Source organism: Rhinatrema bivittatum, chromosome 8 (assembly GCF_901001135.1).
Source record: "Rhinatrema bivittatum chromosome 8, aRhiBiv1.1, whole genome shotgun sequence".
Lineage (NCBI taxonomy): Eukaryota > Metazoa > Chordata > Amphibia > Gymnophiona > Rhinatrematidae > Rhinatrema > Rhinatrema bivittatum.
The window spans coordinates 95216793-95288881 of record NC_042622.1 but is presented as its reverse complement, the minus strand read 5'-3'; positions in this window follow the sequence as shown (position 1 = coordinate 95288881).

Below are 72089 nucleotides of genomic sequence, written 5' to 3'. Positions count from 1 at the left end.
ATCCAGGGGAGTAAGAGTGTGTGTGTGTGGGGGGGGAGGCGTGTTGGGGAGAGAGTGTCTTACACCCTGAGAGTGTGTCAGTGTCTGTGAGAGCGAGAGGTTATGGTGGGTATAAGAGCATGAATGTGTATGTATGTGACAGTGTATGTGTGAGAGAGAGAGGAAAACCTCCTAATCCTAGACAATATCAGGGTGACTGGAAATCAAGAGCTCCCATGCATGGACAGCAGGGGCTTTTTAAAATCTTTATTAGTTTTAATTATTGGGTGTTATTTGATATATGTGCTGTTTTGAAATATTTTATTGGTATTTGGGAAATTGTAAAAAATGTATATGATTTTAATTAATAGAAATTCTATTTATCAGTAGTTTTAAAATATTCTTTTATTAGTATGGTTTTACTATTATAATTGATGCTTTATGTTTCTTGATTTTATTGTTTTATGAGGAATGGTGGTTCTGTTTTTCCATTATTAATACATAGAGTCTGGCTTCTTGGGGTTTCCATTTCAGTTTTTTCTAATTTGTGCTCCTTTATTTTGTATTCTGTATTTGGTGAGAGTCTGTCTCTGCTCTGTGAGTGTGACCGTGATGAGAGACTCTGCTAGCATGTAGTGTCTGTATAGGAATCTATAGCAATCGGGTTTGTTTTGTTTCCTCAGTAGGTGATATATTGATATTCTAGGACCCAGTATAATATTTACCCTTGCTTTTTCACAGGTAGGGTTATTGTTGTTTGAGTCCTTGGTGTTATTACTGTTATGTTTCGATGGGATTGCAGTATAGATTTTGAGTGTCTTTTTTTGCAGGGTTTTGTGTTAGGTCACAATGTGCCTGGCAGTGGAAGGTGTTTGTGCTGCTGTTACTGTGAGGTGACACTAGAATTTGAAAATATCTTTTAGTATGATGGAGCTGTAAAGGATTACTACCAACTGGATCTGCCTAACAGTCAGACCCAACATAGGAGGTCTGAGAGCGGACCGCCGACAAATGACTGTACAAAAGATGCCGTTCTGCTTGCCGGTTTGGGAATAACATTGAGGCTCCACTTTTGAGGATTTAAAAGAATTGACCCCTGAAGCAGGACCTGAATGGTCCGAAACGTGATCACGTCGAGACTTCATTTCTGATCCTACTTTGAGCTAAGTACTGCAATGATTTGCGCGTGATTTTATTGCTAAACAAAAGCTGGTTGTGGCTTTGTTTAAAATTCTGATTTCCCATGGCAATATTTTTTGAAAAAAGACTTGAAATAATTATTAAATAAAGCAACGTGACTCCTCCTATGTTGGGTCTGACTGTTAGGCAGATCCAGTTGGTAGTAGTCCTACATATCTTAATTTTAATATAATACAGCATTTATGTGGTGTATATAAATCAAATAATTGACCTGGAAACCTTGTTTTTGTTTGTATTGATACTCCCGGTTTCTAGATAATTGGGCTTGTTTGTTGTGATTGTATCGGGAGCTGTAAGGGAAACATCCAAGCTCCATTGTTTAGGGGAATTTCAGTGGATGCACAGAGTTAGAGAACTGGAGGTGCAGGATTTATATTGACATTCTGTCCCTTCCTATATATTCCAGACTTCACTTTCATGGCCATATAGAATTAGTTGAATGAGGCTATCAAAATAATTTTATAGTAGTTTTACTAGAAGTGTGAAACTGGCCAGCTTTTTAAAATTATGCAGAAGACCCTTTGGACTTTTTTATTAACACTTTTTTTTTATAACCAATTTTAAAGCAGGATCCATGCTATAGAGGTGGGTGTGATGAAGAAATGTCATTTTGGCTCCCCCCCCCCCCCGCCAAAAAAAAATTCTTCTGTCTAGCGACACCACACATTTTCTGTGACCTTAAGCATTAGTACAAGAAGGATTACGGGGGCGATGCTGGAGAGGCACACAAATGCATTGGCCCCCGGGCGCTGGAGACCCTTGGTGCACCACTGGGTGCGAGCCACATGGGGCCGCAAGCGATGGCATAGAGGAGTGGAGATTTGGCGGGCCACGAGCAGTGCCCAACCTGCTCGTGACCCAGAAAACCACACAGTCAGCGGGTGTGATAGAGAATGAGGTAGGAATTGGGGCCGAGACTGGGGTGGCGGCGCAACGGGGGAGAGGGGGGGGGGGGGGGCGCAAGTGAGAAGGCTCGCCTAGGGCGCCTAATCCCCTTGCACCGGCCCTGTCTGGGGAAAGTGTCACAGGGCAGAACAATAAACCACAAAGCATACAAAACCCTTGTTTCGCCACAACAGCTGAGAACAATGTTGGACGAATGCCCATTTAAGTCTCAGGATGTAACAGCTAGCAAGGACAGCCATGTTTTAGTACTTTTTCTAAAAAGAAGCAAATTATTTGGGATGTGCAGTGGAAAACGTTTTGTTTTATTTTTCATTTTGGGAAGGCATTTTGGGATTTGGTTCATTTCATTTTTATTTTGGTTGCGCTCATTTTCCAAACTGAAATAAACATTAAATAAAAAAACAAAACAAAAAGAAATGTCCCCCCCCCTCCTTGCTGCTTCTGTCATCCCTTTGCTCTCTTACCCCTTCCTTGGCTGTCCCAAGGTGAAAGGGACAGGAGCGATCCCCAATCGCTCCTGCCCCTCTGCTCCAGTTAAACACAGGCACCAGTTTCAGGGCTGGCTAATGTCAAGCTGTTTTATGGCCTTAAAGTAATCCTGCTGTAAAGCTTCTTTTATAGCGGCAGTGCACAACTCTTGCTCTATGGCAGTAAGAAAGCTTGCTGCTGGCCGGCCCTGATAAGTTGCAATTTTTAAAGCAGCACAGGCAGCTTTGGAGAATTAAAGGAGCAAGAAGATGTGTGTGCTTTTTTTTTTTTTTAAACATTTCTTTGCAAATAGTGCACTGTATTTGCCAAAATAAAAATGCCCTCAAACAAACCACAAATAGGCTTTCTTAGTTCAGATTGCACATTTTTTTATTCCACTTTTCAGTACTTCAAAGTGGATTACATTCGGGTACGAGAGGTATTTCCTTATCCCCATCAGGTTTACAATCTAATTTTGTTCCTGAGGCAGTGGAGGGTAATGTGATGTGGTCAAGGTCACAAGGAGTGACAGTGGGATTTAAACGGTGGTTTTGCCAGGTTGTGGCCCACTGCTCTAACCACTAGGCTACTCCTCCACACCTAATGGAGAACTGAAGTTATGCTGTCGGGTCAGGATGGATGGAGAACCTAAGTCAGGGATAAGAACATAAGAAGATGCCATATTGGGTCAGACTCAGGGTCCATCAAGCCCAGCATCCTGTTTCCAACAGTGGCCAATCCAAGCTACAAGTACCTGGCAAGTACCCAAACACTAAGTACCGGTATATCCCACACTACTGATGCCAGTAATAGCAGTGGCTATTTTCTAAGTCAACTTGATTAATTGCAGGTAATGGACTTCTCCTCCAAGAATTTTATCCAATCCTTTTTTAAACACAGCTACACTAACTGCACTAACCACATCCTTTGGCAACAAATTCCAGAGCTTAATTGTGCGTTGTGGCCAATTCCAGTTCTGGAGAGCCACAAACAGGCCTGGTTTTCAAGACACCCATAAAGAATATGCATGAGATAGACTTAGACTTAGACTAAGACATCCATAAAGAATGTGCATGAGATAGACTTAGACTTAGACTAAGACACCCATAAAGAATATGCATGAGATAGACTTGCATGCACTGCCTATATTATATGCAAATATCTCATGCATAGTCATTGTGGAGTTCCTGAAAACCAGGCCTGTTTGTGGCTCTCCAGGACTGGAGTTGGCTACCCCTGACCTAAGTTATTTAACCCTTTGCAAGTAAATGCTAACATTTTAAACTGAACACAACATTTTCTGGGAGCCCTTGAAGAAAAGCATGTAATATTGTCTGCCTCCTGTTTTTCTGGCCCTGGGATTGTGATCATGGCTTTCTTTCAACCCTGAAGCATCAGCATAAATTCTTACATCATTCATTTGGGTGATATTAGTCTAGAGGCTTAGATATTGTAATATTGATGGATGTGATCATTAGTCACTTTATTTAACCCACATTGGAGTAACCACACAGCTGTTTGATTCCCTGAGGATTAGTAAGAGACCAGGAACTTTTTTAAATGGCTCTAAGTGACTAACAATTTAACTGCTTAATGGTCTTTGTAAACAATTTGACCTAATCTGACTAGATATCAGTTCCTGCAGGAGGCATGATTGTAGCACAGTTATTTCCCAATTTTTCTGAAGTCTCAGGCCCACCTACGTTTCCTTAAATGTTGTGTTGCATCCCAACCTCCACAGGGCAGGCAGTGTGGACATGGAGAGGATTCATATGGCCAGAAGAACACCTAGGGAAAGCCCTGCCTGTCTCTCTTCCAAATACTAAAACAAAGAGGGGGCAGAAACACATGAACTCGTTAAAATGGGCCAGTTCCTTCTCTATATCCACGTGCAGGAGAAGGGAAAAAATTGGTGGGCAGCTGGCTCAGTTCCTCTGGCGGTCAGATGTGGCTGCCGGAGTTCCTGCACTGCTGCTGTACCCAAGGGCTCAGCATGCGCCACGGCCAATGCTCAGTGCAGTGAGTGCACCCTCTCTGTTACGATCCCCCCTGTTGCTGCGCTACAGGTGGTCTCTCACCTTCCACCGGAGGCCGCTCCGAAGCCAGGGCCTCGCCTGTGTTCCATCCGGGACTTGCTCCAGGGCCTGAGAGGCCTAGCTGTTCCTGTGGCTTGCTTGGCTCTATTGTAGGAGGGAGGGAGGCGGGGCGGCCGAAGGCGGCTTGCTTGGCTCTATTGTGGGAGGGAGGGAGGCGGGGCGGCCGAAGGCGGCTTGCTTGGCTGTTTGGACTTCCTGGTTTCCAGCCACGCCCGTTTCCCTAGGGGCTGGCCCGCAGCTCTCCATCTTACTTATAGGACCAGCGAGGGGCGGTCCAGACTAACTCCTCCCAGGGAGTTGCCTCAACCTCCAGTATATAAGGACTTTCTTGTCACTTGCAACTGGCCTGCGGATCGGGCTCTACAGTTGCCTGTAACCTTGCCGATCCAGGTCTACCGTGGTCTGCCTTGCGTTGATGGCTCTCTGTTCCTGACCTTGCCTTGATGTCTGTTCCTGACCTTGCCTTGATGTCTGTTCCTGACCTTGCTTTGATGTCTGTTCCTGAAGCTGCCTGATTCCGTTCCTGTTCCAGTTCCGGTTGTTCTGCCCTGTGTCTTCGTCTGGTTCCTGAGCCTTCTGTCCTGTTGGGCCCTGGAGTGGCCAACAGGAGGGATTCGTCCCCCGGGCTCTTGAGCTTCCCTGCCTGCCAGCCGAAGGGGCTTCGGAAGTCAGTATCCCAGCATCGGAGTTCCTGCTCGCCTGGATCTTCCCAGCACTCTCCTGTTCCCAGCGTGGTCCGCGACCAGCCTTCCTGGGCTGAGTAGGGCGCGTATGGGACGGGGTGGTCCGCGACTCAGTCCCGTGGGTGGGCTGAGTAGGGCGCCCTCAGGGACAGTGCCCATGTCTCCTTCCTGCCCTCTTCTACAATGTCTCGCTTCAGCCTTGCCCTGATGTTTCCAACGTCTTGCTTCAGCCTGTCTTGGATGTCTGCTTCAGCCCCCGTCTGACGTCTTCAGTGTAAAGGACTCTGTCTGCCCTCGCCTCTGTCCGGCCTGCTGCCCATTGCCGTACCCAGCGGCAGGTCCGAAAGGGCCGGGAACAGTCGGAGGACCGTTCATCAGTCAACCTCCCAGTGTTGGCTACCATGGGCGTGCAGGTCCGGCTGAGGGTCAGACTCCGTGCCTGCTCCCCTGCTTTTGTACCCGCCTGGCTCACCATGCCTGCCCAGCTCACCTACCACGGTGTGGCTTGGGGCTCCTCCTTGAGTCCTGCCGTGGCCCAAGGGCTCACCACCAGCTCGAGACGACCGCGCCTGCGCGCGCTCGTAACACTCTCCCCACCTCACTCAGTAGTAGAGGATGCTCAGAAGAGGGGAAGATGAGGAGATGCTGTGTGCTGCATAAAAGAGGGGCCCAGCTATCTGTGCCCTGCATGCTGCCTGTTAATTGCCGCTCTCCAGGATTCATGCTGTAGCTAGGAGGAAGAGACGTGCATAATTATACGTGCTCTCAGAAAGGAGTTCCTATCGGTTTAAGAGCCACCACTGGTGTCTCTTTGTCGCTGCAAGTTGTTGAGAGCAGATCCCAGGTGCTGTCCTTGATCTGAGCATCAGGCGGTGGTGACTTTCCCGTGGCTCTCCTGATCAGGTCCGAAGGCGCGCTGGTTGGGAAACAGTGCTGTAGTGTGTGTGTGTGATATTATCTGCTTTACACATAATTCTGATGACACATTTGGCTCTTTTCACTTCCTTCTCAAAGTTCTGACTCGGCTCAGACATGATACAGTGTGGCCCCCTAAGGTCATTCTGTAAACTAATATCCAAATAAGTCTCCGAATTGTTGCCATTGCAATGCCTCTGGTCTACTACCAGCAGTAGTGAAATGTTTGAAAACCTGATAGTGGAAACATCATTAGCAGAGTTGCTGTTGTAGACTTATATATTGTTATGACTGATCAGCAGCATGAGGGAAGCTTTTGCAAAAGCAATTTCAATGGCTGAATGTCGAAAGCTCCACTTTATAAAGAGCAAGACAAAATTCCTATAGCTTCAGTTTCTGATGGTATAATAATGACAATTATTAATTAATTAATAATAAAATAATAATGACTGTTCCCAGGGCCAAATTTACCTGTTAGTTTCCCCTAGGAGCAGGAATGGAGAGGAGGTGATCCCCATTAAGGATGTGGGAGCCCAGTGGAGTTGGGGCACCTTTTCCTCCATCCTGGTGGCATCCCATTGCATCCGCTCCTTAAAGGTGCAGTGGTAATTCTATTTTATAGTCCTCCTACTGTAGGCCCATGAGCGCACGTATCTTTAAAGGGGGCGGGTCCCATGGGGCAGTGCCACTCAAATGGGTTACAGGAGGTGGCTCCCCTTGTAACCTTATGCCCCAGGCCACTGCCTACTCTGCCTAGTTCCGTCTCCTCTGACAATTCCTTTCCCCTTGTCCTCTGTGAAAGCTGTCATACAGAACAGGCTTCAAGATGAATAGTCAAACTTTGTATCCCCTGGGGTGGCTGCGTGTGGCTGTCTGAACCATGACTGTTCCAAAGTGCCGTCAGCAGGATGGGCGTTTCATGTAAAAGTTTCACCTACGGTAGAAAAATTGTCCGAAACTCTTTAGAAAACAAAGCCCTGGCTGTTGGTAAGCCATGGTATATGCATGCAGGCATGCCAAACTGAATACAAGAGTTACTTTCTTCTGACCTTGTCATTGCAGGAAGTCTTACGACTGCAAGGCAATGCTACTGAGCCTGGCTGGCTGCTCCTGGATCAGCACCGTTAACCAGATCATTAGCTATAGGCTTAGGAATAAAAAAAAACACATTCAGGCTAATAGTGAATAATGGGGCTAAAGTGCAGTGCAAATGCACTAAAAATAAGAGAGAGCAAGCTTAGGAAAGAAGTTAAATCATGGATCTGTGTTTGTCTTTGGTGATATAGAAATGGGGGGGGCTACTCTGAGCCTGCAGTGGAGAAGGGAGAGGAAGGGAGGGGGAGAAGGTCTGGAAAAAGTATCCAACCTGTGTAATCAAGATTTCTTCTCTGTATGACTTACATGACTTTCCAGCCATTAATCATCCCAGCCTAAGACACAAGCCATTGGGAAGACAAACCGTCTTTTTTTTTTTTATTTTGCCATTTTCTCACCTTGCTTGAAGGTTTTCTGGAGACTGTACGAAACTGGACGAGTTTCAGCAGGCTCTGGTCTGTGGCAGCAGAAGTTCATTCAATCCAGCAGGCTTTAACGTCTTCACTAATCCTTCTTTGTGAGCACAAGTAAGTCAAGTGCTCTCTCTCTCTCTCTCTCTCTCTCCAGTGTGTACAGTTCAAGAAATACCGGTTTCCCTTTCCAGAGAAATGTGAGCAAGCCGTCTGCAGGTGGTACCTTCTGCCCAGTCTACCTACAGCTGATGAAGCAGGGCAGTGTGGAGGCTGTAAACAGCTGCACCAGATTTCCCTGTTTTACAGAATAGAACCTCAATGGCATCACTTTACAAATGGCTGAGTGTGACCTGCCTTGTGCCTTGAAGCTATGAAAAGATTGTCTTATATGTATACATCATCATTATTTTTATTTTACCTGGAATAAAGTAGTATGGTTGCTGTGTTAGGCCACTTGGAAAAGTGGAAATAGAAGTCAACAAATAAATCATAGGCAAGACTTTTTGTTATTTTACCATGAAATAGTTCTGTAGGATTGTACAGCTCCATGCACGAACTTTTACAGTGAGGGGAAATGAGCAGAGCAAGAAAACATGGAAGATGAAGGAATACGCTGAAGAATAAACTGAGCTTGGTACAGCGCTAGTGTGAGAGTCTCCAGCCGCCCTAGGCGATGATATCACGGAGTCACATGGCTGTCTCTCTTTCTCTCCAAACCCACCCAAATTGCGTACCTCTCGTGCCCAATCTCTAACTTCTCCTTGTCTCCTGTGCGACAGACTGCTCGCAAGCCACAATCTCTCTCATGCCTCCGTTGAGCATTTAAAAAATGGCGCCCTGACGACATGCTACAGAGCTCCGCCCACTTCTAGCACCCTAGGCCAGGGGTGCTGAAACCGGTCCTACGGGCCACCCGCATCAGCCAGTCGGGTTTTCAGGATATCCCTAATGAATATGCATGGGAAATATTTGCATGCACAGGAAGTATATCTTGAAAACCCGATTGGTTGGGGGGGGGGGGGGCATAGGACCGGTTTGAGCACCCCTGGCCTAGGAGACCACCTAGTCCTGCTTAATCCTTGCGCCGGCCCTGCAAAAGGTTGAGACATATGGAGCAAACATGACAAATCCCAGGCAACCTAAGGAAGTCTAATTTACAAATTAAGACTGTTTTATTTTGTGTGTTATTTTAGGTTTTTATTAATGTCTAATTACTGTACATCACCTAGATCCTGACACCAGGGAACTAATAAATAAAATAGATGGTCAAGCCACAAGATGGTACAGTGGTCAGGGAGGACACCCAAAGTGGTTTTTAAAAAAAACTATTTGTTTAACATATTTTTCAGCATAAAAGGGCAATAAAACATACAGTCAAAATCCAAAAAGCAAAGTGACTTGAAAATAGAAAATAGAAACACAAAGATATATGAATATATATATAAAAATTTTATTTATTTATTTAAAATCTTTTCTGTACCGTCGCTAAGTTATATACCATCGCAACGGTTTACATGTAATCACATATTTAATGTAGGTAAAAGTGTACTATAGTACATTCTAATCAGGTGCTGTCAAAGGTTTGGTTACATTGTATCATTAGACATAATCATTTTACAGTAGTAGGTCATGACCGAGTGTACCAAGGTACTTTCACGGGTAAATTTATCATATATAGTGTTATAATTATGCTTATTGTGATTTGGAGTTCATAGATTACTGTACTGTACAGTCTTAAGTACTGTGTGTCGGTGCTCTTCTGCCTAGTCCTGAATAATTCCTATTCTCCCGTCTCTTTGTAAAATGCTTGTTTAAAAAGCCATGTTTTTAAACTTTTCTTAAATGCTTTGAGATCACTTTGTAATCTGATCTCTGGAGGCATTGTGTTCCAAATTATGGGTCCTGTTAATGATAAGGCCCTTTCTCTCACTTGGGTTAGTCTTGCTGTTTTTACTGATGGAATGGTTAAGAGTGCTTTATTTGCTGATCGAAGGTTTCTGTGTGGGACTTGTACCCGTAATGCTGTGTTTAGCCACTCTGATTTCTCATCATGAATTAGTTTGTGAATGGTACATAGAGTTTTGTATTTAATTCTGTGTTCAATCGGTAACCAATGTAGTTCCGCAAGGGTTTCAGTTATATGGTCCCTTCTCCTTTTTCCAGTTAATATTCTAGCTGCTGTGTTTTGAAGTATTTGAAGTGGTCTTAATGTTGTATTTGGTAGTCCCAGCAAAAGGGCATTACAATAATCCGTGCTGGAGAAAATTAGTGCTTGTAGAATTGTTCGGAAGTCATTTTGAGTTAGTAGTGGTTTTAGTTTTCTGAGTACCATGAGTTTTGCGTAACCTTCCTTTACTTTTAGTGATATGTGCTGTTTTAGATTGATTTCAGAGTCCATTATTATTCCAAGGTTACGTACTTTTCCAGTTAGTTCAATTTTCTGGTTGTCTTTGAGGATTATTGAAGTTTGGCTGATTTCAGTCAGGTCAATACAGTAAAGTGCGGCCGCGGTTACCCCGCTCCTAACCCGCTTTCTACTCACTTTCCGGCCGCGTTAGCCCTTCCTGGGATACACAATCCCCTTTAAACCGATTCTTACCGCCTCTTTAAATCACCGGGTAACCCCTTCCGCCCGTGGCATGTATATTAGATGTAAACGATCGAATTAGCTATTCCCTCCCATACAGTAACGTGCGCCCCGACTATCGCTTTTTTACCCTGCCGTTTTGCCGTGCGTTTACCTGCTAACTTACCGCCTACCCTTACTCCTGCGTTAGAGGCAGGGGTAAGGGTAGGCGGCAAACTTACCCCCAGCCCCCGCTCACCTGCCCTGGCCGCGTCAATGGGTGCTGGTCTCCGGGGCAGCCCCAGTCCTCTCCCCCCTCCTCCCGAAGCAACGAAAGCGGAAAAAATCTAAAAAATCGAAAAAGCCAAAAAAACCCCAAACATAGCAACAAAGTGGATGGTTCTCCTATGCTCGGGATTGCCAGTCCTCTCTCCCCTCCTCCCGAAGCAAGGCGCGTAAAGCAGCCTTGCTTTGGGAGGAGGGGAGAGAGGACTGGCAGTGTAAAGCAACGACTTACTTTTTTCGCAGCCCTCCTCCAGAGATGGACATCGGCGGAAATGGATCGCGGCTCCCCTGCCTCCCAGAGGCGAAGATGGATGCCTGCACGGGCGAAAGCGACCCCTGTGCGTGCAATTGGGCCGCTCAAGGCGTGACGTCATGACGTTTGGCGTCACGACATGTGACGCCAAACGTCTATAGGTAGAATTAGCTGAATATCGTCAGCATAAATGTAATGTATGATTCCTAGTCCTGCAAGTAAGTGGCATAATGGCAGCATGTATATGTTAAAAAGTGTCGCAGACAGGGCTGATCCCTGTGGAACTCCTGTTTTGAGATTGATTTTTTCTGATAATGTGTTGTTGATCTGGACTTGGAAAAACCTGTTTTCTAGAAATGAACTGAACCAGTTTAATGTTTTGCCGTGTAATCCGATTTCTTCCAGTCTATTTAGTAGTATTTTATGGTTTACTGTGTCAAAGGCTGCCGATAGGTCGAGCATTATTAGAATATAGTGTTTACCGCTATCAAAACCTCTTAGAATGTTATCTGTTAAAGAGAGGAGCAGTGTCTCAGTGCTGTAGTGTTTTCGAAATCTGTGTTGAGATGGATACAGTATGTTATTGTTATCCAGGTGTTCAGCTAGCTGTTTCTGTATTGTTTTTTCAATTAGTTTAGCTATTAAAGGAAGATTTGATACTGGTCTGTAGTTATTCAGGATAAGGGGATCACTGTTTTTTTTCTTAATGATTGGTTTTATCATTGCTCTTTTCAGTATATCTGGCATTGTTCCTTCTTGTAGGGATAGGTTTATGATTTCAGTTAGTGTATGAGCGACTGTGCTAGCTGATTTCTTAAGTTCAATTTTTGGTATTGCGTTAATTTTGTGTGGGGCGGGGTTGACATTTTTTAGCATTTGTTCCACTTCCATTTCAGATATCTCAGTGAATGATGTCCATTGGTTGACATCTCTTTTTTGCATTTTAATTTCTTGGTTGGCAGTGTTTGGAAGTTTGTCTCTTAATTTAGTAATTTTATCACTGAAAAATGTGGTGATTTCATTACATTTTGCTTCTGGTAGGTTTTGTGGTGATTCTTGCTTGTCACTGGTTAGGTTTGAGACTATTGAGAATAGTGTTCTTGGATTGTTTGCAAATTTTTCTATTTTATTGCTGAAATATTCTCTCTTAACTTTGAATATTAGATGTTTGTAAAAAGCTAGATGTTTTCTGTATTTGGTTAGGTTATTGGTTGTTTTGTGTTTTCTCCATCTTTTTTCTATTGACCTGAGAGTCCTTTTTGCATCTTTTACTTTTACATTATGCCAGGGGTTATTTTGACTTGCTTCTTTTTTCTGTTTTGATTTGATGGGATTTATTTCGTCAGCTATTTTTTTGGTTGTTCCTAACCATGTTTCTGTGGCAGAACTGCAGTTGTTGTAGTCAATATCAGTTAGTTTTTCCTCTAGTCTGTCGTTTAGTTTTTCAATATTAAAAGGTGGTCTGTATTTAAATTCTATGGGTTTATGATTTTGTTTGATTTGAGGTTTAAGGAATTTTATGTCGGAATGAATAAGGAAATGGTCTGACCATGGAATTTGTGTGTATTCAGTTTTACAGTGTTCTAAATAATTGTGGTTGATGAAGGTGAGATCCAGTGAATGTCCAGCTTTATGTGTTGGTTTGCTTGATATAGTGAGAAGCCTAATGCTGTCATAGCATCTAATAGTGTTTGGCATGCGGTTGATAAAGGGTGGCGTCCATGTGAAGATTAAAATCTCCTAGCACTATGGTTGGTTTAGAGATGTTTAAGTGTGTGGTAAGGAACTCAATTAGTGGTGAGATATTTAATTCTAGGAGGCTTGGTGGGCAGTAGATAAGGCATATTTGTATATTGTTGGTATCAAAAATGGCAATTTCATGATTTTGGGGGGTGATATTTGGATAGGTTTACATTTAAAGGTTTTTTCAATAATTAGTAAGAGACCTCCTCCACGCTTATTTATTCTGGGGACTGAAAATACTTCGTAATTTTTGTGTGCTATTTGATTTTTTAGAACTACGTCTGCTTTTTTTAACCATGATTCCGTTATTGCAACAAAGTTTGGTTTATTGTCATACAGTAAGTCTGTGATGATTGGGAATTTTTTTGCGACTGAATGTGCATTTACTAAGATGAATGTTAGCATGATTAGTTTGTTTATTGCAGAAGTTTTGGAAATAGAGATAGGGTTCTTTTTTATCTGTATCAAATTATTACGTGATGATTTTATTGTCTTTTTTGTTCTCTCTCTTGTGTTGTTCTTTAAGTAATTATTCTCATATTTACCTTTGTTTGTGCAGATGAGGATTGGATATTCAAATGGTAGTTCATTTTCCTTGTCCATGTTGAAATTTGGTAGACGTGTAGTGTTGTATTCAGTTCCTCAGGTGTGTACGAAGGGGCGTACAAAAGAGCATGCCCCTTTGTTGCGCCCCTTCAGTGTGTGCCGCCGGCGCGCGGCGCCTCCGCTTCCCTCCTCGGTTTTAAATCAATCTAAAACAGCACATATCAGTAAAAGTAAAGGAAGGTTATGCAAAACTCATGGTACTCAGAAAACTAAAACCACTACTAACTCAAAAAATGATGGCTCCCAGATATAAAATCAAGGTAAGCAAATTAAACAAAAATCAAGTTAAGCAAATTAAACAAAGCCATAAAACTGATGATACAGCCTTCAGATTTGATCATATTTAACCTGCTTTCCCTTTAAATCATATCGCAATTTTTCAGTGTCTGCTATGTCACACATCTAACTGGTTTATCCACTCTATAAACTCATGTAACCTTTCTACCGTACCAGTAAAAATGCCAAAAAATAGGGGTATCTCCAAAAGCGACGTGTGGGCTGGGCCGGAGAAAGCTGGAAATCTAACCACACTGGGGCATGATCTGAGAGAAGTACGTCTCCTATGCTCGCATCATTTAATTTCCCAAACAGTGGGTTACTAACAAAAAGATAGTCTAATCTGGACCATGTGTCGTGGGCCCGAGATAGATGGGTAAATTCTCGGCCAGTCGGATTCAAAACTCGCCATGCGTCTACGAGCTGTAAGGAGTGTTCAAGCTGTGCCAATCCCCTACTGCAGTGGTTCTCAACCTTTCTAATGCCGTGACCCCGTAATACAGTTCCTCATGTTGCGGTGACCCCTCGCCCCGCCCTCGCAGGGCGGGGCGAGGGCGAGGGCGGGACGAGGGTGGGGCTTTGGTCATGGGGGCGGGGTTATGGATGGGGTTGGATTTTAGTGCATATTTATTTATTATGACATTTATAAACAGAACCACCATTCCTCATAAAACAATACAATTAAGAAACATAAAGCATCAGTTATAATAGTAAAACCATACTAATAAAAGAATACTTTAAAATTACTGATAAATAGAATTTCTATTAATTAAAATCATATACATTTTTATAATTTCCCAAACACCAATAAAATATTTCAAAACAGCACATATATCAAATAACACACAATAATTAAAACTAATAAGGATTTTAAAAAGCCCCTGCTGTCCATACATGGGAGCTCTTGATTTCCAGTCACCCTGATATTGTCGAGGATTAGGAGGTTATCCTCTCTCTCACACACATACTCACATGTCCATTCTCTCTCACACATATACTGTCACATACATACACATTCATGCTCTTATATGCACCATAACCTCTCACAGACACTGACACACTCTCAGGGTGTAAGACACTCTCTCCCCCCCCCCCCCACTCACACACACTCTTACTCCCCTGGATTTTCTCATACACACTCATGCTCTCACTCTTACTGGCTCCCTCACAACCTCAGAGCCTCTCAGATAAAACTCTATGCGGCAGAAATAATGCTGAATGTTGAGAATTGTGTTATGCAGACTAATCTGGAAAATGCACTAATTTCTACATGAGTCATAATGAATCAGTCCTCAGCTGCAGGCTTCAATTGATTATCCTGGCTCCCTTTAATAAGTTCATGTGTAACAGCAATCCTAATTCTCCACCAGATCAAGCTGATTTCACATCCCACTTCATACTTTGTCACCTCCAGCTGAGTCAAACAATTAATCTAATTACTGCCACTGCTGCCACGTGGCTATTGGGGAGGCGCTGATTGCTGCTATTGGCACCAGTGTTGCCAACCTCGCTTATTTACCACGAGATTGGGCTTCTTTTTGTAGTCATTCGCGGTTTTTTTTTCCGATTCGCGGGTTGCTTTTAATTGGGCTATTTTTTCTGCCAGTCGTGTTTTTTTGGGCTTGTTGGGCGGGACTTGTGCTCTGAATCATGTTACAGTGATTGGCTGCTGCGATGAAGCCTGTCCATAGCAGGCGCACCCTATCCCTATATTGCAGCAGTAAGCCAATCAGAGCAGGAGCTGCAAGCCTTGTTGATGCACACGTCAGGAGCACATTTTGTGGGCAGACCTAGCCAGCACTGCACAGCATCTCACATGGGCGGAACGGGAAGAGCAGCACGGCATTGGAGCGCAACAGCAAAGGAATCCAGAGTGTGTAGCTACATCCAGGTAGCAGGAGGGGAGGAATTAGGATGTAGGGAGGGGGAATGAGTGTGTGGGAGGCCACAGATGTGCTTGGAGGGGTTAGAGAGGTGGGAATGAGTGTGGGGGCCAGAGATGTGCTGGGAGGGGGCTGGGGAATGAGTGTGTGGGGGGCCAGAGATGTGCTTGGAGGGGGGGAATGAGTGTGTGGGGGGCCAGAGATGTGCTCGGAGGGGTTAGGGAAGGGGGAATGAGTGTGTGGGGGGCCAGAGATGTGCTCGGAGGGGTTAGGGAAGTGGGAATGAGTGTGGGGGGCCAGAGATGTGCTCGGAGGGGTTACGGAGGGGGGGAATGAGAGTGTGGTGACCAGAGATGTGCTGGGAGGAGGGAATCAGCGTGTGGGGGGCCAGAGATGTGCTCGGAGGGGTTAGAGAGGTGGGAATGTGTGTGAGGGGCCAGAGATGTGCTTGGAGGGGGCTGAGGAGAGAGGAATGAGTATGTGGGGGCCAGAGATGTGCTAGGAGGGGTTAGGGAGGGGGGAATCAGTGTGTGTGGAGCCATAGATGTGCTCGGAGGGGTTACAGAGGGGGGGGAATGAGAGTGTGGGGACCAGAGATGTGTAAGGAGGGGTTAGGGAGGGGGGAAAGAGTGTGGGGGCCAGAGATTTGCTTGTAGGGGGGTGGGGAGGGGGGTATGAGTATGTGAGGGCATTAACTGCTATAAAAAAATAAAATGGTTTTTTTTTACATCTGCTTCCCTTTCTAATTTTTTGCCATTTCCTTTAATATTGCCTTTTTTTCTATTTCTTTTCTCTCCACCTGTCTTCTTCCCTCAAACACACAGTCAGGTTCTCATTCTCACATGCATTTCTCTCTCACACACACATACACAGGCTCTCACTGGCACAGGCTGTCTGAGTCTCACACACAGGCTCTCTCACACCCCCACATGCTGCCTTGCTCAAGCACAGGCTCTCACTCTTACATGCTGTCTCTTTCACACACACAGAGGCTCTCACATGCTGTCTCTGCAAACACACACAGTCTCTCAACTCATCTCATACTCGCACACACCTCTCTCTTACCTCTGGGCCTCTTCTTTACGGGTTGCCACAGGATGGGCTCTGCAGCGGCCCTAGTCTTCCCGGCCCGCTGCTCCTCTTCTGCACGCAGCTGAAGCGCCTCCTCCTTCCTGCCCGTGCGGCTCCGGCAGTGTTGCCAGGTTTTCATGAACGAACAAGCACTTTTTTTCCAAAAAAACAAGCCCAAAACACATGAGATTGAAACATTTTATTTTTTATAGCAGTTAATGCCCTCACATACTCATACCCCTCTCCCCAGCCCCCTCCAAGCAAATCTCTGGCCCCCCACACACTCATTCCCCCCCCCCCCCAGCACATCTCTGGCCCCACACACTCATTCCCCCCCCCCCCAGCACATCTCTGGCCCCACACACTCATTCCCCCCCCCAGCACATCTCTGGCCCCACACACTCATTCCCCCCCCCCTCCCTCCCAGCACATCTCTGGCCCCACACACTCTCATTCCCCCCCCCCCCTCCCTCCCAGCACATCTCTGGCCCCACACACTCTCATTCCCCCCCCCTCCCTCCCAGCACATCTCTGGCCCCACACACTCTCATTCCCCCCCCCCCTCCCTCCCAGCACATCTCTGGCCCCACACCCTCTCATTCCCCCCCCCCCCTCCCTCCCAGCACATCTCTGGCCCCACACACTCTCATTCCCCCCCCCCCTCCCTCCCAGCACATCTCTGGCCCCCACACACTCTCATTCCCCCCCCCCTCCCTCCCAGCACATCTCTGGCCCCACACACTCTCATTCCCCCCCCCCTCCCTCCCAGCACATCTCTGGCCCCACACACTCTCATTCCCCCCCCCCCTCCCTCCCAGCATATCTCTGGCCCCACACACTCTCATTCCCCCCCCCCCTCCCTCCCAGCACATCTCTGGCCCCACACACTCTCATTCCCCCTCCCCAGCACATCTCTGGCCCCACACACTCATTCCCACCTCCCTAACCCTCTCCAAGCACATTTCTGGCCCCCCACACAATCATTCCCCCCAGTACATCCCCAGCCCCCACACACTCATTCCCCCCAGTACATCCCCGGCCCCCACACACTCATTACCCTCTCCCAACATACTAACTCCTTCCCTCCTGATACCTGGCTGTAGCTGCACACTCTGGATTCCTTTGCTGTTTTTCTCCAACGCTGTGCTGCTGGTCTTCCCGTTCCGCCCACGTGCGATGCTGTGCTGGCTGGGTCTGCCCACAAAATGTGCTCCTGACGTATGCATCAACAAGGCTTGCAGCTCCTGCTCTGATTGGCTTACTGCTGCAATATAGGGATAGGGTGTGCCTGCTATGGACAGGCTTCATCGCAGTAGCAGCAGCCAATCACTGTAACAGAGCACAAGTCCCGCCCAACTTGTGCTCTGTTACAGTCCGCCCTGATTCAGAGCACAAGTCCCGCCCAACAAGCCTAAAAAAACGCGACTGGCAGAAAAAATAGCCGCGGACCGGCAAAAAACCCCAACGGCCCGGTACCGGTGGTTGGGGACCCTGCTTTAGGCGACCCCTGTGTTGTGGGCGTTCGACCCCCGCCGGGGTCGCGACCCCCAGGTTGAGAACCGCTGCCCTACTGGGTCTTTTATCTCGATGTGTGGCCTTAGATTTATCAAATTGCAAATCTCTAATGGCATTAAAGTCACTCCCCATGATAATAAAGTCATCAATATAGGGAAGCAACATACATTGCAGTCTACGAAAGAAAGCAGGATTGTAAACTGTGGGGGCATAGATGTTACATAAGACTAATTGAATACCATAAAGCTGAATAACTAATAAAAGGTAGTGCCCGTGAGGGTCCTTAATTTCTTTTAGAATTTTAAAAGTCAAGTGTTTACCTATTAATATGGCTACCCCTGCGGAGTGGGAAGACCCGGAGGCAAAGTAAACATCACCCACCCAATTTCTACAGAGTTTTCTATGTTCTATATCACTGAGGTGGGTCTCCTGTAGCAAGGCAATATCAACCTGTTTCTTTTTAAGGTGACTCAAAATTTTGGATCTCTTAATAGGAGAATTTATGCCACAAACGTTCCAAGAGAGAATGCGAGTACCATTAACAGAAGCTAGGGCCATGCATTAGCAATAACAGAAACTGCAAACACTCATTGAGAACGTGGAGGCCCTCCCAGCTGAGGCCTCCACGGAGACAAGTTATATTGGTGCGGGATAGATACAGAGGTAGCGTGGCTAACATGAAACTGATTGAATGTAAGTAGCATAGTTTCCCCAATCCCACCTTCCAAACCCCATCTCACCCATTACTTCCCCCATACATTCCCCATCCATTCATTCCGGTACCTAGACGGTCACTGCCATACACACAGACGCCCACCCTCCCCCTTCCCCCATATCCCACCCCATCCACTGCATATGAATGAACAGAAAATAGCACATTATTTCCAAATAGCCTGACATCTCAATATGAACTTTATTAAATGCATACATTTGAAGTAAGGAAAACTATAATCAGCAAACCATCGGAACTAGAAGTCTTGCAACTCAGAGAATGTCAATAAGCTTCCAGGAGGGAGAGTGCCAGCATTAATAAAGAAACGCTGCTATCCAATAATAAAGACAAGTATGTCCATGGGAAATGACCACAAGGAACCAAAGCTGGCCTTTATCACCAATCTCGGGGACATTCAAAGAGGGCCGCCATTATCTCTCTGGTTACTCTGGGTTATAGGAGATGAGGAGGAACGTAGAAATTCCTGCACCGCTTCAACCTCCGTAAACCATTTGACCCCCTCCCGGGTCATCACTCTGAGGCATGCAGGATAAACGATTGTAGCCTGGTAGCCAGAGTCAATTATTTTGGTTCAATAAGGAGCCATAAGGCAACGTTTAGCTGTTAAGGTTAAGCTGTTAACGTTAAGGTTTAGCTGTTAACGTTAAGGTTTAGCTGTTAAGGTTAAGCTGTTAACGTTAAGCTGTTAAGGGCGCACAAAGGGGCCAGCCCCTTTGTGCGCCCCGTCGTGCGGACCCGAGGAGCGGAGCAGAACCCTATATCGACAACGACAATCAAACTCACTCTAGCACATATACCCTCTTTTGACGGGCCATGCGCGACCGGCGCAGCATAATCAGGGTAAGAGCCCGCTCTCCTTCCTCGGTGCCGTGCTAAGGAAACGGGAGCTCCAAAACAAAACAAAAAAAAAAAATTAGACCAGCAGAAAGAAAGAGCACGCAGCCGTTGCTAGGCACTCCGGGGTTAGACTCTCGCCAGGATCCTTTTTTCACTTACCCACACCCCGAAGGGCCACATGGTTCGCTCCTTCCTACACTTCAGAAATATACCCACTCAACAACAGACGAAGCAGACAACCACAGACTCAAACAATGTTCTGGGAATCAGCATCCACACAACAACGCCTGACTCAGACAACTCCACACGCAGACAACCTATCAGGACTCCAGCAGCCATTCAACAACGCATGACTCAGATAACTCCACTCGCAGACAACCTATCAGGACTCCAGCAGCCACTCAACAACGCCTGACTCAGACAACTCCTCAGACAACTCCACACACAGACAACCTATCAAGACTCCAGCACACACGCTGAGGACGCCAACATTTAACACAAATCAAGCTTCCATACAAAAATGCACCTCCATCCTATTCCCACAATCAGGAGAAAACCCAGAAATAACACCCCACCAGACCCAATCCACATACCCAGACAACAAAGACTAATCTCCATCATGACATCTCCCATCACGCAACTACTAGGCCTCTCACTTTTCACTTTAACCCTATTCAATGCACAGTCTCTTTCCAAAAAAATGCACCTACTCAATGATTACCTCATTGATAACAACCCAGACGTATGTGCAATAACAGAAACCTGGTTAAAACCTTCAGACATAACACTAACAAACCAACTACCAACACAAACCTTTGATCTCTTCTCAATACCCAGACCCAAGAAAAAAGGAGGAGGAATCCTACTTGCTGCAAAAAAACAACTGGGCCTAACCTTACAACAATCATACTCCACTACTAAACTGGAATGCTCCACATTCAAATCTCAACAACTTCAAATATTCCTCATCTACGCTACACCAGGAACCCTAGACGCTAACCCCTCTCCTCTAATAGAGCTGATAGCCAAACACCTCAACTCAGACAAACCGACCATCATCCTAGGAGACTTCAACTTACACGTTGACTCCACCCCACAATCCTCAAACTGCGAAACATTTCTAACCTCCCTCAGTCACCTAGGATTCACACAAATAATCAGCGGTCCCACACACAGGGCAGGTCACACATTAGACCTCATCTTTATCAACGACAGCTTATCCACCTATTCTAATCCCTCCTGTACACCAGTCCCCTGGTCAGATCACCAGATCATCAACACAACCCTCAAAATGAAAAACACACCACCTCCAAACATCAACAATACCACTATACAGTTTAGGAAACCATGCTCACTTGAACTACTTAACGAACAATGCTCCAAAGAACTCAGCCAACTAGACCTCTCAGACGCCAACACAGCCACTACCTCATGGATCAAACTCACGAACAAAATAGCAGATCAACTCTGTCCAATCGCCTCCAAAATAATACAACCAGCACGAGACAACAGAAAACCGTGGTTCACTCCGGAACTCAAATCCCTGAAACAAAAACTACGAAATAAAGAACAAAGCTGGAGAAACAACCCCTCACATACAGCAAGACTGGACTACAAAAACACCCTCAACACCTACAGAAATGCCATACACAAAACAAAGAAGGACTTCTACGCAAAAAGAATTCACAATTTCATCTTCGACTCAAAAGCTCTATTTTCTTACGTCTCATCTCTTACCAAACCAACCCCCCCTTCCATTCCAGACCAACAAGCACTCAACAAGGCCAATGAATTGGCCACCTATTTTAAGACAAAAATCTCCAACCTTACTCTACCTCTTACAACCCACAATGCTCCACTAACACCTCTGAGTACATACCAAATCTCTCAGAATGCCAGTCTAGAGGCATTCGAACCTACATCCGCCATGGAGATCGAAAACATACTCAAAAAAATCAAACCAGCTGCACATCCCTCAGACCCTCTACCTACCAACATGCTCACCTCCATCCCAAACACCGTAGCAAAACCCATTGCTGAAATCATTAATACCTCCTTAGCCCAAGGTACGGTACCCAATCAGTTAAAACTAGCAATTCTTAAACCACTACTGAAAAAACCAAACGCATCTCCCACTGACCCAGCAAACTTCAGACCCATTGCGAACTTACCATTGATTTCCAAACTGATGGAAAAAGCAGTCAATAAACAACTTTCCGAATATCTCGAGGAGCACAACATTCTCTCTCCTGCACAATATGGTTTTCGGAAATCATTAAGCACAGAATCCCTACTGCTTTCTCTCACGGATACCTTACTTCTGAATCTGGAGAAAAAACAATCATACCTACTGGTTCTTCTAGATTTATCCTCAGCTTTCGACATGGTAAACCACTCACAACTCTTAGACCAACTATCAAACATAGGAATTAAAGGCACTGCCCACAGTTGGTTTAAATCGTTTCTATCAAACAGGTTCTACAAGGTCAGAATAAACAATAAGGAAACTGAACCCATCCTATCAGACCAAGGCGTACCACAAGGTTCATCTCTCTCACCCACCCTGTTCAACATTTACCTCCTCCCCCTCTGCCATTTGCTATCAAATCTCAAGCTTACGCACTACCTCTATGCAGACGATATCCAGATCCTCATACCCATCACAGAATCTATTCAAAAAACCTTCTCCTTCTGGGAGGATTGTTTACAACCAATTAAACAATTCCTCTCCAACCTAAACTTGATTTTAAACTCCAGCAAAACAGAGATGATACTTATCTCACAAGACCCACGTATCTACTCACCCAGCCTTTCGCAACCCTCCTCATTAAACATTTATCTCTCCTCAAAAGTCAGGGATCTAGGAGCATGGCTTGACAATCAACTTACGGTAACTTAAAAAATTTTATAAACACCACCACCAAGGACTGTTTCTATAAACTACAAGTCCTCAAAAAGTTAAAACCACTCCTTCACTTCAATGACTTTCGCCTCGTCCTTCAATCCATTATTTTTTCAAAACTCGACTACTGTAACGCAATTCTACTTGGTCTCCCTGCTAACAGTATCAAGCCTCTACAGATGGTACAAAACGCCGCTGCCAGAATCCTAACAAACACCAATAAAAGAGAACATATTTCCCCCATTCTGAGCAACCTCCACTGGCTACCCATCAAACAGAGAATCCTTTTTAAAACCCTCACCATTATTCATAAATCAATACACAACATCGCACCTATATCACTCCAAACTCAACTTCGTCCACACCTATCCTCCAGACCCATCAGAAGCGCTTACAGAGGCACATTATTCGCCCCTCCAGCACTGCAACATCATTACTAAGAAAAAGAGCACTCTCAACTGCAGGACCACACCATTGGAACGCTCTCCCCCCTGACCTATGCCTCGAACCCAGTCTACCAGCGTTCAAAAAAAAGTTAAAAACCTGGCTCTTCAGGCAAGTGTTCCAATCTCCAGAATGTAACTAAGCGCCGCATCCTGATTGAACTTGGGAATATTCTGTGTTACAGTTAATAATATGCAATTTTATGCAAAATTAAATTTCAATTTACCTTACATTTAATTTAAGTTCAACATGCCATTGGCCTAATTTTAATTAAATTACGAAGATATTTAAGGATTTATTGTTATTGTTCAATGTTCTTTGTATTATGAATGTATTATATGTTATTGTTCAATGTTCTTTGTAAAAAAACCCTGATCTGACTTCCCAGACCAGGGCTATCTTTTCGTTCCATGTAAACCGGACTGATTTGTATTGTATACAGGAATTCCGGTATATAAAAATTAAAAATAAATAAATAAATAAATAAGGTCGCAGAGAAGTCTTGAAAGACCATTATTTTCCAGTTCTCATAGGTCAAAGAAAGTCCGGCTCTTGTGACACGCAAAATTTCGATTTTATGAGCGAAATTCAAAATTTTGGCAATAACGACGCATGGCCTGAGGTCGGCTTCTTGCTTCTGGTCTAGTCGGTGGGCACGCTCCACGCGAAGAGGGCCATGCGCCTGGGAGAGGTTCAGCTCTTTTTGCAGCCAGCCTTCCAGGAAAAGCGGCAGGTCTCTGTCCGACAAAGTCTCCAGCAGGCCCAGGAAGCGCAAATTTGATCGCCGCGATCTATTCTCTAGGTCCTCCAAGCGTTCGGTGTGTTTTTCCAGCGTAGCTTTAAGGGCACTGATTTCAGCATTGGTGGCCTGGCAGCCATCATGCAGATCGGAAACTCGCTGCTCAATTTCAGAAAATCGCGTCTCATAACTCTGTGAGCTTGTCTGATATTGATTTAAGTTCCAGTCCTAGGAGTTCAGCAATCGCCTCCTTAATCTCAGCAATCGCTGCTGTAGCCGGCAGGGGCTGAGGATCCGGCGCCATATTGGATGGCGAGCCAGGGCTGCGCGGCCTGTCTTTGTCTTTCTCCTTTCGGGTCAAACGAGTTGCCATTGCAGATGATCAGTACCTGAAAAGTGTTAGGCAAGACAAGTAGCAGCCGTCGGTGTATTAATTACACTTATTAGGGATGTGAATCGTTTTTCAACGATTAAAATTATCGTCCGATAATGTTTATATCGTCTTAAATCGTTATAGAACACGATACAATAGAAATTCTAACGATTTATCGTTAAAAATCGTTAAATCGTGTTAGTGCGCACTAAATCGAGTTAGTGCGCACTAACTCCCCGTTAGTGCGCACTAACTCGATTTAGTGCGCACTAACTGAAAATGATACAAATAAACACTTTCCAGGTCACTGAAGGTCAGTTAGGAATGAATATGTGTTCCTATTGGCTGGCTGCCCTCTTATCTATTGATGTTACCAAGGTTACCACTGAGGTGATGGTTGGGGGGATGGGAAATGGAACTGGAAACTAACGAACACCAACAGAAAATGAAACAAAGTGTTCACACTTCCCAGGTCAGTAAAGGTCACTTAGGAATGAATATGTATGTATGTATTCCTATTGGCTGGCTGTGCTCTTATCTATTGATGTTACCAAGGCTAATACTGAGGTAATGGTTGGGGGGATGTGAAATGGAAACAGTTGGAAGCTTGACAAAAAAAGTAATGTAATGATCAGCACTCACGTGACTAGAACTTGTTTGTTTATTATTTTTGTTAGCAGGCACCTGAAATGCTAGTGCATGTTGAATTTGCCAATCACTGTGCATTTTAGAAAGGTGGTCCTGGCTGGAACTGTACACAGTTCAAATATATGTAATTGATTGTTGGTAAGTGTATTTTTTAAGTAGCCACACTGGCACAAGTATGTTTACTTTTCCTCCTACTTAACTCACTAGCTCAGCTTTGTAAGAAGGGCTTCTCTGCTTGTGTGTTGTTTTTGTTTGGTGTGAGGAGAGCAGAAACATCAGATCTTTATTCAATCTACTACAGTCATCTCTTACAGTGCCCTATCCCTATTAATACCAGGAGTGTTGTGATCTTCCTGCACACAGTGCCCTAACCCTGATACCAGTCTGAGACAGCTCCCTCCCTGCATTACTAGTGAGAGGCTGGCTTCACAGACAGGGGGGAGCTGCCTGACCCTCACTCCTGACTTCCCCCATGTCCCAGCTAGTGAATGGTGTGTGGGTGAGGGGGGGGGGGGGGAGGATGGTGAAGTCTGAGACAGCTCCCTCCCTGCATTACTAGTGAGAGACTGGCTTCACAGACAGGGGGGAGCTGCCTGACCCTCACTCCTGACTTCCCCCATGTCCCAGCTAGTGAATGGTGTGTGGGTGAGGGGGGGGGGAGGATGGTGAAGTCTGAGACAGCTCCCTCCCTGCATTACTAGTGAGAGGCTGGCTTCACAGACAGGGGGGAGCTGCCTGACCCTCACTCCTGACTTCCCCCATGTCCCAGCTAGTGAATGGTGTGTGGGTGAGGGGGGGGGGAGGATGGTGAAGTCTGAGACAGCTCCCTCCCTGCATTACTAGTGAGAGGCTGGCTTCACAGACAGGGGGGAGCTGCCTGACCCTCACTCCTGACTTCCCCCATGTCCCAGCTAGTGAATGGTGTGTGGGTGAGGGGGGGGGGAGGATGGTGAAGTCTGAGACAGCTCCCTCCCTGCATTACTAGTGAGAGGCTGGCTTCACAGACAGGGGGGAGCTGCCTGACCCTCACTCCTGACTTCCCCCATGTCCCAGCTAGTGAATGGTGTGTGGGTGAGGGGGGGGGAGGATGGTGAAGTCTGAGACAGCTCCCTCCCTGCATTACTAGTGAGAGGCTGGCTTCACAGACAGGGGGGAGCTGCCTGACCCTCACTCCTCCGGGGTATTGTGATCTTCCTGCACACAGTGCCCTATCCCTGATACCAGGGGTGTTGTGATCTTCCTGCATGCAGTGCCCTATCCCTATTAATACCAGGAGTGTTGTGATCTTCCTGCATGCAGTGCCCTATCCCTATTAATACCAGGAGTGTTGTGATCTTCCTGCACGCAGTGCCCTATCCCTGATACCGGGATGTGTGCAAGAAGATCACAACACCCCCGGTATCAGGAATAGGGCACTGTGTGCAGGAAGATCACAACACCCCTGGTATTAGGGATAGGGCACTGTGTGCAGGAAGATCACAATACCCCTGGTATCAGGGTTAGGGCACAAGTTCTAGTCACATTGACTGATCACATTACTTGTTTTGTCAAGCTACCAACTGTTTCCATTTCCCATCCCCCATATACTGTCAGTAGGAAACTTGGTAACATGAATAAATAAGAGGGCAGCCAATAGGAATACATATTCATTCCTAAACTGACCTTAACTGACCTGAAAAGTGTCAAATTGTATCATTTTCAGTTAGTGCGCACTAACTCCCAGTTAGTGCGCACTAATCGGAAAAAACGATTTTTAACGATTTTTTAACTAAAAAATCGTGCCTAAGACGATTTTCTTGCCCTGCCACACGATTTCTATCGTTAAGACGATATGGAAAACGATTCACATCCCTAACACTTATTGCCGCAGTAGATGGGGTCGGATTACTGAGGTTCGGCGCTGCGAAGGGAAATCATGTCTTTCCCTTACACGGCATCCCGTGACCACAAAAAAAAGTTTTTAAAAAAGTGCCGGCAGTCAGGTTGAGGAAACAGATGCTCAGTTAACAAGCGTCCATTTCCCAAACCCGTGGCTGTGCGCCGATTAGGAAAACAGACGCTGATAAATTCAGCATCTGTTTTCTTAACCGGTGGTTAAGGAGGCGCTAGGGGTGTGCAATTGACCCTAGCAGCTCCTTGACAACGCGACCCCTGATTTAAATATTAGAGATGTGAATCGTGTCCTCGATCGTCTTAACGATCGATTTCGGCTGGGAGGGGGAGGGAATCGTATTGTTGCCGTTTGGGTGTGTAAACTATCGTGAAAATCGTTAAAATCGTGAGCCGGCACACTAAAACCCCCTAAAACCCACCCCCGACCCTTTAAATTAAATCCCCCACCCTCCCGAACCCCCCCAAATGCTTTAAATTACCTGGGGATCCAGCGGTGGTCCAGAACGGCAGCGGTCCGGAACGGCCCCCTCAATTGAATCGTGTTGTCTTCAGCCGGCGCCATTTTGCAAAATGGCCGCCGCAAAATGGCGGCGGCCATAGACCAAAACGATTCGACGCAGGAGGTCGTTCCGGACCCCCGCTGGACTTTTGGCAAGTCTTGTGGGGGTCAGGAGGCCCCCCCAAGCTGGCCAAAAGTTCCTGGGAGTCCAGCGGGGTTCCGGGAGCGATTTCTTGCCGCGAATCGTTTTCCGTACGGAAAATGGCGCCGGCAGGAGATCGACTGCAGGAGGTCATTCAGCGGCGGTCCGGAACCCCCGCTGAATGACCTCCTGCAGTCGATCTCCTGCCGGCGCCATTTTCCGTACGGAAAACGATTCGCGGCAAGAAATCGCTCCCGGAACCCCGCTGGACTCCCAGGAACTTTTGGCCAGCTTGGGGGGGGCCTCCTGACCCCCACAAGACTTGCCAAAAGTCCAGCGGGGGTCCGGAACGACCTCCTGCCGGCGCCATTTTCCGTACGGAAAACGATTCGCGGCAAGAAATCGCTCCCGGAACGACCTCCTGCGTCGAATCGTTTTGGTCTATGGCCGCCGCCATTTTGCGGCGGCCATTTTGCAAAATGGCGCCGGCTGAAGACAACACGATTCAATTGAGGGGGCCGTTCCGGACCGCCGCCGTTCTGGACCACCGCTGGATCCCCAGGTAATTTAAAGCATTTGGGGGGGGGTTCGGGAGGGTGGGGGATTTAATTTAAAGGGTCGGGGGTGGGTTTTAGGGGGTTTTAGTGTGCCGGTTTTCCTGCCCTACCCCTTCCCCCGATTTACGATTTTTTAACGATAAATCGGGGGAATTGGTATTGTATCGTGGCCCTAACGATTTTTGACGATTTAAAATATATTGGACGATATTTTAAATCGTCAAAAAACGATTCACATCCCTATTAAATATTGCACGATGCCCCCAGGAGAGGTGCCTGGGGGCGCACTAGGAAAGCGGGTGCTGAATACTCAGCGCCTGCTTTCAGCGTTCCTTTTGTGCATCGGCCCCATCTGTGTTTTAATGGAACTAGTGAGCTCTGCCATGTACCCAGTACCAAGGTGGGTTTTTAAAACTTCCTTCTCCTCGCCTGGTCATTGACAAGAAAATAACTGTCCCTGAGCCCCCGACTCCTTATTAATGATTGACAATTACTCCCTTCCTCAGAAAGGCAAGATTCCGCTTTGGTATAGGGGTAGTTCTTCGATTTTCTGGTCTCTCTCGTAACAAAATCCCTCTGTCATATCCGGGTGCTTCATTTATAGACTCTGGGGACTAAAGGACAAAAGCAGTGGTTCTCAGCCTGGTACTCAGGAACTACCCAGACAGCCTGATTTTGAATAAAGGTTTGCATTTGTTTGGAAATGACACGAAAAACACAATAAAACTGTTTCATTTTGTGCCATTTCAGAACAAAATGAAAAGGAAAATCCAATGAAATTCATTAGATGTTTCCTTTCGTTTCAGAATGCTCCCCCTGCTGCTGCTGCTGCTGCCCCAGTGCTTCCACAATCAAAAATTAACCCTCAGGCCCCCTTCATCCTCCTATTGTTCCCATACTCATCTGACCCCCATCTATGGGGGTTGAATCAGCTGAAATGGGGCAAGACCAATCCCCAGCTGCTCCTATCCACCGGCACCCGTTGCCAACATGGTGCCGGCTGGCCCTGAGATTGCTGCCATGTTGTTGTAGAACAAAACTGCCAACCTCCGGGCCAGCCGGCCCCATCTTGACAACAGGACCAGGAGGGACAGGAGCAGCTGGGGATCACGTCTGCCCTCATTTTGATTTATTTGAGCCCCAGGATGAGCTAAGATAATGCATCTGTGGAGGGTGGGAGTATAGGTGAAAGGCTGGGGGTGAGGGTAGGGTTAACTTCTCTGTTTCAGCATTGCTGAAGGGGTTTTGCAGGGAGGAAAGGGGAAGGACCACACGCCTTCATTTCTTTTTCTTCTTTTTTATATATTTAGATATATATATATATTTTAAAATGATGATTTTGTTTCTGTTGCACATAAATAACGAAAATAAATATCATATCCAATACAAAATACAAACTGAAAAAAAAATGAAGCTAAACTTTTTCTGTACAATAGAGACGATGCATGAAAATATATATCATGCGTGTTCGTTGTAGATATCCTGAAAACCTAAACAGCCGGGAAGTCCTTGAGCACTGGATTGAGAAACACTGTACAAAATATTTTTTCCCATTTTATATCTACAGGAAAAATAGTTAGTATGTAGCCAGGGCTGTAGCAAGGGGCAGGCAAGAAGAGAGACTGCCCCGGGCATCAGGTCAGAGGAGACACTACTACAGTCACTCTGTTGCGACCACCGACTTTGGATCCTGAAGCAGGCGCGGCCTACGGCTGGTGATGAGGGCACAGAGGCAGGTCGCTAGCTCATGGGAGAGTGTGAGCCCCTGAACCACTGCACGACTCAAGGAGGAGCCCCAAAGCACACCGTGGGAGGTGAGAACATGCCAGCACGGGCGAAGCAGGAACAAGCAGGACTGAAACTGAGGCAAGGAACTTGGAACAGGAACCAGACAGGATCAGCCCTCTGCTGGACCTACAGGCACCAGTGAGACCCAGCAACGCAATGCTGGTCTTAGGAGTAGCCCTCCGGCCACTCGAAAGCCCTTTCAGAACCGCTGCTTGGGAACAAGTGCATGAGGTCAGATGGAGGCTGAGGGCAGGAACAAGACGAAGACTTGGAACTTGGAAGGACTCAGACGAGGACTTGGAAGGTGCTGTTGGGCACTGTCCGCTTGTGCACCCTACACAACCTAGGAAGGCTGATTGCAGACCACGTGGGAATGAGACAAGTGCCAAAAGGGGCTCCAACCAAACAAGGCTCCAATGACCGGAAACAGGAACCAGATCTATATGGATTTACCCTCGGGGTAGCCATCTGGAGAACTCGAAGAGCTGGAAGACTCGGAACTTGGAAGACTTGGAACTTGGAACACTTGGAAAACTTGGAACTTGGAAGACACAGAACTTGGAACACTCGGAACTCAGGATCATCAGGATTTCAGAATGACAGGACATCTGGAACTAGGACATCTGAAACATCAGGACAAGGCAACGAAGGACATCTGGAACATCAGGATTAGGCAACGAAGGAGCTCCGATGAATGAGACCAGGAACATCAAGACACGGAACGAAGAACCATCTCGGACACATGAAGACCACGGAAGACCTGGACCGGCAAGGAAGAACATGGACAACCATGAAGTCTGATCTGAAGGCCTCGAGAAACTGGAAGTGAGCCCGTAAAAATGACTGAAACAGGAAATGAAGTGAAGAGGACTTCCGGTGGGGCCGCGGGCTTTTCCCGCCTCTGGCCCTTTAAATATAGAAGAAGAGACGCACGCCGGTGCCTGGAGGGCCTGAGAGCAGGAGGTAGAGTAGGACCACGGACAGAGGCGGCCTCCGCGTGGAAGGAGGAGCAGGCAGGCGATGGGGGCGGCCTCCAGGCCACAAGATAGCGTCGGCAGTGGCAGCGGATTACCTTGCCGTTCAGAGAGACGGCAGTGGCGGTGGCACTCCATGCCGCAAAAACAGGCGACATGTGCGGCCTCTGGCAGCACAAAGATGGCATTGACGGCGGCCTGCCGTGGAAGGTCCCGGTGGCATTGGCAACAGCGGCACTAGGCCACGAAGATGGCATCAGCGGCATCCAGCCGCACAAACAAGGCTCCGGGGAGCAGCGAGCGGCAGCAGCCCAGCTGCAACAAGAAGATTTCGGTGGTGGCTTCCCCGCCGCAGAAGCAAGGCAACAGGAGGACGATAAGGGCCCCTCCTGCTCTGAGAGTGGCATCGGGAAGGATGGCAGCGGTGAGTGGAGACCTGCGAGCAGGAAGGGGTCCGCGAGCAGAATCATAACACATCCTTTTGAGTTAGCGTGTGAGTCTACGCACAAACGAGCCTGAAAGAGAAGGGGCAGGGGAGGGGGTACCAAAGGCAATCCTTGCCCAAGGTGCCATTTTGTCCAGCGATGGCCTGCACACAGGCCCATGAGACAAGGCATCTCAAACGGACCTGGTGATCCCACAGCCAGTTGGGTTTTCACAGTGAATATGCATTTTGTAAGCTGCTTAGAATGGCAGGATAATACGGCATATAAATGTGATAAATAAATAAAATAAATGAGATACATTTGCATATGCTCAGCTTCAAATATTTGCAAACTTATCTCTGCATATTCATTGTGGATTTACTGCAAATCTGACTGTCTGGTTAGTCACTGGGACAAGTTTGGGAAGCCCTGTTCTATGATGAATCTTTCATTTCCCCATATAAAATATTGTATAAGCAATCAACCTCCACTCCTGTCAACCCTTGTGTAACTGAGGGACCCTGTTTTTCCCCTTGTTGTATGTACAGGACCAGGCTAGAGGCCTGGTCCACTTTAAATCCCACAGAGGGAGAGAGCACTGTGGGTGGGCCCCTGTGGGCCGGGAAGAGTCTGGAGGGCGGGACCATCTGGGGAGCCTAAGAGTGTAGGCCTAGCTGGGTTCAGGAGGCCCCTGCATCTCCAAGAGAGGCAGCTTCTGTAACTCTATCCTGACCAAACTAGAAGGAGTGAGTGTACACTGTCCAGAGGGAAGGCAGTGAACAACCTGGGTATGTAACTGAATACTGCTAAGGTAGGCAGTCCAGTGTTGTGCTTTGATGCTTGCTAAATAAAGTTAAAACTGCATTAGAAAAGGCTGGAGTCCATGTGGTTTTGTGCCTGTAGCCTGGGAAACACCATTCAGTTTCCCACACCCTGTAAAACACTGAGTCTCTGACTTCCAATCTCACTCCCCCTTCTATATAAGCAAGACTGACACGCCGGTGCAGAAAGATGTATTCTGGCCAATGCAAAGCTTTACTCACATTTAAATACCCATTTTGTAAGCCTAAACTTTATTGCCGATGCAGCAAGGAGTTTTGCGTTCACAAAATGTGTGATCTATTATGGGAGTACCACTTAGCACCCCTGGATGGAAATCCTATGCAAATGAGGGCATTAAGCAATACTCTCCGATGCAGAGAGGTGCCTTGTCTAGGCCAGAATTTTCTTAATGCTGGAAACTTAACTCCAGGGTCAGAGTGGGAGTTAATTTTCCAGCACTACTGCGCTGGCATTTAAAACTAATAAAAAACAGAAAACAATATGCAGAAAAAGTCAAAAACACTTCATGGGTAGGTTCTGACTTATCCAGACATCTGGTGAGGTTTGCCACTCTGCTCAGACAATGATACATCTTTGTATGATGTATGGAGGCAAAACAGGTCATGAAGAAACTATAATGCTGAAGAAAAAAATGACAAAGTCACTGGGTAAACTGAATAAATTGAACAGTTTTAGCCCAGCATGATCCCAACATGTGAGCATAAATCACTGCACTGCATGACACCCAGCAGTTGGCTCGTGTACAAAGGTATCTGTCTGGGATACAGCTCATTAGCTTAAATCCTCCTTTGTAATGGGAATAATGAACTTACAGAGGGTAACTTTACAACTGTGCATGATGGGCAGAGTCAGTGTGCATCTTTTACCTGCAGACCTTCCACCAAAAGTTCAAAATGAACTTCTGCGTAAGTGCTGTGGTACACATGCAAACTCACCTAAGGAAAGTTACACCTGCTCTGCTGAGTACACAGTTTGTCCCGGTGAATTTGGGCGCATGCTTTTTAAAACTGAAAAATGTGTGCGGAAGTTTCAACTCTGCCCCAATTTCAACCCTCTCCCCCCTCCCCACCGAGAATGACCCTCTCTAGTTTGAAGACAAGTATGTGTGATAGCGAGTTAAGTGAGTCCTGGGTCAATTTTGGAACAGCCATTTACAGACATAAAACCGGGCCTAAATGGCTTTGAAAATCCAAAAGTCCAAAAGGCGCAGCTGGTAATGCACTGTGGAAGAGGCATGTCTTTGCTACTTGAGCCTCAGCTCATTTTACTGGAATTCCTTTATAGAATTAACCCTATTTTTCAGCTTCTGCATCCACACTGTTTCCATAATAGAAATGCAGAGTTGTTGTTTTTTTCTCTCTTTTGAGTAGAGGTAAAGCAGACCTGTATCAGGTGTTCTCTAAGGACAGCAGGAGGTCAGTCCTCAGGTGTCGGGCTCCATCGGATGATGTCACCCATATGTGAGGACTGCCATCTTGCTTGTCCTCTGAGAAAGAATTGCTCCACTCCTTTTATTTCAGAAAGGTGAGGGCCTGAAGTGCTATTTTCAAATGGACGGAGAAGAATGCATTCTTTGACCTCAATGCATGGATGCTATCTCCAGGTATGTGCATTGGGTTACATCAAAATGAAGAAAAGGTGATGCAGCAGAGTTGGGTGGGATGAAGGAAGAGCCAGATACACCACTGGAGGCTTCCTGAATACTTTGCATTCCTTTTTTTTTTTTAGTTGCTTTGCAGAATAAAGCATAATCACCTAAAATATTAGCTTTGCTGTATCTTCCAAGCACATACCGTATGAATGCATCTAATTTCTGCTATGCATCCAATAAGCAGTTCTCTCACAATTTGTTTAAAGACTAGGGATGTGCACAGCCAAAAATTTTGATTCAGTTCATTAGATTCATTTTCTGCTTCTTTTATAGCCAAATTCTTTTTTTTGTTTGTTTTTATTCCTTTTTATTCATTTTGGAAATGAGCGCGCTATTTGCAAATAGTCCTTGCTATTTTCCAAAATGAATAAAAACAAAAATGTTCAAGTTTTTCAAGGCCATTCATTGTTGATTTGTTTTGGATTTCATTCAACAAACTGAAAAATGGCCTGATTCTTCAGTTCTGGAAGCACATTAGTTTAAAACAAATGTACATCCCTATGATAGACTTACACTGCTTACCATTGGAAAGCCCACGGGAAGTCATTGAAATGCATTACAAAAGAAGCACATTTTGAATAAAAATCTGCCATCACTTGTTCCAATAAAAGGATAAAATTAATGGCAAAAAATGTTTTTTTTTAATTAAATTGAATAAAATGATTTCAGTGAGGTCCTTCTACAGGAATGCTCATGTTCTCCATTGTGGTAATTGTTTTTACAGTAACTGGGGCAAAACTCAAGTATATATGTTCTCCCATTAAATGTAGCAGGGGCAGGGAAATCTCGTTTAGTTCAACTGCATAGTTCACATGTCTTCTATTAAAGCCGATCTCAGACGTAGCTGAGTGGAATTCACCAAATCTTCCTCCAGGGCTGTAGCCAGCAGTTTGGAATCTGCTGGGGGGGGGTGTTTCTGCCCAGTTAAGGCTGAAGATACAGAAGTGCTTTGATCTTACCCTGGATTACAGCCAATAAAGTAAGAAAACAAATATAATCCTCAAATATTGATTTCACTGCAGGGAACTTGAAGATTCATTGACTGAGAGGCAAATATTGACCACAAGGAAGCTGCTGGGGAGTTGAGTGTCCTGGAGGAAAGGATGAATCCTGGCATAGTTAAAGTCAGTGGGAGCAGGTAAGTCGGTTTTTAGTTTGCAAATCCTCTTTCAAATTTTGGTTTTTTATATTTTAACGGGTAAGTTTAATCATTGCAGCAGCTTTTTGCACAAGAAGTTTTGCTTCCACAACATTTTCTAGAGAATATTTTCCCTTCTCAGAAATTAAATCATTGGGGAAAAGATGTGATAGTTTGAAACTGTTCAAGATTGGGTTTTTTTTTTTTTTTTTTTTGCACATTTGCTTGCCCAGCTTCTGCCCAAAATGTAACCCTGTCCTTAGAGTACTTTAATATTTTCACTGCAGTGTAGTTAGCATACCTGCTAGCGAATGAATCCAGTATTTCGCATTCAGATAATTATCGTGGCATGACAATTTGACATGTGCTGCCAAAGCATTTCCCATTTACAAAGCAATTCCTTTGAAAGCTGTGGTCAGTCTCTGACTGCTGAGACTTCTTGACCCCCAGCACCGCAGCCATCTCCATGGAATGTCTGACGGATATCCCAAAACACAGGGCTGATGTGCCAAGGTGACGCAACCTCCTTGATTTCTCCATGGCTCTGAGTAATTTTTCCTTATTTTTAAACAGGGATATTAAATTACTGAAAGAAGCAAGGTTTCCATGCAAGTGACACTTTTGTGGCTTGCTCTTTCTCTTGTTTGGTTGGAGTTGCTAGTGCTGCTAAGGAAATGCTGCTTTACAGATGAGAGTAGCAGGTCATTTCTGTCCCACCCAGCTCTTCTTTTATTTGTTTAATTTATATTCCACTGTTCGTTGCTGGTCAGCCACTTCAAAGCAGATTACATTCAGGTACTGTAGGCACTTCCCTATCCTCAGCGCAGGGGCATAGCATCCATAGTGCAGAGCGGTGCACAGGCATCACCAACTTGAGAAAGGGGTGTGCCGTGCACCAACAATTGGCACTGTCACCTGGTTTCATACCGAGGAGGGGGCTGGGGCGCCTTTCTTTGCCAGACTAATGGATTACCCGTGGCCGTCAGGGAGGCCACCCCGCCCAGCGGCCCAAGTGAAGGAGGGCCTTGCGGCCACCGGGGATACCATCCCACCCAGTAACCCAAGTGAAGGAGGCCCTGCGGTGGCTGGAGGATCGCATCCAGGGAGGCAGCCCAGGTGAAGGAGGCCCGCATGGCCAACGGGAGATCCCATTCCGCCGGGTGGACCAAGCAAAGGAGGCCCTATGGTGGCTGGAGGATTGTGTCTGGCAAGACAGCCCAAGTGAAGGAGGCCCTCGCGGCTGCCGAGGGATCCCATCCTGCCCAGCGGCCCAAGTGAAGGATGCCCCCATGGTGAATGGAGAATCACAACCGGGAAGGCGGCCCAAGAGAAGGAGGCCCCGCGATCGCCGGAGGAATAGGTCAGGCTCGGCAGCCTAAGTGGAGGAGGAGTAGGAGATCTCGTTCAAACTGGAAGAGAGGGAGCATGTATGTGTGTCTGTCTGAGAGAGAGCCAACATGTGTGTGTGTGTGTGTGAGCTTGAGAGAGAGAGGGAGCCAGCATGAATGTGTGTGCCTGAGAAAGAGGGAGCCAGTGTGCGTCTGTGTGCACCTCAGAGAGAGGGATCCAGTGTGTGTCTATATCTGTGTGAAAGAGAGGGAGCCAGCATGAATGTGTGTGCCTGAGAAAGAGGGAGCCAGTGTGCGTCTGTGTGCACCTCAGAGAGAGGGATCCAGTGTGTGTCTATATCTGTGTGAAAGAGAGGGAGCAAGCATGTGTGTGTGTGCCTGAGAAAGAGGGAGCCAGTGTGCGTCTGTGTGCACCTCAGAGAGAGGGATCCAGTGTGTGTCTATATCTGTGTGAAAGAGAGGGAGCAAGCATGTGTGTGTGTGCCTGAGAAAGAGGGAGCCAGTGTGCGTCTGTGTGCACCTCAGAGAGAGGGATCCAGTGTGTGTCTATATCTGTGTGAAAGAGAGGGAGCAAGCATGTGTGTGTGTGCCTGAGAAAGAGGGAGCCAGTGTGCGTCTGTGTGCACCTCAGAGAGAGGGATCCAGTGTGTGTCTATATCTGTGTGAAAGAGAGGGAGCAAGCATGTGTGTGTGCCTGATAGGGAGGGAGGGAGGGAAGGAGCCAGTGTGTATGTGTGTGTGTCTGTGAACATGTGTGAATTTTGAAAGAGTGTTTGTGTATGTCTGTATGAACATGAGGGTGAACGTGTATGTATGAGAGAGGAGAATGTTTGTACACCTCCCTTCCCTTCCCACTAATCCATGACAATCTCAGGGTGACAGGAAGACAAACGTTCCCAGGTATGGAGTGTGAGTGAAATTTTTTTATTCTTATTGATTTTAATTAATCGGGTGTTATATGATCTGTATGATGTTTGAAATATTTAATTGATATTTGGAAAATTAAAAAAATATATGAGTTTTTAATTATTGTATATTCTGTTCATCAGCAGTTTAAAAATATTAATGCATTTTCTGAGTATGTTTTTACCTATGCTTTATATTTCTTGATTTTATTGCTTGATGTTTTCTGAGGAATGGTGATGTTTCCGTTTTTCCATTGGTGCACTACATACAGACTTGTTGCGGTTTCCAGTTCAGTTTTTGTCTGCATTTTTCCATTTATACTTTATGGTCATCTTGTTTTGTATTTGGTGAGGGTCTGTCCATGTTCTGCATGTATGAGTGAGGTTAAGTATTTTGCTAACATGTCGTTTCTATGTAGGGATCTATAGCAGGTTGGCTTGTTTTGTTTTCCTAACAGAAGGTGTATTGGTGCTTTAGGGTCTAGTGTAATATTTACAGAGCTACCTTTTCATAGATAGGGTGGTAACTGTTTGAGTGCTGGAGGTTAGTGCCATTTTGGAATGGGAGGTTTATTATATTGTAATTATAAATTAGTTTGCTCATGGCTTTCTGAGAACCAAGCCCACACCCAACATGCATTACAATAGTCCTAATACCATATGTGTTCCAAGGGTCTTTTTTGCTTTTATCCAGGGTTTTCTGGTTGACACCACAGCAGTGCATGTAAATATAATACACATGCTGTTGTGATATTTTTACTTCAAAAGACTGTACTTTGAGTGTCCTTTTTTCATGTAAAATCTTAGAAATGCATAATTTTAAATTGTGTGTGGAGAGGGCCAGGCACAAAGGTGTAAGATTCACTTAGGATGCCTAATATCCTTGCACTGGCCCTGATCAGAAAAGAATACAAATTAAATGATTTAAAAAAAACAAAAAAAACCCAAAAACAGAATAAGGAGGGGCCAGCACAGTAATTGTTCACACAGGTAAGCAAAAAAGCTAGAACTAGCCCTGTGCAGCGGCGCTCTGTGGTGATGCGCTGGAGGGGTTCCCATCCCTCCCCAGTGAGAAGAGACCCCATGTGGTGGTGAGTGGGAGGAAGGAGTTGAGTGACTGAGAAGGAAGGGGGGGGGGGGGTGAGTGACAGAAAGGTGAGTGGGAGGGAGCGGGTGAGTGACTGAAAGGGTGGGAGGGGTGAGTGACTGAGGGGGAAGGGAAGCGGGGATGAGTGAGCGAGAGGAAAGGGGAATGAAGAAGTGGAAGAGGGGAGTAAGAAGAAGAGAGGGTAGAAGGGTTTTGTGTGTGTATGTGAGAGAGGAGAAAGTTTGTGTGTTCCCCTCTCCCCTCCACCTCCTCTCCACTAATCCACGACAATCTCAGGGTGTTGAAAATCAAAAGTTCCCAGGTGTTACTTCAAAATGTTTCTGGCAGTGAAAGGTGTTTGTGAAGCTATTAATGAGGTACCAGAATTTGAATTTTCTTTGATATGGTGAGTTGGTGCGAGCTGTCTCTTGGAGAGTGCATCTCTTTTGGGTACCTTTGCAGGGTGGCAGTGGGGGGGGGGGGGCATCTCATCCTATCCCTCGCCTCAGGCAGCAGATTGCCATGAGCTGTTCCTAACTGCTGGCATCAGTTACCAATAAAGTAAAGCTCTGCTCCTATTCTGGGCTGTCAACATCTGAATTCCTCCCATTTTAGCTCCCCGTTCTTTCTTTCAGCCTTCTATCCTACGGGCCGATACAGTAAAATTCACGGGAGAGCAGGCGAAACCAAGATCTTCTGTTAGTATAGAAAAGTTTCCACCTAATTAGAAAGCTATATGGAAAAAAGCACATGGGTAATATTCCTTCATGGGAGTGAGCAACAGGGAAGAGATCTCCCCATTGGGATCTTCCGGGTGTTTCCAAGTGACCCAGAATGTCCACAGTCAGAGAGAGGGGTCAGATTGTCAGGTAAGGCAGGACTGGGGTGGCATGTTGAGTGAGGCATGACTGGAGTGAAAGCATGGAGCTGGAGCTTGGCAAGGCTGGAAGTGAAGCAGACCGGAACAAGGCAAGACTTGAACAGATTTCCACACTGAGATGAGCTCAGAGCAAGCAATCTCCTGAGGGTTCTCCATGCAGAGGCTGGTAGCCTTCTGGTTGCCAGGCACACTTCCTGTTTCCCATCAATTTGTTTTAACTGGCCCCTGACCAACCCCTTTGCCTCAGCGGTAGGGGCGCCTGGTTATTTGGCTCTTTGCCCTTGCCAGCCCAGCTTTGTTTATACAGCCTGGTGTTTAAAGCTGCTATCCTCTCCTCCCAGCTGACCCCGGTTTGAATACTGCTAATACCTTGCCCTGACAACAGAATGGTGGGGCTGCATAGACCATTGGTCTGACCCAGCATGGCACCTCTTCTGTTCTTTATTCACTTTGTTCACAGGTGTTGGAAGAAAGTCAACGCAGTAGTAGATGGAAGACCTGATACAAGGAATCATGCCTTTTCTGTTATCCCAAACTGAGGTGACAATAAGGGTGGGAGCAGTCAGAGCAGGAGGGGGAGGATGTCAGAAATATAAAAAAAACCCAGTGGGGGGTGGGTCCTCAGAACAAACACAGGAAGGAGACAATAGAGGCAGCTTCCCTACAACAAATGGGGTTTATTGAAAGTAAAGCTACAGAAGCCCCTGGTTTCTATGACTAGTAGAATGTTGCATTGCTTCTTAGCATTCAGTTCAAACACATACCACTGATTCTGTACTCAGCAAAAGCCTAAAGAAATGGCATATGCGTGAGATCTGCGCTGAACTCAGGACAGGCACTTATGAGGCAGAAATGGCTCTTGACCCAGTCTGCATTGTACAGCGTGTTGCCATTATGAAACCTTTCCTCCTTTTGCTCCTTCACTTTTGAGGGTGCTGCCTGCCTTGGGGTTCAGCAGGAGGGGCCACCTCTAACAGTGGAAGCAGATGAATTGAAAGACTCTTAAACATGAAATATGTCATGAAAAATTTCATATCACCTAGGAAAAGAAGTATTTTAACAAGTTTTATTTGTTGTGGCCTCCAAATGAATTTTCTTTGTGCTAGTATTGCTGCTGCTACAGGCCAAACATTTTTGTATATATGTCAATTGTGTCTATTTATTGATTTATTTATTTAATAAGTTTTATATACCGTCACTAAGACAAGCCATCGTAATGGTTCACATCACAATAAAAAATGAGAGCAAACAATAATGCAATGACAAATGCATTCATAACATTCGGATACATGAAATAAAAACTATTAAAAATAATAAATAAGCATCACCAATAAAATAAAATAAGGCCTAAAATTCATAAAGTAAAACACAGTAGTAGAAAATAAAATAATAAAAATTCATTAAAAAAAACATTGTTATAATTATTAACTACTATTAACATAAAATTAAGGCCTAACAGTATACTATTAAAATACAAAGGGATAAAAGGCACCAAAAAAATTAGGAACAATCGAAGCAAGGTATTTTGCATGTCCAAAAATCTCATAAAAAGCACAGTGAGATCAGCAAGGACCAGAAAGTAAGAAAAACTGGAAGAATGGCAAAGGGAAAACCACCCCCTTCTGCTCCTTACATACATTTGCCAGTAGTAATTACAATAAACCTTTCCAAGGATGCACGACCTCTCTTGGGGGCCGATGCAGTAAATGTGTGCACCCCTAGTGCCTCCTTGAGAACGGGAGCCCGCGAGCATTGGCCATCCGCCGGTTAGGAAAATGGACGCCGAATTTATTGGCATCTGTTTTCCTAAACAGCGCACAGCCAGAGGTTCAGGAAATGGATGCTTGTTAACTGAGCGTCTGCCCCTTGGTTAACACCTTCTTCATGCCCAGAATCCTTTGTAAGGTGTCCTCAAGTCATATTGATCATTAAGATCTTGAACTTACCACCACCCCATCTCTTTGTAATCTCCCTTATTTCTCAAACGCAACTCACTACACAGATCCTAACCTGTATATATATATCATATATACTTCTACACCATATCTTTGTTAATCGGTATATTTTTGTTAAACTTTCATGTTAATCATTAATATTATGTTAAATGTTATATTTTCTCTGTTAAACACTATGGGCTAGATTTACGCGCGCAGGGCCATTGTGCGCCGGCGCACCTTTTTGCATAGGCCGCCAACGCACGCAAAGCCCCGGGACACGTGTAAGTCCCGGGGCTTCGTAAAAGGGGCGGGAGGGGGCGTGTCCAGGGGTGTGTCGGCAGTCCGGGGGCGTATCCTGGGGCATGTTCAGGGGGTGAGGGGGCGGTCCGGGGCGGGTCTGGGGGCGTGGTGATTGTTTGGGGGCGTAACTTGCACAACAAAAGGTAGGGGGGGATTTAGGTAGGGCTGGGGTAGATAGGGGAAGGGAGGGGAAGGTGGGGGGACGTGGAAGGAAAGTTCCCTCCGAGGCCACTCCGATTTTGGAGCGGCCTTGGAGGGAACGGAGGCAGGCTGCGCGGCTCGGTGCGCGCAGGCTGCCGATTTTGCGCAGCCTTGCGCGCGCCGACCCCGGATTTTATAAGATATGCGCGGCTACGCGCATATTTTATAAAATCCGGCATACTTTTTAAAGATCTACCTCAGCATGTATTCACCTATATAAAGTTATATGTATCGTTGTTTCATCTGTAAACCATTGTGAAGGCCAGTTCCAAACAACGGTATATAAAAGCACATAAATAAAATAAAATAAAAAAAAAAAAGATCTGATGATTTGTGGCTAGGAAGAGAGGAGTCCTTTCTCGGTTAGCTGTGGAGCAGAAGAAAGAAGTGGGCTCATGATTGGAAGGGCTTGGGAGACAGAACTATTGTTTTGAATGTAAACCGACTTGATTAGTAATTCTGTTACTGGAAAATCGGTATATAAAAATGCTAAATAAATAAATAAATAAATTTAGCCAGCAAGCAATCTTTCCTTCCTAATCTACAAATAGGCAGTTCATTTACCATAAACCCCAAATAGCCCTAACCCTGCTCTTTATGCTTCACTTTCTTGATCCCCAGGTAAGGAAAGGGGATTAAAACCTGTTAGAATAAGAATTAAAGAAGAATGAGGGGGCTGCTGCAGGAAAGACTCACTGAGCTCCCTGGTGGTTAGATAAGATCATTTCTAACTAAATCGACATCCTGCAATAAAAATAGGCTGTCAGAAGGGCTCAGCTACAGGGAAGTTCCTCCTGGGTATTTACAGGATCTGTAGCAGAAACCCTTCCACACAGAGGGGTTTTCATTTCATGGTAACCTGACTTCACCCATACAAAGCACAAATAAGCATGTCTTTTTTTTTTTTTTTTTGGAGCATTATGTTAAAGGAAAGTTACAAAATGTTGACTGCATAAAATTGAAAATTGTTACCATCCGTTTTAGTTATCTCAGATATTTTTTTGAGAAACATTTTGAATGTTTAACTAAAAGAAACACTTATTGAAAGAGCAAGGACAATGGAGACTGGTGAGCGAATAGGAGGAGCCATCTTGACTTCCGAGAACTGCAAGCATCCATGATCCACTGCAGTTGATGTCATGCAGCAGCGCACTGGAGGAGCCAATATGAATGTCACCAGGAAATGCTGATTCCTTTGGGACAGAAATTGGGAGGGAAATACTTGAAATCTTGGAAATGGGGATTATAGATGTCTTCTGAGAAAAAAGAATAATCTGCAAAATGCTGTTCTGTAATCTGTACACCCATGAATGATTTTGCTTTCTATTCACCTCTTAGCGCCCTTTCATGCTTTTACCAGCTAAGGATATATATCCAGTTTATTTTTAAATAACTCTTTGGTACATTTTATAAATCTCATTTGTTTTCAGTCTATTTCTCCTATCTTTTTATACTTTTTACACATTTACAGAGAGTTATGTTTATTGGTGGTGCTTTATAAACTATAACCCCCTGGCTCTTAAGGGTATTATTTGAGTACCAAGGTTTGTCACCATGGTGGGGTTAGAGCCAGAAAGGGAGAATCTTTACTTCTAGGCCCTACCGATGCAGGCACAAATGTATGGCTGGCCAGCTATAGATCAGCTGTCAGCATACAAATAGTTGTTCCAAGGAATCGTGTTTACTTAAAAACAAATATCAACTCAGTAGGGATAATTTGATAACAAGAGCACTTTGCACAGCTGGCCCCATGTTTTACAAATCTCAGTTTCATTTTATGAGAAAGTTTCTTCTAATACACAGTGTAGTTCCACAATAAAAACGGGGACAGAAAAAAACACTCTGGCTCTTTACCTCTCAGTTCATACGGCAGATCTGAAACAGCTGAGTATAATTACTTTCTCCTTGTGGAGAAACTACAAGCACTCTGTGTGAATGGAAGCACCTCAGATATTTCAGCTTCACTGGCTATGCCCTTGATTTACTTCTTGTGCTTCACACTGCTAGTTGCTCTGCTAGGTTTCTCGTTGCAAGGGTATTCCTTGTATGGAGAGCCCCCGGTGGGGATGGATGCCAGCAGAAGACTGGGATGAAGCCAAGACCCGGAACTGGAGCAAGGCTGGAATACAGCAAGTCCTGGAGCTGGCACAAATTGGAGTAATAAATATCCAAAAATACACCAAAACAGCGAACTGCTATTAATCAAAAAACAATCGAGAGCGGGAGCTCTGTCGCTGAACAATTAGATAAACTTTGCAAAGGTAATGTGTGTTTTACAAGTGATTTTAAATAAAGTAAATACCTACACTGTCAGATGGAAAATTTTTATTTGTTGATGTAATTTATGAAAAATATTAATGGAGTCAGAGAAAGGTTTCATACTAGTGTAGGTGCCCTGCACCTCTGTAAGGTGAACATATAATCATCAACCTTCCTCCTCCTCCTCAAATGATTTTTAATAATATATATTTTTTTTTTTAAAAGATTTTTTTGTATGTATGCTTGTGTTATCCCTGAAAACATTAACAGGATTCTTCCGTGGCAATGTGATTTTTAAATGCAATACTGCAAACTATTTACTAAGTGCTACTCAACGAGAATGTTCTTCCGGGCGATCCAGAGAGGAAGATCGCTTTGGGGCACAACACATTGAACTCAGGAGAAACCGTTGAGAAGAGGGTTGCAGACTCCGTGAAGTTGGTTTTGGGAAACATCGAACCCCCTGAGGAAAGGCATTTCTGTCTGAAACATGTTGGGATAACACAGAAGAAGATGGACACACCAACCAAAAATGGGGAAGTCTGTTTCTATACCCTTTATTAACATTCTCGTTGAGTAGCACTTAGTAAATAGTTTGCAGTATTGCATTTAAAAATCACATTGCCACGGAAGAATCCTGTTAGTGTTTTCAGGGATAACACAAGCATACATATAAAAAAATCTTTAAAAAAAAAAAAAATATTATTAAAAATCATTTGAGGAGGAAGGTTGATGATTATATGTTCACCTTACAGAGGTGCAGGGCACCTACACTAGTATGAAACCTTTCTCTGACTCCATTAATATTTTTCATAAATTACATCAACAAATAAAAATTTTCCATCTGACAGTGTAGGTATTTACTTTATTTAAAATCACTTGTAAAACACACATTACTTTTGACAAATTGGAGTAAAGCAGGGTTGGAACAGAATTAGGACAAACCAAACGCTGAGGGTTCTCTGCCAAAGGGCTGGGTGGCCTTCTGTTTGCTAGGAATGCTTCTTGCTTCCCATCATCCCTTTTTTCCTAGGGATGTGCATTTATTTTGAAACCTAAAATGCTATGAAATAGATTGTTTCATTTCAAAACATGTCGTTTTGTTTTGTTTTCCATTTTTATGCATTCAGGGACTGAGGTAATAAGCAGCGCTAAGCCTACAGCGGGTTTTTACTCGTATTTTAGCACAGGTTTTTCGGCGCTAATATAGCTCTGGTATGTGGTAAGGGCATTAGCACTGAAAAACCCGCACTAAAAAAGCTGCAGCAAGCTTAGGGGAAGATTTTCAAAGGGTTACGTGCGTAACATACGCGTGTAACCCCCGAAAAACTGCCCCTGCCTGCCCCTGCGCGCACCGAGCCTATCTTGCATAGGCTTGGTGGCATGCGCAAGCCCCGGGACGTGCATATGTCCCGGGGCTTGTAAAAAGGGGCGGGGCATGGGCGGTCCAGGGCAGGGTGTGGCTTGAGCCTCCAGACACTATGGCCATTTGCCGCTATGCCCGGGATCGCGGGCTGGCTGTTGGCCGGCGCGCGTAACTTCTTCAACTTCTTGTGCTTCAGGGCTGGGGGGCAGGTTAGGTAGGGGAACGGTAGGGGTTAGGTAGGGGAACGGAAGGGAATGTGCGGGGGGGGGGGGGGCGGTGGAAGGAAAGTTCCCTCCAAGGCCTCTCCAATTTCGGAGCGGCCTTGGAGGGAACGGAGGCAGGCTGCGCGGCTCGGCACGTGCAAGTTGCACAATTGTGCACGCCTTTGCGCACGCCGACCCTGGATTTTATAACATGCGCACGGTTGTGCGCGCATATTATAACATGCGCTGGGTTGCGCGAACAAATCTGCGCCCGCGTGCAGGTTTTAAAATCTGCCCCTTAGTGCAGGGCCATGCAAATTTCAGGGTAATAGCTTAATTAGCTATTACCCTGCAATGCAAGGAGACATGCTAAGTGCATCTCCTACTATCACGAGAAATTTAATGTCTGCTCAGAGGGAGGCTTTAAACTTCCCACAGGCTGGATTGGCAACTCCTCCCTCCCTTCCCACCACTGAAACTGCAGCCAACTCTGGCCGGGCTGGTCAGTCATTCTGGGCCCTGGTTCAATCAGTCCCTCTCACCTTAGTCCAGCGGTGTGGTTCAGTTGGCTTCCTCCAACCCCATTATGCTCCTCCAAAAAAGAAAAGCCATGCCATAAAATTCCAAGTCAATCTCCCCTACCCTCCCTGAAGCTCCTGTCAGAGAAGACCCCTCCCGGCAGGGCTACTCCTTCACTGATCTCTGATTGGTCCTTTCACTGACATGTGACAGCAGGGGGCCAATTGGCAAACAGTGAAGCGTGAATAAATTAATATTGTTAATATGCATATTCGTTGATTTTTGTTTTTAAGTCTTATTTTATTTTATTTAAAAAACTTTTAAAATTTTTAAAAATAAAATTTTTAAAAATAAAATTTTTTAAAAATTTTAAAAATTTTAAAAATTTTAAAAATTTTAAAAATTTTTAAAATTTTAAAATTTTTAAAATTTTTAAAACTTTAAAAAACTTTAAAAAACTCTTAACCATTTTTATAATTTGATGCTATGTTTTAACCATCTTTTATTATTTTATTATTTAATTTGTTATAATTATGAATGTACGATTGTGATCTGATGTGATCATGTGGAATATACGGAATATAAATGTGCCCCCCTCCCCCCCAATCCAGACTATGAATTACCCCTATACCTGAGGTGGGGAGTACCACATGAGAAATTATATTTACTAATATGATTTATTTTCAGGTTCATAGCCGGAGTAGGGGATGAGACAAGGTCCCTGTCACCCCGATACCACAATTCTGTGCCCTTCCCAAACAACTTCTCACTTGTGGCACTACAGACCAGATAAAATCATCACACCAGAATAAAATAGTAATTAACTCTTTTACTAGAATTGTGTAAGTAGACAGTAAATCCAACCATAACATTATATGGGAAAAGTATAGTAGTGAAGTATAATATAAACTTGCAGTTTTTTTTATTTTAACTCTAGCAGTGCAAAAATAACATTGGGTATGGCCTGTTAGCTGGGCAACCAACATACTAATATGGATAGTAAAAAAAAAAAAGGAACGCTAATAGAGAAAGTTTGGGGGGAAAGCAGTGAAATACACAGCTTTCAAAAATTGTCTTTAGCCCTCAGTACTCAAAAAGTACTGAGGGGTAAAATGATCAATCCCAGTGCCACCAGTTTGTGAAGGTGTACCTTGTCCCAAACACAGAATTGTGTGGAGAAAAAAAATCAAGAAAATGAAGATGTCCCTCTTGAATGTGGAGCTGGCTAGATGACACACCACACAGATGAGCACTGCAGTGTGTGAAAGTCTCGCTCTCCTGGGGAGCTACCCCAAATGGTTTACTTGATACTAAACAGAAAGCGTGTCTGGCTGTAGTCTCTTACAGAAAGACCATGGTCCATTAGTTTTTCTTTCCCTGTACCAGCCAGCAAGGGTTTATACTTCGGCTGAAAGGCTGAAGCAGTTAAGATGAGATATTGAATTTGTGACAAAAGGCAAGGAAATAAACCTTCTCCCTCCTCTGATAAGATACTCTCTGTGCAAAGTTTAGATTACTTAACTCAGTCTCATAGGAGGGTGAATCATCCATGTGCTCTTGGGCCTGGATATCTCTGAAAGGAAGTCTTTCAGCTCCTGGCTCCTCTGTCCCTTGTTGGGATTTTATATATAGCTTGGCTATGAAACAAGAACAGTTGTCTGTCTCTAATTCCTCAGAACGCTAACTTCTGTCTTTCCCTTTCGATAATTAGCTCTTTAGGAGAAGAACTGATTGCAGGGCTGCTAGATGCATTCCTCTCTTCATGGCTCCTGGCCTTCCCTGTCCTGCACACACAAACAGAGCCAGGCAAATTGCACCTTTTCTACTTCAAATGGTCTCCCAGCATTCCATTGGCTTCCTCTTCTGTTGGCTATGTGGTGCTGTTCTCTGGGAGGCTAAACAGTACAGCCTTTTTCCCAACTTGTTAACACTGTCAGGCCTATGCAATATGGGTATGAGAAAAACGGGCGCTCATGATTGAGCACGTGCTTTCCTAACGCATGCCGATCCAGCAATCCCAGGCACGCAATGCAGAGTGCTAAGGAGCTGTGCGTTAAAAAGGAGGTGCTAGGGGAAACTGTGCTTCCCTAGTGCCTCCTCGACATTGGGCGCCCAGGAGAAGGTGCTGTGCTTGGGTTATGAAAACAGACGCTCAATTTTACGCGCATCCATTTTCCTAACCCATGAATAGCCACGGGTTAGGAAAATGGATACTTGTAAACTGAGCGTGTTTTCTGAACTTTACTACCATCAAGACTTATTTTTTACTATTTTTTTCCGTGTTGCTGTGTTCTGTGGTTCCTCCTACTTAATATCGCGACAATATTAAATCGGAGGAATCACAGAAAAGCAGTATTTTCTGCTTTTCTTTTCAACTTTTGGGGCTCCTCAAAACTTAATGCCAGCTCCGGGGCTGACATTAATTTTTGAGAGTTAAAATGTGTGTGTCAGGCTCACAGTTATTTTTTACATTGGGGGTGCTAGCTAATAGCCTCATCATAATGGCATTTACATGTGATGAGTGCTATTAGCTACGTGCTGGTTTGGACACACTGATCCTCTTATTGCATCAGGGGTTATGGACGTGCATCCAAAATATGCGTCCAATCACTGGTAATCCTGTGCGTTAGCCTAAGCACACAATATTGCATTGGCCTCTGTGAATGCTGGATGCTGGTTCTTGCAGAACATTTGTCATTCGCAGGAGAGCACACGGGGGTTTTTGATGTATTTTTATATTCCTTCACCTTGGCTGCAGTGGCTTGCAGTCTCTGCAGGGTTGAAAACCCCTTTTTGACAGGTCCAAAACATATCACTCAGATCTAGACACAACTCCGTCCACATTGTAAGGCTCCAACATATGATAAGTTCTTGGGGGCAGGAACCTTGTTTATAGTAGCTTGCCACATAAAGGTTTGCAATTAAATAAATAAATTGCAGGAACCTCTCCTTCCCCTGGGAGAGTTCCCCTCTGAGCAAGGATTCTTAATCCTTCCCCACCTAGATAGCTTACCTTTTCTATCTTGTAGCTCATTCCACTAATGTACCTCTGGTAGGGGGGCTCTGGTACCTACATCCAACTATTAAGGAGGCCCTGCCTCTCGAGGCAAGGGCCGTATAACTGGGCAGACGTGCGGTAGGCAAGGGGGGGGAGGGGGGCACAGCCTAAGGGTGCTGGGCTAGGTGTGGAGAGGGGCGGACAATAGGATTAAGGGCCAGTTCAAACCTGAGCATGAGCCAATGAGACAAGGAAGGCGGCGTCTCTGAGCTCAGGTACTTAGAGGTAAGGCGGGGTGGGGGGAGCACATTTGCAGCCTGGAAGCGAGAGCAACCCTCCCACCACCCCACAGCGCAAGGGGGCACTGGGATTGGGGGGATAAGTCGTCACAGCCATAACAAAAGGAGCAGCGGGTGCCCTCACCGGAGCATAAGGGAATGTGTCGCTGCATAGAGGGGAAGTTTTTGGTGTTGGGGGAGGGGGAAGGGGAGGAGCACAGCACCAAGGACTTTGCATAGGGGGAAAGCGGGGGCATGGATATAACTAAGCATGGCGGAGACCGAGATAATGGCCGGTCTGGGGGTGGCCCAATGAAGGCCTGGCATAAGCAATAACCGCGGCCCGCAAGGCCAGGGGTGGGAGGAGGCGGCAGAATACTGCACGGAGCGGCAGTAGCCACGGAGGCGTTCACGGAGCGGGATGCCAGTGGCGGGTGTTCCCCTTCACGGAGCGGAAGGCGGGATTGGCATTCACGGAGCGGGGTGCCAATGGTATACCACCTTCACGGAGCGGAAGGATGGAGGGCTGCCGTCTCCAAAAAAGCATTGGGGTGGGAAGAGCAAGGAAGGTACAGGTGAGGGCGTGGCAATTAGCTAATGCCAATTGCGTTTAAGCTGCTGCAATATAAAGTAATAATGTTATAATGTTAAATTTTGGCTGTGGCCGTTTCTTCCACTTAATAAAAGTTATCTTGGTTTACCTACTCTGTTGTCGCGTGGTCAAGGGTGGGTGGGGCGGTCGTCCGTGAGCTACGGCGTGCCAGAGTTATTATCCCTGATTCTGATCTAGGGATTGCAATAGAGGTTAGGAGACCATCAGGTTCCCACATGTCTGTCTATACTTTTTATGCATGTAGAGAATTGTGTTTCTTGTTGGTGCTTTATACATAAAGAAGGTGGAAACCCAAAATCACTGGTATACTTCAGAAACAGTAACAGTGATTGGGAAAAAGTTAAAGACCACAAAACTCAAATAGCTGTTCAAAGAGGTGTTTTATTCATTAACAGAAGATAACATCTTAATGACTCATGTTCATGTTCACGATCCCCTTTTGTCACGGACTTGTTTCATTTGACAGCGTCGGGAGGAACCAGATCTCAATATAGTTGATACAGGCGCTTATTGATAAGATAAAGGCCAAGTTTATTATCAACAAAGTGACTTCGAAGAGAAGGCTCCACAGTGTCCACACTGTTCCCAAAGAAATTAAGGAAAGAGGTCTCTGCAGCAAGACTTGGGAGAGACAATTATTTGAGTTTGTGGACTTTTAACTTTTTCCCAATCACTATTACTGTTACTGGTGTTTTATACATAACAATAATTGTGCATAGCTTGACAAAAAGCAGGAATCACAAATCAAGACAGTCCACAGGCCAGAATTCTTTCCTACCGTCAACCATTTTCTATGCCTAACTAATTTATTGATGTCAAAATACAATAGCATTAAGACATCACTGTTCTGTTTCTGATGTCAAAGTTCAATGGCTGAATGACATCGTCAATCTGTGATGTCAGCAGTGCTATTTGCTGGCCCTTTCTAGTTGTTTGAATTGATGTCAGTGATTTAACCTCTCGGAATTAAAAAAGGGTTCTGAGACAGATAATATTCTTCAGAAGTTAGCAAGATTGGAAAAGGGAAAATAAAACCTTTCAGGTGGATAAATTGTGTTTATTCAAATTTACCTGCATAAACTGTTGTTTCTTCAAACAGTTGAGTGTTTCAGTTGACTTTTACTGAGGCTGGTTTTATCGAGATTAGATATAAGCACTGGCAGGTATCTCTTCAACTGTTTATTTTGAGAGCCTGTTTCATTGGTAAACACTGAAACGTATTTCCTACTGTCCCTCCTTTATTGAACAAGGAAAACATACAGAGTCAGATAGTTTCAGGTGCTAAGCCTGCAACTCAGTCTGCTGACCCAGTTCTGAAACAGCACAGCTTTTTACCCAAGGATTTAACTTCCTACCACTGCAAGAAGGGAAAAGATCCCACCCTTTTGGTAGCCTCAGCCTGAATGTTGGACAAGTTGTCACCCTCCCCTCAGAGTGGGGGAGATGGTGAGCTGCAGCATAATGCTGTCAGCAGGAACAGGGCAAGATCATTGAAAGGAATCAGTACTTCTACATTTCCTAAACATTTAGAAGGGACTTTTATAACAGTGCACCTAGTGGTAATGTCTGTCTGCGTGTATATTGTACACGCTAGCTTTACCCCTTATACAGTAAGGGGTAATAGCGCGTCGAAAATGCGCGTCCAACTCCCCCGAAACTAATAGCGTCTGCAACATGCAAATGCATGTTGATGACCCTATTAGTTATTCCCGCGCGATACAGAAAGTAAAATGTGCAGCCAAGCACATAAATAAATTTTAAATCGGCCGGTGGCTCGCGGGTCGGAAGACAGACACTCAATTTAGCCAGCGTCCGTTTTCCGAACCCGTGGCTGTCAGCGGGCTTGAGAACCGATGCTGGAAAAATTGAGCGTCGGCTGTCAAACCCGCTGACAGCCACCGCTCCTGTCAAAAAGGAGGCACTAGGGACGTGCTAGTGTCCCTAGCGCCTCTTTTTACCACGGGCCCTAATTTGCATGTTCTTCCCCCCTGAATCACGCGCACAGGAGAGTGGCCTGTATGCGCGCCGGGACTTTTAGTGAATCGCCTCGTTTGAAAGCACTAAGATACTTGGCCGAGTACATGTAAACATTCACTGGCTTAAAGTTACACCTCCTTCTGAGGGCACAATTTATGCCTGCACACTTATACGCCATACGTTTAAAATAAAAACCTATGCGCATAAATACCGACTCTGTTCCCCCCCCCCTCCCCAGGACCACTTCTCAGTGTGCATAAAATGTGGGGTTATGTGCACTGAACCCAGGTCATTGTTTCCACAGCCATTTCCATGCATGAAACCAAGTTTAATGCACATAAATGGCTTTGAAAATTACCCTCTTAATCTGGTTACTCTAATTACTTTTCCAAAAACAAAATCCCAGACCGTGCTCTGTCATTTAGGGCCTTGTGCCGTGGGAAAAATGCCTACACATAAGGCCCTTGATTAGAAATATAATTAGTCTGTAAGTCACCAATGCACCCTAAGGAGTACCTTTAACCGACTGTTCCCTGGGGGCAGTGACATCTGCTCCTGTATAAAAGAGCCTCGCTGTCTCACTTGTTGCACAGATAGGCCGTTGTTTTGTTATGTGCTCTAGAACATATTCCAAAAGTCTTTTAACACATAGATAAGAAAGATGATAAACTTTTCTGAAAACAGGACACAGCTGTCAAAAAGCACCCATCGGTATGGAGATGCCCCATCACACCGTCATTATTAGGGCATACACACAAAGAGGCAGATTGATTAGGTTTATGCGTTCTGTAGCACACCTTAGATTACTGGTCTATCACATTTCAGAAATAAGGTTTAAATTCATTATTGAATTAAATAAAGACTGCATCCAGATTTCAAGCTGCAGATAAAAACTTGCATAGCAGTGTATCTCTTGTGTCCTTGCTACAAGTCCATAATGAGCTGCGAAGCAGAGGTCACAAGAATCTGATAGGAGCTGCAATATGAATACGTCTGCTGTGGCCCCTTGGAACTGGATTGAGACTACTGTCTCATTTCTAGGTATGTGATGCACTTTTAAAACAAATGGGAAATAACAATGACATTTGTTTCATTTTGTGCCATTTCCCATCTGAAACAACAAAATGAAACATGTTGGGGGTTTTTACATGTATACCCTTATGCATTTCACAGAGGTTATCTCAGCTGGGATTTGAACCTGTAGCCTAAAGGGAAAGGCTGTACAATACTATGGTCATGCCCCTAAAACATCCAATATCTTGGTAAAGCACTGCCAGGGTGCAATAGCTCAACTTCTGAACACTTGCTCCAAGAGACTGTTTCAAAGCATGCATGATGTTTTGTTATATTTGGTGATTGTTTAATTTTGCTGATGTTAATATAATGAATGCATCCTGCAAATTGCCTAGGAATTTTGATAAGCAAGCCACAAATAAATACCTTTGTTATTGTTTCCATGTGGTAGTTTCTCTATGTGATATGTATGTTTGAGGATGCTTCTCTTTGCATAACTGGATGTATTTGTCTGCACTCCAAGCTTAGCTCACAGTGATGGCACTACTTTAATTTGTCACACGAAAATGTCCAAATAATGTGCTCAACAACCACAAAAATATATTATTTGAAAAACCATTGCAGCAATTCATAAATTCAGAGAATATTTAATATGTCAATAAAATGTTCAATTTTTGATACTTCAAATTTTAAATTTTTTTAATTTTCTTAAAATAGGACCTTCATACCACCCCACGGATGCTGAATGTTTTATATTATTCAGTATTTTCACCACTTGGGGTCCTCTTTAATCATTGGTCCAAACCCTAAATGTTTTAAATTTTTTTGGGTAATTTTTCAAAAAGTATATAAAAAAGAAAAATACTTCCCCTTCAACAAAATCCAGTCCGACATGATATTATGTTTCACGCCTGCTGCCTCAAGGACTCTCCAATTAGGTTTTAACCAGCAAGGAAAGACGAAATCTTCAATAGGTTTTTGTCCAACAAGGAAAGTATTCATTTTATAAGGCAATATTCTTTTCTCTTACTATGCACTGAAAAAATTTGAATTATCAAAAATTGAACATTTTATTGACATATTAAATATTCTCTGTATGTATGAATTGCTGACATTATACTTACAATGGCTTTTCAAATAATACTACTTTATTTAGCCCAAGAAATCCCAGAGATGTCTTGCTGGAGGGATAGCATTTAACAGACTTGCTACCTGAAAACACCTGTGATTTATTTATTAAAATTGTTTATATCGCCTGTAAAATAATTATCCAAGCTGTTAACACCAATTGGCAGCATCTACGAGAGCAGAGAAGCAGAAAATGCCTGGGAGTTATGTGAATCTGTCCAAATGTGAAAGCTGTTCTTTAAAAGTTTACTAGAAAACAATTGAATAAAACATGTTTTAGATTATTTGTCTACTGATAGTAACAGATTAGGTTTCACACTTGCCTCTGTGGCCTTAGGCACATAAAATCTGAAAGGAAATACCTTCTACTGGGTGGGCATTTCTCTTCCTTTTGCCTACGGAGCCCCTGGTGTGTGTGTGTGTATATAAGGCCCTACTTGCCTTTAAAATGGGCTCCTTCCCACTGAGGTGGCCTATGGTGAAGAACTTATTTAGGAATGGATTTCAAGCACCGTTCCTTTTTTGCTAACTCCATTTGAGGAAACTGAATCAGCATCTAGAATTATTTATTTATTTATTTACTTATTACTCATACGAGGATTTTTACTCATAAAGCAAGGACTCTAGGTGAGAAACACAATATACAACACAAGTTGCAATAATATATTTTGCACATCCGATGGCTATTGGTGATCTTGCTATGATGGCTAAATATGTGCGTGCTCTACTCTAGCATTTACATTTTCCTTATATGATATGTTATATCTTTCCCCTTCTTTTCCTTTGCATCCCTCTTCTTATAATGGTAACTTAATGGAGGGTAATGCAGTGATAATAGTATTCTGGTACTGTTCAAGTAGAAAATATGCATGATTCTTTTTCCTTTTGTAGTTCTGTATGTGTTGCCCTATTTTCTATTGCATGCTATATGTAATTTTTTTTCAAAATAAGAAAATAAAGTATGAAAATTACAATAATCTATATAAATTCACTCAATAAATAACACAATATAAACAAAAATATTAAAGAAATATCCAATCAATTAAAAACAGTTTTTTCTGTCTTTCCAAAAGACCTGACTTGATCCTCCAAAAACTGAAGAAAAAGTCATGCTTGACAAACATTTGAAATATTAGATATTATGATATATATTATGATATATAACAGTGTTCAGGAAGTATAAAAGATCCCAAAAAGAGGAACACAGGGAAGAATACCTGGTGAAACTGAGAGAGATGAAAAAAGAAATCAGGAAAACAAAAGGTCAAGTAGAGGAAAGGATTGCCAAAGAGGTAAAGAGAGCTGACAAAACATTTTTCAGAAATATTAGAGAAAGAAGGAAGGCCCGAATTGGTATAGTGAAATTGAAAGGTGACAAGGAGCAAGGTGTAGAGACAGATGAAGAAATGGCAGAAATATTAAACAGATATTTCAGTTCTATGTTCACTAAAGAACACCTTGGAAAAGGACCATTGCTGGTTGACAGATCATAAATAAGAATGGGGTAGACACAACTCCTTTTACAGAAGAGAATGTATGGGAAGAGCTCAGAAAACTGAAAGTAGACAAGACCATGGGGCCAGATGAGGTATATCCCAGGATACTACAGGAACTTAGAAATGTCCTGGTGGATCCACCGAGAGACATGTTTAGTAGATCCCTGGAAACAAGAAGGGAGATGCGAGACTGGAGAAGAATGGTTGTAGTCCCGCTTCACAAGAGTGGTAGCAGAGAAGAGGCTGGAAACTACAGGGTGGATAGCCTCATCTCAGTGGTAGGAAAATTAATGGAGACTCTGCAGAAGAAAGAATAGTGAACTATCTACTATCCAGTAAGTTGCTGGATCCAAGGCAGCATGGATTCACCAGGGGAAAATCCTGTCAGACAAATCTGATTGATTTTTTTGATTGGGTGACTAGAGAATTGGATCAAGGAAGAACACTTGATGTGATTTTACTTGGATTTCAGCAAAGCCTTTGATATAATCCCTCATAGGAGGCTTGTGAATAAAATGAGAAGCTTGGGAGTCAGCACCAAGGTGATGGAGTGGATTACAAATTGGTTGACTGACAGGAGGCAGAAGGTAATGGTAAATAGAACCTACTCTGAAGAGAAAATGGTGTTAAGTGGAATGCCACAAGGATTGGTATTGGGACTGGCTCTATTCAATATTTTTGTAAGCAACATTGTGGAAGGGATAGAAGGTAAAGTTTGTCTATTTGTCGATGATACTAAAATTTGCAGCAAAGTGGACAAATCTGAAGGAGGAGAGGGAATGAAAAGTAATTTAAGAAGGCTTGAAGAGTTGTTGAAGACTTGCAACTGGGATTCAATGCAAATAAATGCAGAATGCACTGGGAATGCGGTAATCCAAAAGAACTGTATGTGATGGGGGGTGAAACACTGATGTTCACAGACCAAGAGAGGAATCTTGGAGTGATAGTGTCTGGTGATCTAAAGGTGGCAAAGTAATGTGACAAGGCAATAGTTAAAGCCAGAAGAATGCTGAGCTGCATAGAGAGAGGAATAACCAGTAAGAAAAAGGAGGTGATAATGCCCTTATACAGGTCCTTGGTGAGGCGTATTATGTTCAGTTCTGGAGCCTGTATCTCAAAAAAGATAGAGACAAGATGGAGGTGGTCCAGAGAAGGGTGACCAAAATGTGGAAGGACCTTTGGTCACAGTGGAGATGACTCTGCCCATGGGGAGGAGCCCCGTGAGGAACCACTGCGATAGGCTGACACAGATAGCAGACACAGAATGGATAGTCTTTATTGTACTGCTGCAAATACATGGTGAAGCAGGAAGGTAAGGCACTGATCCACGAGGTGCCAATACGCTCAACAGGCTCATAAGTATAATCTCACCTAGATGTTCATGACAGGCAGGAGCCCGCAGTGTGGGTAACGCTGTGGCTGGTGGGTGGAGTTAGAGCGCCGGATCATAGAGGTACTCACAGAGTGAAGGCGTCTTCCTGATGGTAGAATGGTGGGACCAAAGGTCCATGGTGCAGGATATGAAGTAGATAGGCCCTCGAGGAGCGAGTACCCAATGGTCCAATATCCTGAAAATAAGTAGAGAAAAAAGACCCCTGAGGAGCGGTTGTCTTGATTAGTGAGGACCCCCAAAGGGAAGTTGGAAGGGAGAGACCCCCGAGGAGCGGGTGTCTAGAGCTTCTGCTGGAGCGAGGCCCTTAGTGTGAAAGTGGCGTCTAAGGGGCGTCTAAGGGGAAAAGAGGAGTTCTGCTTCAACAGGAAGGGGAAAAGAGGAGTTGGATTCAGACAACGACCAATGAGGACCCTGATTTTTACAGTCTGGGGAACTGATAAGCATGGGGGTAACCTGCACGGAGCAACAATTACTACCCTTAACACAAACAGCACAGAGGTATCTATACATCCATACGCACAGTGCAGGGAATCACAAACAGCACAGAGGCCTAGATAGGCCAAGACAGCAAGACAGAAAACCTTAAAAGAGGTGGGATGAGAGGAAAAACTTGATTATTTTTCTTTTTTCATATTTTTTTTCTGGAGAAAAAATACCCACAATAACAAAAAAACACAAAATAGGATGAGAGAACTAGGCTGGGATTGTAGAGGCGTAGAACAAAATGAAGAACCATAAAAGAGGTGGATGGTAGGAGAAACTTGCGTTATTATTTTTTATTCACAGTTTTATTTTAGGAGACAAAACACCCCAGTAGGAGACAAAACACCCCAGTATCACTAGCAAATGAACAGGGTGGGAGGACTAGGCTGAGACTCATACAGTGAACAACATGGAGGCCCCAAAACTCCTATGCTGATACATAATAGGCATGGCAGATAGGCATATTAACAGCATGACCCCTAAGGTAGTATATCAAGGCCATGGCAGGTAGGCAAAGCTGTATCCCTAAGATTTATTTTATTTATTATTTTTATATACCGACATTTGATCTCAATTGAGATATCACACCTGTAGGTATTTCTCTATCCCCAGAGGGCTTACAATCTAAGTTTTTGTACCTGAGGCAATGGAGGGTAAAGTGACTTGCCCAAGGTCACAAGGAGCGACAGCAGGACTCAAACCCTGGTCTCCTGGTTTATAGTCCACTGCTCTAACCACTAGGCTATTCCTCCTCCCAAGATGGTACATTTGGGGCATGGCAAGCAGGCAGAGCGGCAGCAAGTTCTTCAAGGTGTTTTCAGTCATCTTGCCACTTTCATGGAAATTCTGGAAACCCAAGCAAAGACAGATTAATTTTCAAAAAGACTACCTTTTACATAAACTCTGGCACCAGTCTTGAGTAAGAAGGGCTCACGGCGTCCCCTGCTATTGACAAAACATGTTCACTGAGCATGCTGGTTGGTGGGCAGGAAAGATATTGCTGAGCCACCTTGGTTATGTCTGGCCAGACTGTGGACTTGGACACAGATATGCTGGCATATTGGGCACTCAAGTCCTCAATGGACTCTGCAAAGTAGTGTTTCACATAAATTTCTGCTGTGGTCTCCTTTGCTGGGGTAGGCACAATTAAGCTCTGGAATTTGTTGCTAGAGGATGTGGTTAAGGCAGCTAATATAGCTGGATTTAAAAAAGGTTTGGATAAATTCCGGGAGAAGTCCATAAGCTGCTATTAATAGGGCATAGCCATTGCTTGTTTCTGGCATTAGTAGTATGGGATCTGTTTAATGTCTGGATACTTGCAATTACTTGTGACTTGGATTGGCCACTGTTAGAGACAGGATACAGGGCTTGATGGACCTTGGTCTGACCCAGTATAGTATATCTCTTGTTCTTATCTTCTTCAGGAGCCAAAAGCCTTTAAGAGAGTGTTAAAAACTTATTTGTTTAATATTGAGTTTGATCCTTCTATTTAGATTTTTGACTAGATATCTTATTCCCCTGAGCTGGCTGTCATGATTAAATGATACTTTTATTATCCTTTGTTTGTATTAAGAACATAAGAACATAAGAAAATGCCATACTGGGTCAGACCAAGGGTCCATCAAGCCCAGCATCCTGTTTCCAACAGTGGCCAATCCAGGCCATAAGAACCTGGCAAGAACCCAAAAATTAAGTCTATTCCATGTTACAATTGCTAATGGCAGTGGCTATTCTCTAAGTGAACTTAATAGCAGGTAATGAACTTCTCCTCCAAGAACTTATCCAATCCTTTTTTAAACACAGCTATACTAACTGCACTAACCACATCCTCTGGCAACAAATTCCAGAGTTTAATTGTGCACTGAGTAAAAAAGAACTTTCTCCGATTAGTTTTAAATGTGCCCCATGCTAACTTCATGGAGTGCTCCCTAGTCTTTCTACTATCCGAAAGAGTAAATAACTGATTCACATCTACCCGTTCTAGACCTCTCATGATTTTAAACACCTCTATCATATCCCCCCCTCAGTCGTCTCTTCTCCAAGCTGAAAAGTCCTAACCTCTTTAGTCTTTCCTCGTAGGGAAGTTGTTCCATTCCCCTTATCATTTTGGTAGCCCTTCTCTGTACCTTCTCCATCGCAATTAAATCTTTTTTGAGATGCGGCGACCAGAATTGTACACAGTATTCAAGGTGCGGTCTCACCATGGAGCGATACAGAGGCATTATGACATTTTCCGTTTTATTCACCATTCCCTTTCTAATGATTCCCAACATTCTGTTTGCTTTTTTGACTGCCGCAGCACACTGTACCGACGATTTCAATGTGTTATCCACTATGACACCTAGATCTCTTTCTTGGGTTGTAGCACCTAGTATGGAACCCAACATTGTGTAATTATAGCATGGGTTATTTTTCCCTATATGCATCACCTTGCACTTATCCACATTAAATTTCATCTGCCATTTGGATGCCCAATTTTCCAGTCTCACAAGGTCTTCCTGCAATTTATCGCAATCTGCTTGTGATTTAACTACTCTGAACAATTTTGTGTCATCTGCAAATTTGATTATCTCACTCATCGTATTTCTTTCCAGATCATTTATAAATATATTGAAAAGTAAGGGTCCCAATACAGATCCCTGAGGCACTCCACTGTCCACTATTGTATGTTTTTTGGTTGTTACTATGGAACTTATTTAAGGTATGTAAATTGTACTCTTCTCCGAACTATGGAGGGGCCTACCTCTTCCGGCCTGACCCACTGACCGATGCAACCGTGACGCTACTTCCGGTCCCATGGACCCTCTTCCGCTCCAGAGGTTCCTTAAAATCTGTTCCCTTAGCGCCCCGCGCCAGGCATCTCACGCACCAAAGGAGCACAACTAAGGGGCTAGCCCCTTAGTGTGCCCCTTTGTGCTGCCCCCAACAAACTTTAGCTCTACCCTTTCAGGCTGCTGCCTCTCCCTGGTTTCAACCCCTCTCGTCCCCCGTCACCCTTATTCTCTCCCTACACCATTAACATCTGATATTAAACCCTCCTCACCCCCCTCCTTCTCTCCCGCAATCTTCCTGTCCTGCTCTCCAGAATTATCTTCCTTCTTTCTCAAGTACCTCTCGTACCAACCCCCCCCCCCCCCCCCCAACTTGCAGATCCACTGCATTCCCATCCTCAGCTACAACCGACATCGACCCGCTACCTTTGGGGCTATTCAACACCACTCATATCTTAAAACCATACTCCCAACCACGACCTCTCCCCCATCACCCAAATCCTTGGTATCACTGCCCTCTCTCTCATCCTCTTTAACACACAATCATTAAGTAAAAAAACACCCATCCTTAATGACATTCTCCTTGACGAAACTCCAGACATCTGTGCAATAACAGAAACATGGCTGAAAGATACCCACATTGCACTTCTTAACCAACTCCCTAATGACTTATACAAAATCTTCTCCATCCCTAGACCTTAAAAAAAGGGGGCGGTATCCTACTAGCTGTTAAAAATTAGCTTAACTTACTGCTCCAACCCATCTCTTCCCCTTTTAAAATTGAAATTGGCCTCTTTAAATCCTGTTCATTACAAATCTGCCTAATCTACGCCTCTCCAGGAATACTGGACAACAATCCCTCCCCCCTTATAGAATACATCGCCAAAAACATTTCCATCGACACCCCTGCTATCATCCTAGGTGACCTCAACCTTCATGTTGACAAACAACCCGTAACGCCTTCATGTGCCTCCATCCTTGAAGCCCTGAAAGCCATAGGATTCAAATAGATCATCAACACACCACACACAAAGCTGGCCACTCCCTCGATCTAATCTTTATCAACCATCACATAACAGCGGACACCCCTTCCTGCACACCTATCCCATGATCAGACCATTACCTTATAAGAACCGCCTGCTCCCTAAAGAACCCCCTACCCTTACTGACACACACAGTACCATGCAAAAGGGGCGACCTCATCCTAGCCCTTGCTAACTCTCTTGACGATCTAGACCTCTCAAATGCTGACACTGCCCTCGCTTCATGAAACAACCACACACACTTACAGCTGCTAATAAGGTTTGCCCCCTACAATCAAGACAAATTAAATCCCGCAATAATACTAGAAAATCCTGGTACTCCCAAAAACTGAAAGAAATGAAATACAATCTCAGAAAAACTGAAAAGAACTGGCGCAGAGACCCTACCTCCACCTTCCTCGCTCAATACAGATCTTCACTACACAGCTATAGAGACATGCTAAATAATGTCAAAAAGAACTTCTATGCCACCAAAATTCACCAATACCAATTCAATCCACGAGCCCTTTTTAAATATGTTACCTCACTCACCAAGCTAACTCCAGCTGCCATTCCAGAAGATGAAGCTAAGGCCCAATGTGAGGACCTCGCAACCTTCTTCCAAAACAAAACCAATAAATTGCTAACTCGCTTTCCCTCTATCCCCCACATCCCCCAAAAAACCCACTCCTCCCCTTCAAATAACCCCCCTGCAAATCTTCCATCTTTAGAGTTCACCACTGCCCTTGAAATTGAGTCCATTCTCAAGAAAGCCAAGTCAGCCTCACACCCCTCAGACACCATCCCCACAAAACTCCTTATTACCATTCTCAATGTGATAGTCCAGCCCATTGCTAACATAATTAATACATCTATCAATTCAGGAGTAGTACCCAGCCCACTTAAACAAGCAATAGTCAAGCCTATCCTAAAAAAAACTAAGCTTGACCCCACTGACCTCTCTAACTACCGTCCCATTTCTAATCTTCCATTCATCTAAAAAATCCTAGAGAAAACCATCAATCGACAACTCACCAAATACCTAGATGATCATCAAATCCTCTCCCCTTCCCAATACGGTTTTCGTAAATATCATAGTACGGAAACCCTCCTCTTGTCCCTAACTGACCACCTCATCAAAGGACTAGATAAAGGGCAATCTTACATCCTAGCCATCTTAGACATCTCAGCGGCCTTTGACACCATCGGCCATAATATCCTCCTCCAGCGGCTCAACAAGATCGGAATAACTGGAGTCGCCCACAGCTGATTCACCTCATACCCCAGCAATAGAAACTTCAAAGTCAAAATTGGAAACCATGATTCTAAAGAAATCCCCCTTAACCAAGGTGTCCCACAAGGCTTTTCCCTGTCATCTACCCTCTTCAATATATACCTCCTACCACTCTGTCAACTCTTATCCAATCTCACGCTTCCACACTACCTATACGCAAACAATGTGCAAATCCTCATTCCCATCACTGACTCTCTACCCAAAGCCCTCAACACCTGGGAAACCACCCTAATGTCAATCAATAAACTCTTAAACAGCATCCATCTTGCCCTCAATACCGCAAAAACTGAGCTCATGCTTATCTCCCCTACAACCCCCTCCTGCGCCCCCTCCCTACATCACATACTGCCACCCCACATCTCCTTCTCCCAACAGGTTCGAGATTTAGGGGTAACACTAGACGATCAAATCAACTTCAAAAAATTCATCAATTCAACACTCAAAGAGTGCTTCTACAAGATACATACTCTAAAGAAACTTAAACCCCTGCTTCATTTCTTTGACTTTCGCACCGTCCTACAAGCTATGCTATTTTCCAAAATCGACTACTGTAATTCTCTTCTCTTAGGTTTACCCAAAAACACTATCCACCCTCTACAAATACTGCAAAACACTGCTGCCCGAATCCTCACCAATACACGCAGCAATGAACACATTACACCTGTCTTAAAAGAACTACACTGGCTACCAATCGCCTCCCGCATACAATACAAGACACTTTCAATCATTCATAAAGCACTATATTATCCGAAAGAGTAAATAACCGATTCAAATCTACCCGTTCCTTTCCTCTCATAATCTTAAAGACCTCTATCATATCCCCCCTCAGTCGTCTCTTCTCCAAGCTGAACAGCCCTAACCTCTTTAGCCTTTCCTCCTAGGGGAGCTGTTCCATCCCCTTTATCATTTTGGTCATCATTCCCTGTACCTTCTCCAGTGCAACTATATCTTTTTTTAGCTCAGAGCATGAAGACTCCAGGGTCCATCATGCTCTTGGCCTGTATGTTTTTGAGACATGCCTCCATATCTAGGCAGACAAAATGAACTGGTCATGAGAAAAACAAACACAAAGAACTATGAGCCTTGGAGATAAAATGTTTCAGTCTCATTGCCATAATTTACCCCTGCATGACTCTGAACAAGTTGGTTAACTTCTGTGTGCTTGACCTCTTTATCTGCCATTTCCAGCCTATTTTTTTTTCTGCCTTCTCTCTCCCTACTGTTCCTTCCCACCCCCCAGGATTCATCTCCATTGCACACTCAACTCAAAATAAATAACAGTTTAAAAGGAGATTAATAGTAAAAGAGAGATAAAAAAAATGACAATTTGCAGCAATTAAATAAAGTTTAGTTAATCAGTAGTTCAGAGCCAAGAAGTCTGTTTCCTAACCTGTGGTAAAACATTACATTCCCTTGGAGGAGTGGGTTTACAGCAAGGGGGTGGGGGCTTAACTGTATTCTTATGCTGTGGGGGCTGTGTCAGGGAGGAGAGGTGACCTAACAATCATTTCATGTAGTGGAGGGTTTGAAACTGAAGGGGGTGATTTAGAGTAGGGGCACTGGAGGTTTCTTACTCAGAGCTTATTGCCTCTTTACAAGCACAGAGATGGGGGTAGAGGTGGTGCCCCTAAGAACACTGACAGGCTAATTAGCCTTCTGATGCTCCCATTCCATTCCATGTAAGGTATAGTTAACTTTCCAGGAATAAGTTTTAGCGTGAGTCGTGTTACTTCATTTTAATATTAATGATCTGCTTTGTATGCATGTGCATACAGCACAGTTCATTAATTGGCATGCGTTGCCCTGCTTTTTTTTTTTTTATCATGGGCTATTTATATAGAAGAAGGGGAACATAATGTGTCCAAGTCCCAGTTTTGTTAGTGCTCAGCAGCACCTCTGCCCCCCTCTAGACTTTAGCACAATATATTATCACATGGCATAATTATGTCCTTGGTAACATCCTGGAAAAGTCTGTATCTCTGTAGTTCTGCCCAAAAAGTGCACTGGGGAATAAGGGTATACAGAAGGCACATTCTAAATTCATAGTCCTTCCATTTCTGTAACAGGAATCTATTCTCTTATGAACTAACCCTTAGTGGAGCCTTTTAAAGACTTGTAAATGGGAATCCTGGCTCCAGCGCTGTCCTGCAGGGATCCTTATCTAGCATGTTTACATATCTATACCCTTCTTGTGTCACCTGCCCAAGGGAGCTCTAGAACCAGGCACAACAAGTGTGCTCCCTCCTTAAATCTCACTGCAGTATCGTCATTTATACTTTGATCTTAAGTTACTTCTCAAGTAATGCTCATTGCTAACATAGCTGCCCGACTGATGGAGCTTCCCGCTAAGCAGGAAATATCCCAGAAATGTTTACCCTGTAACACAATAGTGGACCTTCTAAAGCCTGGGCCTGCAGTGATTTTTTTTTTGTCCTATTTAAAGAAGGAATTTTTCATTTATTGGAGCTCCACTTTCTTCAGTTTCACATACGTTACTTTTCTGGCCCTAGTTAGTTCCCACCTCCTCAGTAGCCTTAGGGATTGTGCTGACTTGCCCATTTGTAAGGCTAGGGAACATCATTTGCTTTCAGTTTGAAAGCAGTGTTTTGGCAGAGCTCATCAAACAGCTGGCTGTGAGGAAACATTGCACCCTGTCTGTACTGGGTCATCTTCCCATCCTGTATGTGGCATGCCTTGACTTGTTGCTAGCAAAGGCAGGATGGCATGAGCAAGAGTCCACTGGGTTGAAAGTCAGGAATGGCACAAAAACAGGTGATGATCTGGAGTTAAGCTAAAGCAAATATGGATAACCCTGATCCCTTGAGAACTGCAGATTGGTCTGGTTTTTCAGTTAACCGAGCTATGCAAATTAATCTGGCTCTCGGACCAAATATAGGCAAATATATCTGCTGAATATTCATTGTGGATATCCTGAAGGACCAGGATGGTGTTCTTTTGTGCTACAGCAAGACAGCAAGTGGCTGATAATAATTTCTCCTGTGTCTTTCCTTAAATTGGATTCCCAATGTGCTTTATAATGTAAGAAATATATTAGAAGTCACCTCTGGTTGGGGAGGAAGAAATAGCAACATATTAACTAGAAACATAGAACATGATGGCAGATAAAGACCACATGGCCCTTTGAGTCTGTCCAACCACATCTGCTTAGCTTTACAGCTCCTTCCTCTGTGCTCGTCCCATGTTTCTTGAATTCTGATACCACCCTCCACAAGGAAGCTGCTCCATGTGTTCACCACCCTTTCCTGAGCCTACCCCCCTTTCAACCTCATTCCATGACCCCTGGTTCCAGGGCCTCCTTTCCGTTACATTCCTGTGCATTTATTCCTTAGAGGTATTTAAATGTTTCTATCATATTGCCCCTTTCCTCCAGTGTATATTTCTGGAGCCAGCTTCGACAAGAACTTCAGCAGGGGCAGGAAGAAAGTATAACATGATTAGGATGCAGGTTAAGGATCATTTGGCTTGCTAGTCTGCCCTTTCCAAGTCTACTTTGGCTCAAGTTATGACTCTTTCTTTCTCATCTCCTGGCTATAAATCACACAAGTTCTACCACCTGCAGCTGGTTCCTCTGGCCCCCTTATAACTGAGAGATTAGGGGCTTAGAATAAACAAGAAAAACAAGAAAATGCATTGCTTTAAGATTGTAGATAAAAATGAAATTCCCTACATTTCATGAAGCCAGTTAGTCTCCGATATCCAACCTAACTCCATGTCCTCCTCCTCCAAGGGCGAGGCAGTCCTGGTGTTCTAACTCCTGTCTCCTATGACAAGCCCTACAGGCTGGCATCACTGGGATTTGCTGTGGGCAGACCAGAAAGGCCGTGTGGACTTTTTCTGCCGTCGTGTCTGTGTTTCTGTGTAAAAGCAGGGCTAATGCATAAGCACCACAAGCCATCAGGCTGAATTAGAGAAGCAGGAGTGGCGTGAAATGCCATGATGGGTGGCATGAAGTTATATTGACAGCACCGAGGGTAGGGTTAACAGTTGGCTCCATATCATCAGAAAGGCCAGGCCTGTCTTTTGCTCCATTATCCCTTTGACTCCAAGGTCCACTTCTGTTAACAATAAAGTGGAATTACAGGTCCACAGTTGCTATTAGAAAAGACCAGGACTGACTACGTGCCCTTGTGACCCTGAGTAAAAGGTGAGACAGTTAAGTCCCTAAAGACTCTGGGCTACTCTCATAGATTAGTGGTTCCATTTTCAGACCACTGTGCTAATTTAACCGTAGCAGCTCTGGGTTTGCAAGGTCCTTCCTTTCTGGCCACTTCCTCCGAGGTGCCAACATCCACATCTTTAGGAAAAGACAAGTCCTCCTCTTCAGGGTGCCGCAGATTCCGTGCACAAGCGTTGTGATTATGGGATGCGGGTGCAGATGACACTATGAGGTCGATAGTCAAAGGGTTTGTCCAGCTAACTAACATTTCCCCCCATTTGCTGGAGCAACTTGTTGCCTATCCAAAATTTACCCAGATAAGAAGAGGCAGCGCTGGTGGTCTTCCTGGAGTGCGGTTGCACTTTGTTGGCTGAATATCTGCTTAAAGTTATCTGGGTAACATGAAATAACATCATCCAGATATTTGTGATCACATTATGCAGGTTTTATTTGTAACCCACCCCGAACTTTGGAGGGCGTGGGTTATAAATACTTTTAAATAAATACATAAATAAACGTTCAGCAGAATATTTATCTGGATAAATTCTGTTGAATATCCAGATAACATTACCTAGAGAACTTTCTTGCTTGCTTCTGGCTTACTCAGTATGGAACTTGTTGTGCTTATTTGAATAATATAGAATATGTGTGAAGGAATAGAAAAGCACTGACATGTTTGTCATAAATTGGTCTGTTCAGACTCATTAGTGAGTGCAGACAAAGATGTGTGCAAGAGTATGTATTTAGCAGTATGTGTATATGAATTAACAGGTGATGATGATATGCATGGATATATTATTTTTATTATTCTCTTGCGTCAGATGTAGAAAGTGTTCATATTTGTATGTATTTATACATGTCTCTATCCAGATGAATGTCTATGTATAACAGAGTGTGTATATGTGTACCACTTCCAGCAGTAGCACCCAATCACTCCAACAGGTGGCCTGAAGAACTGGTTTAGAGCTGAGACTATCACTCAGTGCAGCTTGGGATGAATGGATCCCTAAATGCTTGAGTTTCTGAGCAGAACAGAAAGAGAAAATCTCAACAGATCTGCAACACACAGTGTATGATGGTCCATATGTTTAGCGTCCAGGTGTGTGACTGCAGGCTGCACTAATGTCCTCACTTGTGGGTTATAAAGTATCGCTTCCTGGTTTGCCAGACTGCTTGCTTTATTTATTGTTGCCTTCCAGACAAACATAGACTCTTTGGGGAAGTGTTCCCTACATGTTGGAGCTTGTACTACTACAACAATTGCATGTTTTCACCCCTCTTTTTTAAACAGGAAATAAAACAATGAACTCAGCCCCAAAAGGGTTAATCTTCAAAGATGGGGAGCCCGTCTCCCATCCTCCAAGTACAATTGGGCAGGAAATAAACAAGAATTGTGTTTGTTTCATTTCACGAGCGAAAAATACAAGGATTTCCTTTAGGGATGCCTGGAGCCGTAGCATCGCTCCAGCTCCCTCCCCCAGCCCCAAAAGCACCAGGAGAACTCGGCTCCTGGCGTTCCGTGGATCTTTTTTTTTTCCACACGGACAGAATAGTTGCATAAGAGAATTTCCTTTGTTACCCTTTCCCGGCGAGGTTTTGGAGGTTTCCTAAATCAGTGTTTTGCTAGTAAATTTATTTCAAAAGCATTTATTCACAGTGGCGTTGAGAGTGTGTGTATGCATGTGTGGGTGTGTGTGGGTGTGTATGCATGTGTGTGTCTGTGTGTATGCATGTGTGTGTGTGTGTGTGTGTGGGTGGGTGGGTGTGTGTGTGTGTGGGTGGGTGTTTCAGAGCTGGGAGATCCAGGCTTTACATTAATTTCTAAGACCACAAGCAAGTCACTTATTCTCCCCTTGCTCAAATGTTGATCCTTATCTCTTTGTTGGCAAAGAATTAAATAGCATGAGATTTTTCTTCTTGTGCAGTAATGTGTACTGACAGAAATATAGAGATAACGTATTATCCTGTGTTTTTAATCATGTATTTGTACAAAAAATGTTATATACATGCATGTATTTGTATATTATACATGCATGTATCTGTATATTATCTATACATGCATGTATTTGTACAAAAAATGTTAATTATATTATCTATACATGTAGTTGTGATATTTATGTATTATTTCTGTAGCACTATCAGTGTAGGAGGCACTAAGGAATATTAACCACTTACAGACCAATGCAATATCGGCACGCATTAAACGGGCACTCATGACTGAGCACCTGCTCTCTTAATGCACGCCGATCCACCTTTTCCAGGTGCCCAATTTAATATTCAAATGGGCTGCCACAGGTAAAAAGGAGGTGCTAGGGAAAATGTTAGGTCCCTGGTGTCTCCTTGGCATCAGACTCCCAGGAAAGCTGGCTGTCAGCGGGTTAGAAAAACGGACGCTCAATTTTAACCACAGGTTAGGAAAATGGGCGCTCGTTAACTGAGTGTCTGTTTTCTTAACTTGACCACCGGCACACTTTTTTTTTTTTTTTACTGTTCTCCTTTTTCAATTCCTCCGACTTAATATCGCCACGATATTAAGTTGGAGGAACTACAGAAAATCAGTATTTTCTGCTTTTTCTGTAAGCTTTTGGGGATTCTCAAGAATTTACACCTGCTCCAGGGCAGGTGTTAATTTTTGAGAGTAAAAATGAGCATGTCGGATGCACAGTTTTTATTTTTGGGGGGTAATAGCTAATAGCATCGGGGGTTATGGATGTGCATCCAAAATGCATGTCCAATCGCATGTTAAGCCTCAGCGCACGGTAGTGCATCGGTCTGATAGAAGGTCCTTGCCACAGAGAATTTACAGCCTTAGCATAGAGAGGTTAAGTGACTTACTCAAAGACGCATAGGACTGACAGATAGGGGATTAATCTTGGGTCCTGAGGTTGGCAGCTCTCTGCTCTAAAGGCTCTGCTGGCCTGACAGTTTCATTAATCACTATCAGTGTTTAAAATTGAGGCAAATATCAAAAGCATTTTCATCTAAAAGAGAAATATGAAAGTAATTTGGGAGACATGATTCCTCCATAGTTCCTGAAACATTCAAGTTTCTGGAGGCTAATAAAATGCCTTCCACGGGCGCTGTACTGTAAACTATACTGGGACACAAAGAAAGGAGATCTAGGAAGAAGACCAAAGGAGAATGCAACTGAGTCCGAACAATGCCCTTCCCCCATCCAAGAAAGTAGGTATTTTGAGGAAACTGTTGCTTTATGTGCTAGGGCTTGTTAGGAAAAATCAAATAAAGGCACAATAGCCCTTCAGTTTTCATTTAAAAAAACTTATTCTGAGATAAAATGTTCTCAGCAACCACATGCCAGATAACGTGGACCAGACATCTGTCTGCAGTGTCATTGAATGTAGCGACTCATTTCATGCTTCAGTTTTTTTATGTCTCCTTTCCACAATGAGGCTTTTGAGATCTGTCTCAGAAAATCCGGAGTGGAGTTTGGCATGAGCTGCCTCAGGGCAAGGCACAGAAGAGCCCAACAGTTATTTTTCTTTACACAGAGACATGCGAATGCAATAATCTGCGCATTAAGAAACCGTGAGCTGGATTCCAACTCCCAGTTTTTTTTTATGCACAGAAGATTGCAATTTTTTAAACTCCTGATGCAGTGAGCTAATGCTATGCTAATACTTTGGGAGTTTTAAAAAGCACATTGACTGCAAAATGTGCTTTTGTCAGAGGCTGAACAAACATTTTATCTCTGGAAGTGAGGGGGAGGGAGGATCACATGTGAAAAGAAGTTTTTCCTGATGGCTAGATAGAAGGATAAGTCCATACATATCCAGCTAAGTGGCGTGGTTAACTGCGACCAGATATATCTAGCTATCTGGTGGTAGTTAGCCGTGCCTCTTAGCTGTATAAATATAGATTTATCTGGATATCTGGCTGCGGTTAGCCGTGTCGCCTAGCTGGTTAAGTTCAGACTTACCGGCTATCTGGCCAATAGGAAAAACTCCTTTTCTTTTCACCTATTCCTGGTTTACTGTGCCAGTACAGCAATGCTGGAAACTTTGTAATGCTACCCTTAACATAAGGCTTGGGGGTAACCTGCACAGAGCAGCTGTTACTACCAGAAGAAACTTGCTGGGTAGACTGGAAGGACCATTTGGTCCTTTTCTGCCAATGTTACTATGTTACCTCTGACCAGCAGTAAGGGTTTCCAGCATTAACAAAACCAGGGTTAAGACCAGCACACACCTCTCTGCATCGGGGAATATTATTTAAATGCCCTCATTTGCATGGAATTTCCAAGCGAGGGCACTAAGCAGTACTCACATTTTGTGAGCATAAAACTCCTTACTGTAAGGCTTACGCTTACAAAAAAGTGAATTTTAAAATCCCGATGCGCACCAAAAACGAGAGATACACAAATATGTTGGGCTGGAGCGAAACCGGATTTAAAAACCGCCTGAGTACATGTGTATAACCTGCTGCATGCACAAATGAATATTTCCTAAAAAGGGGTGGGGCATGGGCGTGGTCTGGGTGGGGCATGGTCTTTTTTGGCTTTCAACTTCAAATTAGCATGTAAATACTTATGCACACAGACGTGCGCAGGAATCCCTGCCGCGTAACATTACTTCTGCTATGGAGGATGTAATGCAAGTAATAAAATAAAGATAAATACATAGATCAGCGTGTTTTGAAGGTTTGGGACTAACAGGGGAGAAGGGAGGCTTTTAAACTAGGAGTATTTGGAAGTCCTATCCCTTACCTGGGCGAACTGGGAAAACTGGTAATGGGGTTGGTGCACATCTATTAAAATCCCACTATTTATGCGGTAGAAGCAGCATTTAAATGCATAGGCGTGCGACCACTTAAAATTGCGTACACATTTAGGCTATTTTAAACATGCGTGTATGCGGGCAAAATATCTCATGCAGATGGGCGCCTGCGCGCCTGTTTAAAGGTTACCGTCAAGATGTGCGTTTAAATGAGGTAAAGCTGTGCACTCTGCTGAGCACACCTTTTTGCATTGGCCTGTTAAAGAAATAAATCCAGGTTGATAAAACAAGAGAAGAGGCGATCTAAAAAAGCTGTGGGCACAACACAATGGATTAGATGCCAAGCAATGTCCGTTTAGATTCTTTATTATGGAGACTCGTTCAACTGATTAAAAAGCCCGTATCAGGCCGAGTTTTGCCCCCACACCGGTGTCCATTGGCTCTTAAAGTTGCTGGGAACTGGCCTCTCTTAGTGCAAGTGCTTTATTTACGGTTTCAGTATAACACTAGGAGGAGTCCACAAAAAAATAAGAGTCCACAAACAAACTGTAGGTGAGACCTTATTATTGCTCCTGGAGCAGAAGGAGGAGCTGCAGTCAGCAAGGGAGGAGCCATGGGGCCAGCCAGTGCAGCTGTGGTGCTACCGATATGCAGGCAGAACAGCTGGTGGGAGTCTCCTGGTCTCACTAGGAAAATAAAAAAAAACAAAAACGACTCACCAGCAGAAGCACAGAAAAAAAAAAAAAAGGCAGCAGGCATTCCCTGGCACCAGCAACTGCTGACCATGACAGAGCCCTGATGGGAAGGGACTAGGAAAGGAGCGAACCAGAGTAGGTAGAGTATGGAAGAGGAGGTCAGAGCAGCAAAGGGAAGGGGAAGGAATGGGAGCAGTGGGAGAGTGAAAGGGGAGGGGCTGGAAGAAGGGAGTAACAGAGAGTGAGGAATGAGAGAGGCAGTGGAGAACTGGGGAGAGAGGGGAGTGGAGGGGAGGAGAGTCAAATGCCCCCCATGACACCTCCACTATTCTTCCTGCATACACCCCCTACTCTCCCCCATCCCTCCACATACTCATACAAACACATGTACCCCTAAGTCAACTTGATTAATAGCAGTTAATGGACTTATCCAAGAACTTATCCAAACCTATTTTAAACCCAGCTACACTAA